At 45.6% G+C, this 72,089-nt stretch overlaps 2 protein-coding genes across 3 annotated transcripts; one reads left to right on the top strand and one right to left on the bottom strand.

The window, feature by feature from the left end:
- The first annotated feature begins 26,608 nt into the window (after window positions 1–26,608).
- Window positions 26,609–55,616, top strand: LOC100276147 (uncharacterized). The gene is made up of 4 exons (NM_001150004.2): window positions 26,609–27,114; window positions 27,194–27,253; window positions 54,571–54,737; window positions 55,287–55,616. Exons 1-4 carry the CDS (start codon window positions 26,740–26,742, stop codon window positions 55,315–55,317), a joined length of 633 nt encoding a protein of 210 aa, NP_001143476.1. The 5' UTR covers window positions 26,609–26,739; the 3' UTR covers window positions 55,318–55,616.
- On the bottom strand, window positions 29,061–32,537 carry LOC103646668 (uncharacterized). 2 transcript variants are annotated; one of them, XM_035965317.1, is made up of 3 exons: window positions 30,085–32,537; window positions 29,885–30,003; window positions 29,061–29,774 (listed from the first exon to the last, which is right to left on the bottom strand). In XM_035965317.1, exons 1-3 carry the CDS (start codon window positions 31,958–31,960, stop codon window positions 29,751–29,753), a joined length of 2,019 nt encoding a protein of 672 aa, XP_035821210.1. In that variant the 5' UTR covers window positions 31,961–32,537; the 3' UTR covers window positions 29,061–29,750. The 2 variants fall into 2 exon arrangements, with proteins under 2 accessions (XP_035821210.1, XP_008669593.1); XM_008671371.4 differs by having other exon boundaries at window positions 29,885–32,537.
- Window positions 55,617–72,089: the final 16,473 nt, after the last annotated feature.

The raw sequence follows: 72,089 nt of genomic DNA, 5'->3' as shown, positions 1-72,089 counted from the left end.
TCTATATGTTCGGTATGATGTTAATTTTCTCTATATACTATGCTTGTTTGTATTGTGGCGAGTAGAAGAGCCTGTGACTGAGGATCCTGGTGAGCAGCAGATAGAAGTAGCTGAGCAGGAGCTCATTGAAGGCAAGTTGTGCCCTTGACCACTTTTTACCCAATAATGTTCTTTAATACCATTTATTCATGCATAGGTTAATTTTGATGGGACCCGATAGGTCACTCTAGATTGTTTATCTCATTACCTTGTTTATCCCTGAATCACTTGGGTAGTTTGCTATTGCTTTACATGGTTTTGGGATAATCATTTATTATATCTATGTTCCAATTCTTTTGTTATTCTATTTATGTTCATGTCAAAATCATTAATGTTAATTGGAACATAGAGCTTAACTTGAGTAACACGTGCCACCACAAGGGATTAATGGGACGCCCTTGGCTGACTAATTAGGAAAGCTAGTGGAAGACTACCTTACCCGAAAGGGGCAAGGGCAGTAGGGGAGTTGCATGCAAGGAGGTTCTCGGGTTGATTTAGCTGCGATGGCGGTCAGACGGGGGATTCTTGCAAGTGCTCTTCCCACTGTAGCGGGTTTTCGGAAGCTAATGGAACTTTGTAAAGGCCTCGTAGTGTTGCCCTGCCTCGCCTCCTAGGTAGAGGTGTATGGGAGTCACGACCCCTTGGCAGATGGGTAACATGACTTGTGGGTAAAGGGTACAACCTCTGCAGAGTGTAAAACTGGTATACTAGCCGAGCTCACGATCATGAGCAGCTCAGGACTCTCTGATGATTAAATTATGGAACTTAAATTCAATTTTGTCATTTGCATATGCATGGGATTATTATTAATTTTGTTCTATTACTTTACTTAAGGTTTGGTATTTACTTACACTTAGTAACTGCTAATAAAATTTTGACCAACTACTTAAAAGCAATGCTCAGCTTTAACCCCTGTCATTGATTAGCCTTACACATCACATGAACTCCCACCTTTGTGAGTTTATGTCCACTGGTTCCCCACAACTTGTTGAGCTATGATCATGTGTGAGCTCACCCTTGCTGTCTCACAACCCCCCCATAGGAGAAGAACAGGTGGTTCAGGAGGAGCCACAAAGAGAGGAGTTTGATCTAATCTAGGTGGCGTTTCTCAGTTGACATTGGCACTAACGACGATCCTTAGTTCGTTTTATATTTATATTTTATTTTGTAATAAGACTTCTGCTATGTAATAAATACTCTGATGTTTTATGACATTTATCTCTATACACTCTGTTATTATATAGGTTGTCTTCTTGGCGCATGTATGAGATGCACCTGGCTTTGTTCCTTAAAGCCGGGTGTGACACACGGCTAGTATACCAGTTTTACACTCTGCAGAGGTTGCGCATCTTTACCCACAAGTCCTGTTACCCATTTGTCACGGGGTTGTACGGGCCCCATACACCTCTACCAAGGAAGCGAGGCAGGGTAGCACTACGAGGCCTTTACAAAGTTCCACTAGCTTCAGAAAACCCGCTACAATTTATAGGAAGCTCAAATGCAAGGATCCCTTGCTTGACCGCCATCGCAGCAAAATCAACCAAGGACCTCCACACACTGACCACTCCCCTACTACCCTTGCCCCTTTCGGGTAAGGTAGTCCTCCACTAGCTTTCCTAATTAATCAGCCAAGGGCGTCCCATTAAACCCTTGTGGTAGCACTGTTTTCCCGGGTGGTCGCTCCATGTTCCAATTAACATAATGATCTTATCATGAACAGTAAATAACAACAGATAACAAAAGTGTAATCATGAATAATGCATCACCATACCCAAAACCACATATAGCACTAGCAAGTTCTACCCAAAAAGTTCAGTGGTAAACAAGGCATAAAGATAGACAAACTAGGGTAACATATTAGGTCCCATCAAAATTAACCTATGCAGATCATTATGATTAATTAGAACATGAGTGGGTAAAAGAAGTGATCAAGGGCACAACTTGCGTGGGACTTGAGATTCCAGGTACCAACTTGCTCTTCAGATGACACGTGTTTTCATTGCTAAACGTAGCAATACAGACAAACATTGTATGGGCAAAATTAACATCACACCAAACATGAGAACAAACTGTGTAATAATAATCTACGCGTCGCTACGAGATCGTGGGTTCGAGAACCGTTAAATTTGGAGTTACGGTTAAGGGGTTATGATTTATGAGAGATAATTGTGATTTAAATGTTAAACTGTATTATAAATTAGTTAATATACATCATATGAGGAAATATACTCATAATAGTTAAGTAAAATTTAATCCAGGTTATAACTTGTTTAGAAATCATATCATAATCAAATCACTATCATAATCTAGTTTAACTTTGGTTAAAAGGTATAATCTACTGAACATAGGCTAAACAAATATCTAATTATAAAAATATGTTATATGGTACAATTAACATTGCCAGTGTTCAGACAGTAATTTTATGAAGCTAACGCAATTTGAATGGATCGAATCGGAGTCAAAATGAGTAAGTTATGGAATAAACAAGTTTCTATGTATTTTTAACACTTATTTTATGAATTCATGGGATTTATGGACTGCTGATGCAAATACTAGAGAGCTCGGGGTTAGTTTTATAAATTCCAGGGCCTCGGTTGTAAGGGTTTCTTTATACTCGAGGACGACGGGTTAATTGTGGCAAAGGGCAGGGGCTCTTTAGCAACATGTCACGATGAAGGGGTACGGGTAGAATTAAGCCGTTGGATCCTAGTTCAAGCGCTCAGATTAAATCCGAGCCCTGCGAACCGGTACGCAAATCTGGCCATCGGATCAAGATCCTACGGTCCAAAATCTCTCCCCCGCATTAAACCGTTCCAACCCTTGGATTTCCAATCCACGACCGATAACAAACCTCTTACCTCAATTCTTCATCGCACATCCAACGGTCCTCCTTCATCTTCCTCACGCGGGGTAGACAAAGCTGCGGTCGCTCCCCGCCTGCGGCGGTGTCCGCCAACCAGTGGCCTTGTCCGCCCGATGATCTCCACCCTCTCGTGCTCCCCGGTGAAGCCCCCCCAAACCAAGTCCATCCATCCCAATACCTCACGCGCGAAGAAGATCCGCACCGCCGGTCTCTAACTCTCTCTCCGTCTACGGTTCCCGTTGGTGGTGGCTGGGTTCTCCGCTAGATGGATAAGGGAGCGGGAGCGGCTGGGTTATATAGGGGCGGGGCGATGCAATCGGCCGAGAATCTCGGCAATTTAGTTGAGGAGCCCCCGGATTCTTGTGATCACGCACGATCGTTATGATCTCACCGAGCAGAGCGTGCACGGAAAGGGGGAATCGCCAAGATTCCACGCAGGTCGTTGGGGAGGAAGACAACGCTAACCACGCGAGTCCACCCATCATCGCCACAACACGAAGTAGCCCACGCGCAGCAGAACCATGTGCGGCTGCCACCCCGGGCCCGTGTGTCGGCGCACAGGTGACAAGCTGGGCCATGCGCGTGGAGAAAATCGGAAGATGGGCCACAAGGGAAAAGAAATCGACCCAGTGAGGTTCAGGTGAGCCTTTTTTTTCTTTTTATTTACTTATTTTTCCTGATTTCTATTTTAAAATTCAAATCAAACAAGGTTGAATTCCAAACTTTTTACTTTTAGATGCACACATAAAACACCAGCATGGATGAAAAACTATATATATATATATATATATATTTGTTTTAATTTAGTTCTTTTATACATGATTCCAATCACGAACTAGAGAATAGTTCACATTTCATGAATTTTAGGAAGATATAATTTATATTGTAAATTATATATTAATATTCGTTTAGTCATAGTTCATATAATTTCACTCCAAGAATAATTTAGTTTATCTAGATATCTTTTTAGTAAAAAAATATATTACTTTCGGGAGTAGTAACTTTGAAATTATGAATATTCTCAAGGAAAGGTGTTTTGATTTAAAACCCCCGAAGAATTTTCCTCATTTTCATATGATTAAACTTATGGTGTTACAAGGCATGTGACCAGTTAAAAGGTCCTCGATCAGCAAGCCTACATCGAGACGTTCCTTAATCGACTCAGACGGAGACACTACACCGAGACTCCCTTCTCGTGCAAGTCAACCGCCCGGTCTCAGCTTTATTATTTTTAACCCAAAGTTTGGTACCTGGCAGAGGTACATCTTTTCCGATGTTGAACCCATCACGGCCATGATGGATCCACCATCAAGTTTTATTTTGAAAACATCCCACCCACTTGAAGCATCATCTTTTTGTCAAAAACAAAACATTTTGTTTTTCTAGAGCAAGGCTGACCATAAAAAACCTTATAAAACAGGGGATCAAGGAAAGGTAGTCAAATTCTCAAGGAAGGAAATGCAGTAATTTGTTTAGCACACAACTCCTATCACCTAATGCATCAAGCAAGTGAGAAAGATTTTAAAATAGCAAGGAAGTGGCAAATGCACCGGGGCTTGCCTTGTGTTATGGGTTAGTCGGGCTCTGCTCCACAGATGTCAAAATAAAAGCAGTTCCCGGCCGGAGGTTCTTCAGGTGGTGGTGTAGCTCTTGCTTCTTCAACTTCTACTTCCTCTTCGTTTTCTATATATATATCACATATATGACCATGAATGCTCATGTAATGCTTATGAAAATGCAAAGATAATAAAAATATATTATCTTAGGTCTTGAATACAATTTTCCTTCACGGGACTCCAGGAAACTAGGGTCTTTGGAGTCAGAAGTGTAGTTCATAGGGCAGGCATCACTTGAAGACTAGGGTTTTGAGGTTTAGGCATCAAACATTGTCCAAATCATACCAAACTTTACCCAAGGCTTCTAAATAACATTTTAAGCTCATCTAAAAAGTTTAGTGATTTTTGAAATTATTAATCAATTTCTAAAATTCCAGGAGTATAAGTTTTGGCTATTATAAATACTCTATAATTCCCTATTTGGACTAAAATTCATGCTACTATTTTTATTAAATACTATAAAAATTAGAAACTTAGCAAAATTGGTCTTGCATTTTTAGCATTTTTCTTCAATTTTCTAAAAATCATTTAATCCTAGTAGAAAAAGAAAAAGAAAAACTAGGAACAGTTTTGGGCTGAATTCAGCCCAACCGGCCTGCGGAAGGCGGAAAGCAGGCGCGCCGGCGCTGCTGGTTTTGTGAAAAGGCCCCCAATGTTTTAAATAACTTGAAAAGCGTTCCACGGACTATTCCTAGAGTCACTGACATCTTACAAAAACAACCCCTTAGTTCTATTTCTTTACAGAGCTCGATCCACGACGGAGTTACGCTGAACACCTGGTCGGAGCCATGGTTTCACGGCAGTGGCAACCCAGACAAAGAGTAATAAGCTCACAAACATCAAGCATAAGTCAGTCCAAGCAAAAGCCCTCATTTAATTTGAACAATTTGACCATAAGTGAAGCTTGTTCATGGTCACGGCGGCGGAACGACCCTGGAGATCGTGTTCCGGGCGATTAACGGGATCGATGCTAAAATTGAAGCTTGGGGAAGCTTCACGAGTTCACCAGGGACTAGGTACACGATTGAATTTAGGTCGAACGAGGGTAGGGAAGCGGGTCGACAGAGAGGGTGTATACGACGGTGTTCTACGGAACAACGAGGTGTTCCAGTGGTGGGACTCTGGTAAACTTCAATTGGTTGGCACCGAGAGCAATAGGAAGCTAACGACACACTAGAACAAGAGACAATCGGGCGAGTACTAACCCGAGAAGGGCTGCCCACGAAGAGGTCCTTTACGGCGGCGCTAAGAACAGGGAGGAGGAGATTTGTGGTCTGTCTGAGTTCTCCGGTGGAATTGAGTCGATTGCACAAGCGCTCGTGTGCGTAATGTGGTGAATAAGCAGTGCTCAGGCTCAATTTATAGGCAGATGGCCAGAGGTGGATGAGGTTCACTGAGCTGTAAACGCGCTGGCGAGCTCACCCGCGTGGGCAGAGCCAGGGCGAGCGTCCGGTGATTGCTGATTAACCGGGCAGCGCCACCTCAGGGTTCTAGCGCGACGTCGCGGAAGATTTTTACCGCGGCCGCAGTCCAATCCCCAGTCACGGTGGCGGTCTTATCCCCAGCGAGATCTTTCTGAACTCCGGTGAACAGTATGCCTGCCAGACCGAATTCGAATGGCGATTACTTCAAATTTTATGTGACTACACGCCAACAAGTCTGCATCAAAGTTGTACCAGGACTAATGGTCTTTCATTTTGGTACAACAACCATACCAAAAATCTTCAGAGATCAACTAGATCCGGATGCTCAAATTAGCACGACAATACTGAAACCTTAACCTGATCAGATGTAGTGAATGAACACATGTCAGGCCGACTGACAGCGCCACTTTAACCTCATGTATCTCTCATTTTTGTGTAGCACTAGTGTTTGATTACTTAAGCAAACTTGTTCTCCATACATAGCTCTACAGATTTGCTGCACTGACCCAAGACAAAGTTCTCAAGAATCCCGAGATGTAGAGTTCCAAAAACAGCCTTCTTCAATGAATTTCAGACTTAGTCATACATGAGCACTAGAGTGGCCTTTTTGCAATTAGGCCCAAACCTCATAGTTTGATTTGCAAACCTTCAAATATGTGAACCATATGACTTAAGGTACCTTGATTCCATGGTTTTTGCACTTGGGTCGAAGAGTGTGCAACATTTACATATAACCCCCTAGGGTTTCAATCTAGGGTTTTTCAGGGCTCTATTTAGGGTTTTTGGTACTTCTAGAGTTTGGGTGCCACTTAAGTCCATTAATGGTGATATATTATGGCCATTTCTAATGAGTTTTGAAGTTTTCTCTCATTTAGGCTTTATTGACACTCTTAAGACCAGTTTAGGGTTAAGTACCCTACCCTAGGGTTTCACTCATGACCAGTCACATCAATACAACTTGTTTGAAATTTTTGCCTAGTGAATGCATTCTAAGTGTAATAATCACATGATATGCTAATGCTCATGATGTTATGCTCAAGTTTTAGTGGCAGTAACACCAGGGGTGTTACAGATGATTTGGATATCATGCTCTGAAAAATTCAAAAGATCTTTGTTAAGGATTATAACACTTGTACACTCTTGTAGTATGATGAAGTTAGGCGGAATCGGAAATCATCCTTAACTAATCTTATCTTGGAAATCAAAATGTTGTGTTAGCTCTTTATCTTAATGTCATGCAAGCCTCTTATGCAATCTTGTCTCACTATCTCTTTTACTCTCTAACCAGATGATGAACCCCAGTGAAGTAGGTGATGCCAATGACAAAATTCCTACCTTAACAACTATGAACGAGAAAAATGAATCACAGAGATATCTGATGAATGGAATGAAGAACAACAAAAGGAATAAAAAATGTTTGGATACATGATTAGTCCACCTCAATCACAAGCAAAAGCCACGAAACACATGGATACCCAAACAGAAGAATCAAGTCAGGCTCAGCTATATAAGATACAGACACCCAATCAACCCTCATCCCCTATTGGTCAAGAAAAATTGACTCACAAAGAACTCAAAGTAAGAGGTGCTTGCTACTACTGCAAAAATGAAGGACATATTATTCGTGAATGCCCCAAGAAGCGTCTAGACCGACTATAGAAGAAAGCTGTCAAGCAGGACCTAAACACTAATTCAGAAGACCAACCATTTTATAAGTACGATGATGAAGGTCGCTTGATTAGTATACATTGCGGAGCAAAGAAGAAAGGAAGTTCCTTAATTTTAGAAGAGTTCAATGTGAACTAAGAACCTACAAATAACCATGTATCTCCTTTGCTTTCGTGCTAGCCTTCCTTAATCTCGAGGACGAGATTCTTTTTAAGAGGGGTAGATTTGTAACACTATAAAAATCATAAAATAAAAATAATGCATTTAGTTATTAATGGTAATTATGGTAATGAAATTTTTTAAGTGTTTGTCATTTATTTGCATTTGGAATGATTTTTTGAATGCTAATGATTGATTTTGAATATTGAATATCATTTCTTCTTAAATGAAAAAGTAAATAAATAATATAATAATTATTAGTCCAAAAATTAATATTTTATTTATAAATAATTTTGGTTTAATTATTATGAATTTTAGGGTTATTTAAAATATGTTTTCGAATTTAGAAAAGGAAAAAAACTAAACCCTAACCTAATTGACCCATTAGGCCCAAGAAGACACTGTCGCGCGCCCTATCCTCCCTGACCTAGTCGCCGCCTCCCTGGTCTGCCCACCCAGCCGCCTTCCTCTCTCCTCCCCTTGCTCTTATCTGGCCGCCGCCACTTGCCAGAGACCAGCCCTGCACCCAGGCGCCGACCGACGCCGCCAGGCCGACCGCTCAGGCGCGCCCCAAGCCTCAACGCGCACGCCAGGGAGCACCGCGATGCCACGCCCCCACCCGACCCCGACCGGCCGAGCGCCCGACGCGCAGTACGCAGCCCGACCGACGCCTAGACCCGCGACACCGCAGCACCGCCCGTGCCCGACGCTCCAACCCCGACCGACGCCGAGCAGCCCAAGTCCCGCGACCGTTTGTCTTCGTCGTTATGGAGCTTTAACACGTCAGTTTCTCCCTCCCCCTTATCTCCCCATTGATGGACGCCATTCATGGCCATGAAGCACCCTAGCGCCCCTACCTCTCCCTCCCTCTTCTCTATAAATTGGACGTCGAGCTCCTCTCTTCTCCTCCCTCCCTGAGCTCCCTTTCTCTCTCTCTCTCTCTCGCTCCTCGCACCCATTGCTCGCCCACGCCATCACAGTCCACCCCCCCCCCCCGTCCGTGGAGCCTCGCCGAAGACGTGCCTGAACTCCGTCCGTCGTTCGCCGATCCCGCTGTGCCTTCGCCTAGTCGCGCGCTCGAACCCCGCGACAATGCTTTAAATATGTGTATGATTTTATAATTTTAAAAATGATTACGGTCACTACCTCAGTGATTTAATACTAGAAAACGTTTACATATTGAATTTCGCTTTAGTGTGTGTGGAACGATAATTGTTAGTAGTATTTTAAGTGTAAACTTATTTGCATAAAAAAATAGAAGAAATACTAAGTCACGTATTTTCCGGTCAAATGAAAATATAGATGTTACTATTCATAATAAATGTATTCATGAGTATGGCACTTAATTACTTAGAATTAATAAAATATTTATGTATGTAGTAATAACCATGAATATGTTATTAAAAGTCTCATTTAGTAATTTACAATTAATTCTTAGTATATTAATGTCAGAAGAATTATAAACAATTTTTAGTTATATGTATAATTTCTATTTAGAAAAAAGGAGAAAACCGAAAGAATAGAGTTTTCTAAAGATACTAAAATAATAGAATTGGGTTCATATCTTTAAAATGATGACCTATCGGTTTGAATGTAGTTTTCTCAACAAATATATATATAGTGTTTTCCTAATAGAATGATAATTATTTATTATCCCTTCACATAAAACTCATTTAGTCTCATATTTAAGTATCCATAATTATATACTTTACAATAGTAATATGTCATATAGCTTTTCTAATAATGATATAATGGCTTAATTAAGTACTCACACTGTCATAACTAAAATGATAGTTTATACATAATTTCCTTTCTAGTGAATTAGATCATTTGTTCCTACAATAGATTTAAAGATAATTAATAGATTAATTATCCTTTATCATAATTTATTAATTAAATCTATAGTCAGTTTGTCCATAACTAGATATATAACATATATATTTTATAAAAGGTTAAAAAGGTTTAATATTGTTATAACGTGTTTTATCATTTTATAAACCCTTAATCTTAGACATATCACATATGACGAACCTAATATTTATATATTTTAATTAAGATATTTTAAGCTCATGTCTTGTTTTATAAAGTATAGATCACACATTTTTTAAAAGAATACCTTCTTATTATAACCATTACTTGCGACGTTTTTGAAAAACGAATGCTCTTTTCGTTAAGCTTTCTTTTAGCTTTGCGTATGGTGAATGTTGTATGTTATTGAGTGATGTTTGTTTCGTCTTATTTGTTTGTATGATATTCAGTGGTTGATTTAGTAGTTAAGAATCAAGATCTATTCCGATCCGTGGAAGAAACTCAAATTTTCAATAAGCAAGACAAGTGGACTTCTCCCTCTGCATACTCTGTTTGATCCCAAACAATACATTTAATAAAGTTTATTCTTGGATATATATGCATAATTTGATGGGTTACCTATTTAGATACACTTAACCTTTTCAATCTTACTCCTTGTTTAAACCGGGATTATGATCTAATCAGGTAGCTATGCTATCGTTATAACTTTAAATTTATGCAGTCACTCCTGTTTATGATATTAATGTTCCAAATGGTAAGTTTACATTATTGTTGTTAGCCCGATGGTTAAACAAGATTATTGCATATTAATTGGAACATGGAGTGACCACCCAGGAAAATAGTGCTACCATGAGAACTATCATGGCTCTGGTCTTGGCTAAATAACTAGGAAAGTCTTATGTTGGGTGCTGGTCGTGGTCGACCAGAATGGGGGTATCTGGCAAGCGCTTATATTCCGGCTCAGGCAGATTGGATACGGACATAGTTCCCAAAGCTTTACCCTGCAGTCTGGTCTATAAGTTGGTTAAGTTAGGTGTGCTTTATGCAGTTTGACCATTTCTAGCATTTGCATAATGAGGACTCTAGGGAGAAGCCTTGTAGTGAGACCCTGGCCATTCACCTCGGAAGTGAATACGGGTCTAGCTAACCCTGGCTAGAAGGGAATCGTGACTCATGGGTAAAGATGTGCCACCTCTGCAGAGTGTAAAACTGATATATCAGCCATGCTCACGGTTATGAGCAGCCTGGACTCCTCACATGATAATTGAACTTGAAGATGGAAATAAATCGAGATCCGATGATCTGCCAATGGTTTGCTTAAGTGGTTTCACTTAAGTGTTTTTGATATACTCTTATACCTTTATTTAATGGGAATACTTGGGATTCACACTTATTAGTAAGACAGGTGTTGTCAATAAAATGTTGACCAACTAAAATGCTTACTGCTCAACCTTAGCCTCATCTTGTTAAACTTGCATTAATTTTCCCCCACTTGCTGACCCCGACCATAAGTGAGCTCACCCTTGCTTAAATTTTGATCAAAAGTTTGCAGATGAAGTTATGATGCTGAGCTCCATGGATGTTGTTGGTGACTTGCTCTCAAATGCTTCGGCTTAAGAGCAAGGCAACATAAAGAATGTTAAACATAAAATGTCCTTCATCCTTCAGAGCATTATTCCCCTTAGGATATAACAACTCTCGGACGAAGGTTACAAAGAGCATACCTTCGTAAGTACTATATATATATATATAAATATATAAATGAAGAGGGAGTCATACGAAACATGAACAATACGAACAATTAAATATGTTGTCATTATTGTATTATTTCTATTTTATTACTATAAATAAGTAAAGATAATAATTTATTACAAGTGTACCTTCGGCTTGAAGGAAGATAAAGAGTACAAGCGTGACGCAAAAGCAAAATGCCAAGTCAGTGTGAACAGTACGGGAGTATTGTTCATCTATTTATAGGCACGGGTCGCAGCCCATGTAAAATTACATCCAGGCCCTTTGCATTTGCTAATAACTCTATAGTAATTCATCGGGGTCTAGATAGCCTTTTCCTCTTTAAGTTGGTTTCCTTTTTCCTGTCATCATGCCGAAGCTCCCTTGCGCACAGCTTCGGCTCTGTTCCATCCTTCGTTCCCCTTGTGTTTCTTCATACTGTGATTTTGACTCAAGTCCGAAGGGTCCATGTCCGAAGGTACCTGCTCATGTATTATACTCCAGAAACATTGTTAAATCACGTTTTTGAGGACCTTCGGAAGCCGAAGACCCCCAACAGTAGCCCCTCGCAATATTAATTTGTTAGGATGATAAATTCAGATTGCGATATGGACGAAGGCCCTAAGCCGAAGGTCCGAAAAAACACCTTCCCTTTGCTAGAATAGCAACAGTCAATGACAAGCGAGACCCTCCCACTTGCAATGCCCTAGGCGTATAAATATGATACGACCGCGAGCTCATTTGGCATGCTTTCTTGCCATTTGCTTTGCCTCCTCAAACAGCTCTTTGCCTACAAACGCTTGACCAGCTTTTTAGATTTTTTAGCTTTGGCCCTAAGAGCATGTTTTCAGCATTTTCGAAGAGATGTCTCAGGAAAAGAAAGTTGTTGCCGAAATGAAACTGAGCCTTTCTGAGGAGAAGAATCTGGGCTTCCTTAAATCGATAGCGAGAACAAATACAGAGAAGATTACTAGAGAAATTTTAGAAGTCTTATCCGAAGATACCGGTGAGAGTGACAGTTATGATGTAGAAAGTGGGGGTGAAGACTCCGAAGATCGACCGTGGCGACCAAGTCACACAGTCTTCGGAAAATCGAGTATTAAACAAAGTCATCTTGATAACATGAGGGGGAGATATTTTCGAGACATGTCTACTGTGAGGGCAGATGACGTAGAGAGGACTGTGCCTACTCCCGAAGAGAATGAAGTCGTGATCTTCCGAAGCTTTTTTAAAGCTGGGCTTCGGTTCCCCTTAAACAGATTTGTGGTTGAAGTTCTGAAGATATATCAGGTCTACCTTCATCAACTTACTCCCGAAGCAATCATAAGAATGGGAATCTTCGTATGGGACGTGAAGAGCCAGGGTTTGGAGCCAAATGCAAAAAGTTTCTGCAATATGCACGAGCTATTATATGAGACGAAACCCTAGGGTAAAGAGCAATATCATAACAATTTTGGCTGTTGTAGCTTCGGTGCTCGCTCTGGGTCAAGCTGTCACGTGCCAACTTTTCAAAAGAGATGGCCCGGAGACTGGATGAAGGAATGGTTCTATGTGAAAAACGATTTGAAAGCACGAGAAGATATTAAAGATATCATCATGCACCCTATCTGGCAGCGCTTCGGCCTCCGGAAGCCAAAGGTGGATATTGACGAGGCAGCCGAAGAATGCCAGAGGGCCTTCGGCGTAGTTTGCTCTTTCATCGGGACAAGGGATTTAATCCAGGAGCACATAGCCTTCAGAGTATGGCCACTTGTAGAAAAGTGGGAAATGCCAAAGGAGACTATCACCAAGTCTGACGAAGGTGGGTTGATTAGGATGAAGTTCACCTTTAGATACGAAGGAAAGTTTGTTGAGCCAGATGATGATTGGTTGAAATGCATTGAAGCTACAAGCGATGAACTGCTTGGGCCATACTCGAAGGCAGAAGATACTGTGTTATCTGCGGCCTTCGGAGGCCGGAAGAAGAAAAGGCTCAACCGAGTTTTTGATGCTATTGGGTTTATGTACCCTGACTACCGCTACCCGCTACAGGGGCGAAAGAGAAAAGATGCAACTTCCGGGAAAGATGATGCTTCAGCTGCTCCAAGCGAGCCTGCGCCGAAGAGAAAAAAGGTGAAGGTCCTTACTCACCGACCGCGCTTCATTGAACCGGCCATAGTGCCCGAGTTTGTCGGCGAGACCTCTTTGGCTGCTGAAGCCAAAGAGCCTGCACCCGCGCAGAAAATTGATGAGCTGACTGCAACGCCGAAGGCTGAAAAATTGAAGAGCCGAGAGCTGAGGGGACAAAGACATCAGAAATTTTAAGTCCTTCGGCAGAAGTTGAAGTACCAAAAACCCAAAAAGGTCCAGCAATGACCCCCAAAAGAAAAAGGATGGTTAATGTTCTGGATGTATTGGAGACAATAAAGTCTTCAAGCACTACTTCGAAGAAAATTGCCGAAACTCCCAAAGTGCAAATTGAAGCCTCTGATGCCGAAGCTACAAAGCACCAAGCTGAGATTGAAGCTGGGCCTTCAGAGCCCGCCAAGGTGAAATCCTTGGAAACCAAAGAAACAGAAGCAGCAGAACAAATTTTGGCTGAAGAAACTGGCACTGCCACCCCCGAAGCATTTTCCGAAGCTCTCAATTATATTTTACGACATGCTTCGGGGAAACAGTTGACTGAAAAAGAAAAGCAAGAGGCTCAGTTCTATGCCCAAAAATTGAAATATCTGAAAGGGGCATTGATTTTCAATGGCAGCGGAGAAGAAGACTTCTTATACTATCTCCCAGACAGTAAGGAGATCTCTGTCTGCCGAGAGATGGGAAGAAGCTTCGGATTCCCAACGCTAGAAGACGGACTCTCAGTGCTATCAAAAGATGAATTGGCCGACAGCTTAGCGTACAACAGCTTAAAGGTGAGAGAACAAGATCTTTGTGTTTAAAAACAAGATTTTTTTCGTTTGCTTATACTTAATACCACACTTCTTTTGCATGGCCTTATTCTTAGCAACGCCCTCAGGGCGCAAAAAAGCGCCGAAGATGAGGGATATACCATGGCCTTGAATAATCTTCGTTCCGAAGTAATTGAGATAAGGAACGAAGGTCTTGAAAAAGACAAAGTATTAAACTCACTGATAAACAAGATAAAAGAAGACGAGGCTACTTCGAAAGCCCAATCTGAGACCCAGAAGCGCGAAATTGAAGATCTTCAGAAACAGCTGGCAGAAGAAAAATTAAAATGTGCGGTTGCCGAAGCTGACCGAGACGCCAGTGAATACTGGAAAAATCACTGGGAGAAAACATTTGTGGAGCTTCGTTCTTCAAAAGAGAGATGCTATGAAAAATCTATGGCATGTGTAGAAAAGATAAAAACCAGCTTCGCCAATATTGGCGCATACTCAAATGAGGACAACTTCGTAGTAGGCGATCCCGAAGGTCCAATCGAATGGATCAAGGGCGAAGCCGAAGCCTTTGAGGAAGTTTTGAGTGGCCGTGGAGATGTTTGCGCCTTCTTAGGTGTCAGAGGAATTGCGGCTATCTTAGAGAAGGCAGAATGCGAGCATGTGAAGGTTCTGGCCCAAGCCGAAGCTGCGTTTTCTATTGAAGATACAAAAGACCCTTCGGCTGAGGCAAGCCTAATTGGCGGAAAGTTTTTTACTGATATCTGGGAAAATGGTGGCCGAGAGATGGCCCACGAAATTATAAAGAAGAGTGAAAAAGATACCCACGATGCTAGAGAAGCAGCAAAGGCAGTTGAAAAAACTGTAGAACTTGAAAGGCAGATAGGTATTGTCTAATTGCTTTTGACTTTATGTTTTATTCTTGTGACTTCGAGCTTATCCATGTTTTGTATTGCAGCCGAATTATCTCCTCCCCCGGAGCCCCTTGAGTCACAAACGAACCCCAAAGCAAAAAGTGAAGATGAAATTATTAAGATGACCGAAGCTATTATGGACAAAGCTGTAACTCAACTACTAAACGAAGCTGCGGAAGTAGTTCTAAAAGAAGACTAGCTATTGTTGTAAAAACATTCGGAGTACTGATGTAATATTTGCTGAACAAAGTGTGTAATATTCTATAGTTTTGAAAGTAATATATATAAGCTGTATGTAATTCAGTTCTTTACGATGCATGAAACTTTACATACATACCGTTTTTGAGCCTTTGGCGAAAAAAACACCTTCCCTTCTTTTCATGCTTCGTAAAGAATATCCATATTCGTGAAAATATTATGCTTTGTAAGCAATAGATTTCCTCCGATACGAAAGTTGACGAAACTGCACTTCTTCAAACTTTATTTTGTGCCTTGGCACAATTTCTTCGAAAACAATTTCCGAAGGTTATCATTGTATTCCCTTCTTGTGCCATTGATGCAATATGATGTATGATGTCATGTTTATGCGAATGATGTGATGGTGCTATGGTATGCAATGATGACATTTGTGCCAAAGGTACACACACATTCCCACAGTAGAATACAGTCTCTTTGCCGTTTATTTTTCGGCTTCACCGTTTATTTTTCGGTGTATCAGCGTTGACTTTTCGATGTAAGCCTCCCTTAAGAGCTTCTTCACCTTTTATTTCGGCGGTATCAGCGTTTATTTTTCGCTGTAAGCCTCCCTTAGGAGCTTCTTCGCCTTTTATTTCGGCGGTATCAGCGTTTATTTTTCGCTGTAAGATCTGCATTCCCTTTGGAACGACTTTTGAGCAGAAAACTTACGTTGCGTTCCCTTAAGAACGACTTTTGTTGCTTCGACAAAAACTTGCAATGCATTCCTTAAAACAACTTTTTGTTGCTTCGTCAAAACTTTTAGAACTTCGTCGAAGTTTGAAGAAGGTATATTACATTATGATAATGACGAAGCTATTACAAGAAATTGAAAACAACAAAAGAACTAAGTTTTCAATGATTGCTCTTTATTGAAAAGGTAAATGATAACAAATGTAAAAATTGTTTCAGAGGTAGGATATATCTTAGTAGATGTGCTTCGATTCTGGCACAGTACTGTTGACTGTGCGAGCTTCGGACTGCTCCCTGAAGTCTCGCTGCTGGTGATTGTGTTGGCTCCCTTCTGGCTGTTGGCCTTGGGGATAAGCGGGTTGCATTGGTGGTGGAGGTGGGGGCTGTTGCCAAGATGTCTGAGGTTGGCTTGCCGAAGCAACAGAAACTGCAGGATGGTTACCCACATACTCTAGAATGTATGGTGAGTGGTACGAAGCAGTATGCATAACCTGCTTCGGCTGGCTCTGTTGGGCTGCAGCTTCTGCTATCTCTTTCTGTTTCTGGATGGTGACATGGCACATCCTGGTAGTATGGCCCTTGTCCTCACCGCAGAATAGGCAATAAATTTTCCTGGGCTGATCACCAAACCTTCCTCTGAAGCCCCTGACGCCTCTGCCCCTTTGAGCTGGGGCCGAGTATAGCTCTGTTGCTGCCCCGAAGCCTGGGAGGAATACTGCGGCCTCTGTTGCTGACTTCCCCTGTCGTCATTCTGAGTAGAGTGAATAGATCGGACGTGTCTAGGGTGGACTCTCCCTCTGAAGCCCCTGGTCATTTCGGAGAATCTGTAAGCTTCCTCCCTTCTTTGTCAAAAGTCATTATCTGCTCTGATATATTCATCCATCTTCTGAAGCAGTTTCTCCAGGGTCTAAGGGAGTTTCCTGGCGAAGTATTGGGTTGTAGGTCCTGGCCGAAGCCCCTTAATCATGGCCTCAATAACAATTTCATTGGGCACCGTTGGCGCCTGTGCCCTCAGTCGTAAGAACCTTCGGACATACGCCTGAAGGTATTCTTCGTGATCCTGAGTGCACTGGAACAAAGCTTGAGCAGTGACCGGCTTCGCCTGAAACCCTTGGAAGCTGGTGATGAGCATGTCCTTCAGCTTTTGCCATGATGTAATTGTTCCTGGCCGAAGAGAAGAATACCAGGTTTGTGCAACATTTTTGACTGCCATGACGAAGGATTTCGCCATGACTGCAATATTGCCACAATATGAAGATATGGTTGCTTCGTAGCTCATCAGAAATTGCTTCGGATCTGAGTGTCCATCATACATTGGGAGCTGAGGTGGTTTGTAAGACGGGGGCCAAGGTGTAGCCTGCAGTTCTGCTGACAGAGGAGAAGAATCATCAAAAGCAAAATTTCCATGATGGAAATCCTCATACCAATCCTCCTCGTTGACAAAGCCCTCTTGGTGAAGCTCTCTGTACTGTGGCCTTCGGGTCTGCTCATCTTGAGTAAGATGACTAACCTCTTCAGAGGCTTCGTCTATCTGCCTTTGTAGGTCAGCTAGCCGAGCCATCTTTTCCTTGTTCCTTTGTACTTGTTGATGCAGTATCTCCATATTCCTGATTTCTTGGTCCAAGTCGTCCTCCTGAGGCGTTGGACTGGTGGCCTTCCTCTTCTGGCTTCGGGCCCCCCGAAGAGAAAGGGTCTCCTGGTTCGGGTCCAGCGGCTGCAGAGCGGCAGCCCCTGTTGCTGAAGCTTTCTTTGGCGGCATGACGAAGGTCAATGCTTGCCGAAGGTGGTCAAAAAGGGTTCACCAGAGGTGGGCGCCAATGTTGGTGACTTGCTCTCAAATGCTTCGGCTTAAGAGCAAGGCAACATAAAGAATGTTAAACATTAATGTCCTTCGTCCTTCAGAGCATTATTCCCCTTAGGATATAACAACTCTTGGACGAAGGTTACAAAGAGCATACCTTCGTAAGTACTATATATATATAAATGAAGAGGGAGTCATACGAAACATGAACAATACGAACAATTAAATATGTTGTCATTATTGTATTATTTCTATTTTATTACTATAAATAAGTAAAGATAATAATTTATTACAAGTGTACCTTCGGCTTAAAGGAAGATAAAGAGTACAAGCGTGACGCAAAAGCAAAATGCCAAGTCAGCGTGAACAGTACGGGAGTACTGTTCATCTATTTATAGGCACGGGTCGCAGCCCATGTAAAATTACATCCAGGCCCTTTGCATTTGCTAATAACTCTATAGTAATTCATCGGGGTCTAGATAGCCTTTTCCTCTTTAAGTCGGTTTCCTTTTTCCTGTCATCATGCTGAAGCTCCCTTGCGCACAGCTTCGGCTCTGTTCCATCCTTCGTTCCCCTTGTGTTTCTTCATACTGTGATTTTGACTCAAGTCCGAAGGGTCCATGTCCGAAGGTACCTGCTCATGTATTATACTCTAGAAACATTGTTAAATCACGTTTTTGAGGACCTTCGAAAGCCGAAGACCCCCAACAGATGCTAGTCTAGTGATACCCCCGGTCATCTTCCTGTGGATGGATGTCCATGATTCACTGTACTTTGATGAATAAAGGTTAAGACATTATGTCTGTTTGAAGTGTAATATGTTAATATAATCTTTATTTACGCTCTTATGCATTGTTCTTTTGATATATTACACTTGTGACGTCAACATATATGAGGAAATAGATCCTGAACACATATGCTATGCACCCGGCTCTGCCCTTAGAAACGGGTGTGACACCCACTCGGCTTGCTCCTGGTCCGCGTCGGGCTACCGACTGGTGGGCCTCCGCGGGTGGGGGGGGGGCTGTCATCGGAGAGCGCTTTGATGCCCTGTGCCACAGATTGATGGGCCCTAGTTGCCAATCTCACCAGTGCTGCACCTGACATAGACATGCGGGTCCCGCTTACCTGTTGTGGCACGCACGTTGCACTGACCTGCGGGGCTGTCCCGTCAAAGTCGTCGTCCCCATCGAGAACCTCGCGGGGTAGTTGGAACTGCAAGGACGGAATCAGCTGGCTGCATGCCGGTTGTTGCGTGCCGACTCCACTCGGCCCAGGGCATTGCTCAGGGCATAAATAGCGGGCTCACGACCGCTCTGCTCCCCCTGCCAACCGGATGCATCGCTCGGGATTCTTCATCAACGTCGATCTTCGCCATGGTTCGACCTCCACCACGGTTAGTGCTCACCGGCGAGGTAGGAGCAGCGATGGTTATGGTGCCACTGTGTCGGCCGTCGACGGGAGAGAGAAGAGTGGCGTCCGTCGGATGGCTCATCGACGGATGCGATTAGATAGAAGGGCGTTTAGCGCATGGTCGTTGGATTCCGATGGACGCTCCCGATTAAAAGATGCATACCTCTTTGCTCTTTTGATCCGAGTCGTTGATCAGCTATCCGATGGGTTAGATTGGACCGTGCCTTAATAAAATTTGGACCATTGGGTGCCCTGTGGATGACTGTGATTAAAAGGCAGATACCCTTTCAGTTAAGTGGTTTTGGGCCCCCATATTGGGATCGGACTGTCCCTGTCGCATACCCATTCAAATTAATGCTAATCTAATCGTAGACGCTGATAGAAGATCGGACAGGTCAGGATGCTTGGTACCCCTTTGGCCAGCGCTTTTTGCATAAGAACCCTCGTGATTTTGATATACGAACCCGCAGTCCATCCCTATGTATAAAATCATTACATAATGGTCCACGAATTCGTAAAAATAACCCTGCTCTCTTAGGAAATAGCAGCCGAGGTCCAAAGGTAGAAATAAAATTAATGAAATAAATATTGAGAACGATTTTTAGTATAAAAATAAATCTAGAAACTTGTTTTATTCATATTAAATTCATTTTAACTCCTTTTTAATCCATTTCAGTTGCACTAAATTCATATTAATATTGTTTATCACCTAACTTTATTTTGTTATGAAACCTAAACTGAAATTGTGTACTTAATTTCTTTTGCACACCACTACTAAATTTTTAGAAATTCGTAACTTTTTAACCGTAACTCCGATTTACACCGTTCAAATTGTGTTAGCCTCACATTAATATTGTCTACATGATAACAACAATTATGTTAGTGCTTGCATAAGTAATTGAATACATGTTTATTAAATTTACTTTTCTAAACCAGGTTAATGTGACATGGTAAATCAACCTATGACTATAATCTAACTAAAGAAATATGATTCTAACAAGTTATAACATAGGTTAAAATTAAATTAATATTTTCTTAAGGATATATTTCTCACATGATTTATTAATTAACATAGACATAGTACCCATAATTGATCACATAAAAACCATAACTTTTCAACCGTAAATCTGATCTTAGTAGTTCTCGATCCCACGATCTTGTAGCAACGCGTAAATTATTATTATACAGTTTGTTCTTATGTTTGGTGTGATGTTAATTTTGCCTATACACTGTTTGTTTGTATTGCTACGACTAGCGCGAGGTTACGAGTCATCTGAAGAGCAAGTTGGTACCTAGAATCTCAAGTCCCAGACAATTTGTGACATTGTTCACTTCTTTTTACCCAATCATGTTCTTATTAATCATAATGATCTGCATAGGTTAATTTTGATGGGACCCAACAGGTTACCCTAGTTTGACTATCTTTATACCTTGTTTATCACTGATTTTTTGGTAGTACCTGCTATTGCTTTATGTGGTTTTGGGTATAGAGATATACATTATTCATGATCACACTTTTATTATCAGTTTGTTATTTACTGTTCATGATAAGATCATTATGTTAATTGGAACATGGAGAACCATCCGGGAAAACAGTGCTACCACAAGGGTGGTATGGGACGCCCTTGGCTGACTAATTAGGAAAGGTAGTGGAGGACTACCTTACCCGAAAGGGGCAAGGGCAGTAGGGGAGTGGTCAGTGTGGGGAGACCCTTGGGTTGATTTTGCTGCGATGGCGGTCAAGCGAGGGGTCCCTACATTGGAGCTTCCTAGAAACTGTAGCGGGTTCTCTGAAGCTAGTGGAAATTTGTAAAGGCCTCATATTGTTACCCTGCCTCGCCTCCTCGGTAGAGGTGTATGGGAAGTCGCGATCCCTTGGCAAATGGGTAACATGACTTGTGGGTAAAGATGTGCAACCTCTGCAGTGTGTAAAACTGGTATACTAGTCGTGCTCATGGTCATGAGCAGCTCGGACACTCACATGATTAACTTATGGAACTAAATTCAATTTGTCATATGCATTGATCGTAGGTGTTGTTATCACTTTTGTTCTACTACTTAATTGGGTTTGGTATTTACTTACACTTAGTAACTGCTAATAAAATTTTGACCAACTTTAAAAGCAATGCTCAGCTTTAACCATCCTCTTTGGTAAGCCTTGCACTTCACATGAGCTCCTATCTTTGGCGAGTTCATGCACATTATTCTCCGAAACTTGTTGAGCGATGAACGTATGTGAGCTCACTCTTGCTGTCTCACACCCCCATAGGTCAAGGACATGTACCGTAGGATGAGGCGCATGGAGGATGCTGTGACGAGATCGCGAGAGGTCTAGGCTGTCGTCTCCTAGTCAACTTTGGGTTGCTGGATGTTGTCTCCTTATGATGTATTTATTTATTTATTTGGTACAGAACTCTTATTATATAATAAAGATGTTACATTCATTTCTGTACCACTATTCATCATATGTGTGAGACTTGGTCCTAGCACACCTGGTGATTATTTCGCGTTCGGTTTTTGGTGCCCCTAAAACCCGAGTGTGACATCCAGGCAAATCCTAAGGAAGTTCACCTTAGGGTCGTGAAAAGAATCATGAGATATTTAGTTTACACTCCTAAGTTTAGGCTATGGTACCCCAAGGGATCTACCTTTGATCTAATTAGGTATTGCGATGCCAATTATGCCGGATGTAAGATTGATAGAAAAGGTACATCAGGGACTTGTCAGTTTCTAGGGATATCTCTAGTGTCTTAGGCTTCAAAGAAACAAAATTTAGTAGCTTTATCAACCGCCGAAGCCGAGTATATTGTTGCAGGACATTTTTGTGCACAATTACTCTGGATGAGGCAAACCCTTAGGGACTATGGCTACAAGTTGAGCAAAGTCCCTCTCCTATGTGATAATGAAAGTGCAATCCGCATGGCGGATAATCCCATTGAACAGAGCCGCACTAAGCACATAGACATCCAATATCACTTTTTGAGAGATCACCAACAAAAGGGGGATATCGAAATTGCTTATGTTAGCACCCACAACCAATTAGCTGATATCTTCACCAAACCACAGGATGAAAAGACTTTTAACAAGCTTAGGAATGAACTAAACATCTTAGGTTCTCGGAACTTTGATTGAAATCTTGCATACATAGCTCCTTTATATATCTTTGATCATGTCTCTTTCATTTGGTACATTGTATATTTATTATTCTTCTTGTGCCAAAGCTAAGACTAATGTGTTCCCAAGAGTATTTCTATGCTTAGTCTTAGATTGATAGGGAAATGGAAAATTCGGCAAAGGCAAGACTTCCACTACGACTCTGTCGGTATCATATTTCCTTTGCCCTACTCATGTATTTACATTCATATCTTGTACAAGGCCTCTAGTTTTCTTTGTTTTTGACGCTTAATGCTAAAGGGGGAGAAATTATTGGGCCAAAGCAAAAGGACAGTACCACCATCCTGTATTCTAAAAACTTTTCAAACAAAAGAGGGAGAAATTAATAAAGGGGGGAAAATTAATAGGCATTTGCAAAAACCCTCTTGATAGCTAAGGGGGGAATTTCTTCAGGGGGGCTTTTATATAGCCAAATGAAAAGCATTTGAAGCAGGGGGGATTTTCAAAAACTTAAAAATGCCTTTTGAAACCATATTCTTATACCAATGGCTAATTGCAAAAGAATTTCAAAAGACTTTTTCAAAAGATTTGCAAAAACTAGTTGAGTAGTGCAAATGTGGTCTGAAATGTTAAATATATCAAATCAAACATATATGCTTAGAAATGCTTTCATTTCAAAGTAACTTATGCACATCTGTCAAAATGCAAACTTGTTACATTTCTACACTTTGTATTTGCTTTGGTTTGTGTTGGCATCAATCACCAAAAAGGGGGAGATTGAAAGGAAAATGGCCTCAACATTTCCTATAATCGATTTTGGTGTTTGACGACCATCACAAAACCTTATGGACTAACTAGTTTGGCTAGTTGATCATTTCTCAGGTGCATAAGTGCATCTACAACTATTCTAAGTTGACTGTTCGGAATACCATAGATTATTCTGCACAGGAGAAGCTTTTTGGAAAAAACATCTATACGCGGACCGTCCGGGCCCTTGCGGCGGACCGTCCGCGACACCAGGGTGAGCCTCGGATAGGAACACTGCAAAAAACATCATTTACACTATGGACTGTCCGAAGGAGAAGCGAGCACCGTCCGAGACCAAGCGCGGACCGTTCGGCCTCAGGAAGTGGTTGGAGGCTATAAATACAACCCAACCACCTCCATTCACTTCATCCAAGCCTCTCATTCACTCTCATTCAATACAAGAGCATTCACTTCAACGAAAGACACATTCAAGCTTCCAAATCTCTCCAAGTTCCATAATTGTGACTAGTGATCATTAGTGATTAGTGACTTGAGAGAGTGTGATTTTGTGTCTTTTCTTATTGCTCTTGTTGCTTGGCTTTTAATCGTGCTTTCTTCTTCTCATTCTAATCTTTCCAAGTGTTTTGTAAAGCAACCAAGAGACACCTAATTGTGTGGTGATCCTTGCAGGGTCTTAGTGACTTGTGAGATTAAGAAGAAGCACTCGACCGGTCTAAGTGACCGATTGAGAGAGGGAAAGGGTTGGAATAGACCCGGCCTTTGTGGCCTCCTCAACAGGAACAAAGAATTTTGATAGAGCATTGACAATAGAATCAATATACAACTAAAATCAAGAGTTGTCGTTACAAATAAACTTTTACGGTTGGTATATAAGTGAGTTCTAGTAGATGCCAGAGTAACCTCAAAGACTGATATCACAATCACAGCATTGGCATTGTCATCCGCAAGCCGTTTCAGAGTCCTCTAATTTTTCCTATCGCACTCCACAATGAGCCTTTCTATCATATCCCCCAAATTCTCTATCAAGCCTTACAAAATTATCTATCAAAATTCTCTATTAAATTCTCATATCCCCAAATGAGCATTTCTATTTTGCACAAGAAAAAAAATTACAAGAAGGAAATATAAAGATAATGAGGTAAAATTAAGCATATTCTTTCCGCAGTTGAAGCGAATGAATCTTAGAAGAAGGACCAAAATCCATTTTTCGCAATCACTAGATAAGTGGGTTAGACAACTGCTCTTAAATTAATGCATCTAGTTTACTTTCCTTCATAAAAGTTGATAACATGTACTATTCCCATAATGGAAAACATAACAAAAATTCCCGAACCAAACATCACGGGGAGACAGGGATAACTCACGCTCATCATGCTCAGCAACTATTTTGATAGAGGTTAAGATATTACCTGTTGCACAACCAACAAAAGAATTAGCATTAGAACAACCAAGGATATGCTAACCACCCATCCCAAGTAACAAACAGATGTCTAGTGAACCATATCACAAAGATCTCTAATAGAAGCAATTGTTATCATTGAGTGATTATTGTCATCTTTCAACTATTATAGAAAACATGACAATTGTATTCCTTGGCTAAAAAACACTGCATGGCATAATCATTCCAAGTATCAGATTTTTCTTTACAAAAACCAAGAAAAACTATTAAGCTGAGCATGTATAAGTATGCCATACCCTACAAGACAACATTTTCTGCAATCCCAAGATCCTTGGCGAGCTACTGAAGCGCGCCATTGACCACACTACATTCCATGACATGGATTCATGCTATTAAATAACAATTTTTGTGTTCACAAGAGAAGTGTAGAAAAGATGGAACTGTCGTACTTCTAGCTCGTTATTCATTTCTGTTAATTAAAATGTAGCAAACTATGATTTAATCAATTGTGCTTAAGGAACAAGCATCTTGTAGCAGCAATAAAGTACATACCTAAGATGAATAGATGATAACCAAACATAGTAGCCCCCAAACAAGCAACAACAACTATTGGCAGAACATGTACGAAGGATTTAACTTCAACCATCTCCAATGGAACACCTCCAGGCTCAACTGTATAAAGATAGTCAAATGAGTTGAAAAACTGCAGACTGAACACCGTCTACAATTTAAACTTGCAGTAGAAAAGTGTGCACATGAAAAACATCTTCAACACTGAAGGTGACATAGTAATCTACCCATGTCATCTTGGGTTATGGGTCATACAAAATACATCTACCCATGGTTTTCTCGGGTTTCATCTACAAGTATTCTTATCCATTTTCCTCTATAATCATGCATATTCCTCTTCTACAAGTATTCTTATCCATTTTCTCAGGTTTCAAAAAATCTACCTAATATAAAAGGACGTGCAACCAACGGAATCCCACATTTCGCATGTCATGGAACATTCAGACATAACCACATAATAAAGATGATTGGTTTCATACAAATATGTTCACTATAAAAATTACTTAAAATGTGAATCCATAGGGTGATGGGCATTCAAGAAACGGGGCAAAAGAACATCTACCCATGGTAAGTATGCAGTCGTAAAGGTGAACAGACCTAGAAAGCTCATATAGTCATATGGATGAAAGGGCTATGCTTGTTCCAAACGTAAAGCTGTCATGCCATATCAAAAGTCAGAGTTACTAATGTAGGACTTTTTTCAAACACACCCTACTATTAAGTTTAGACATTTTTATTTGCAATTATAAGTGCTAGTAATCCCATAACATCATAAACGCTAGCGGATTGCTTAGGAACAAAATTCTAGCAAATGTCTCGGAAATGCAAGATATCATCCTTCCGATTAGAGCTGCTCCTTGAAGTAGAGCGAGGCGTGGAACGAGCGCCAGCCGAGACCGATGGTCGACGCGCGCCACCGTCCTCCAGCGCCTCACGCGCTGATGCTGTCGTAGCCTGCACATGCCATGTTTCAATGTAGTGTGTGAGCGAGGGGAATTAAAAGAAAGGGAGCGAATTAGAGGGGCAGTGAGACATCACGCATAGGCACGCGCGGCCACTAAGGAGCAGGCGAGGCATGGGTGTGCAACGACGAGAGAAGCAGACGTAGATTGTTGCGAAATGGACGATATTTGTTGCTAGGGGCGACGAAGGAGAGAACATTGTTGTGCGAATAAATAGGATATAAATGTCATCTGATCTGGTCTGCGAGGGAGAAGCTGGTGGAGGTTGTTGCGAAATGGACGAGATTTGTTTCTAGGGCGACGACGACGAGAACACTGTTGTGCGAATAAATAAGATATAGATTACATTTAATCTAGGCCGCGAGTTAATTTCAAAGATATATAAAACATTTTTTTTAAAAATAACGCAGGACGACCGCAGAAGCTTTAATATAGTAAGAACGATGGATATAGAAGAAAATAAGATAGCTCCTGAAAAGTTATTTTGTAATTTATTATTGATTTTTTATAATCCTTTTATATTATAGAACAGATAGATAAATTTGGCCTATCCGTTGAAAAAAATCCGGCACCTCCATCAAATCAGATCTCACGCCCCTGCAGCCAAAACAAAATCAGCATCCGGATCTCCACATTCCCCACCAAAAATCATCCTCCGGACGAAATCAGCGGCGGCGGAGATGGGAGCGGAGTGCCGGTACGAGGTGGCGCAGGCGGCGTACATCAAGCTGGCGCTGCACGCACTGAAGCACCCGGCGACCGCCGTCAACGGCCTCCTCGTCGGTCGCCTCGTCGAGCCTTCGTCCTCACCGGCCGTCGTCTCGGTCATTGACGCCGTGCCGCTTTCTCACCACCCGCACCATCTGCCGCTGCTCCCCACGCTCGAGCTCGCGCTCACCCTCGTCGAGGACCACTTCGCAACCCAGGGCGAAGGCCTCGCCGTCGTCGGGTACTATCACGCCAACCCGCGCTGCGACGACACCGAGCTCCCGCCAGTCGCCAAGCGCGTCGGAGACCACATCTTCCGATACTTCCCCCGCTCCGCGGTGTTGTTGGTGAGCTACGTTTCTTTCGTTATTTTGATCTCCAGTCTGCGCGGATGCAGATCTCATCTTTCTTTAATTGATTGATTAGGTCGATAACAAGAAGCTTGAGGAGGCCGTCAAGGGGAAGTTTTCTGATGCGGTGATTCAGGTACGTGTCTGAATCTTCCTCAATATGCCCAATTGTACCTCGAGATTAACAGTACTGTGTTAGTTCAAAATTTATTGGATTATATAATATGGGCAGATTATAATCCCAAACAAACACCCCCTAAGACACTACACTGGTATTAATAGTGTCCTATGTTTGTTGAGATGTTATAAATTATATGGTGCACTAAAGTTTGCAAGGGGTAGCCAAACTATAATTTATTCTTTTATTTTAGACTGATGGACCACAGGCATGTCCCATTTTCCATCGAAACCAACTTTATGGCTGTTAACACTTGGCAAGCCCTCCAAAAATAGAGACTTGCATGGAGTAATGTTGATTTGAGCAAAGCTGGCATCAGTTATTTTTATTTAACTCAAACCACTGTTCTTAAGGCGTCGCCTAGGCGTCCGGGCGGTGGTCTAACGCCTAGGCGCCTTGCCCGCCTACCTCGCCTAGGCGCCGCCTAAGCGTCCAGGCATAGTTTTCAGATCGCCTGATCGAAGCCACTGGGCGATCAGGTGATTAGTCGCGATTAGGCGTCGATCAGGGCGATTAGTCGCCCCTGATCGACCCTAATCGTCCCCCTGGTCGTCCTGTGTATTCCAGGACATATATGATATATAGATATATAATTATATAGTATAGAGGCTTGCAGCAGTATAAATACTTAAATAGTCCATAACAACACAACAACAAGTTTATTATTTATATAAGACTATGAAACTGCAAGTCTACAACTTACTAGACCAATAGATACTAGACTATGACCAAGGTCCAAGAAGGCAACACCTATATGGCTATATGAGATCATCATCCAGCTTGAATTGATCACCAGCAGCTCCAGATTCTTCTTCATCATCAATCGCTTTTTCTGCAGCATCTTGGTCATTTTGAGTTGGCTCTCGATGATCATTTTTGTTGTGACTGTCACTGCCACTGCCATCTCCTTGCTGCAAGTCCTGAGCCACTGTAACTTTTTGGCGCTTCCTACTCCTAACATAGGTCTCGGAGTAGGTCCTCCCACCACGTGTAGCTGCTGCCCTAGGCAAGTTTCTGCCCTGGGTAGCTTGAGTTGCACCTAAAACTTCATCTACTGCACTCCAAAGCTCCTCACCTTCTTCAGACTCCTAAACCCACTCATTTTCCCACAAAAGCTCTTCAAGCACTAGTGGGTTGCTTTTCTTTCCCTTTGAACCTTGCTCTCTTATCTTTGTAAATCTGTTGTTCATCTTCCTGTTGTAGCTCACATAGACCAACTTGCATAACCTTTGATGCTCTAGCCGGTTCCTCTTCTTGGTGTGGATCTACACATGCAAATTCAAGAAGTCATCAAACACTTACTGCATATTTCAGTTACTGCATATGAACATTGAACAAACAACAAAGTAGAGACACTTACTGCTGAAAATTCACTCCAGTTTCTCTCACAACCAGAGGCCGAGCAACAGAGGCTTATAACTCTTTTTGCAAGGGTTTGTAGTTCGAAAGCAAACCCTCCATATGCACCCCACCATAGCACTGAAGTAGACAAACATTGTAAGTTTAGTCGCAAACACATAAACTGCATATTTCAGTTAATACAAAGAGAATTTAGAAATAAACTTACAGGGATTTTCCCCCTATCTCTTATTGCTCCAGCCATGGTTTAAAAGGCGGCTAGGCGGAACTAGGCGCCCAGCCACCGCCTGACCGCCTAGGCGACTTAGGCGGGCGCCTAGGCGACGCCTTAGTAGCTGTTACAAACAACTGTTAGCCTATAACAAAATACCAAGCAACTAAAGTACCAAACAGATGTTACAGCTCATAAACTAGAAATCATCACAAATTCACAATAGCACAATAGTGGATCTGAAATAGCCACAAAGTAGTTTCTAAAGGAACAATAGCAAGTCACAAAATTTAAAACAGCACAATACCAAATCTGAAATAGCCACATAGATAGTTTGTAATGGCATAATTAATAGTAACTAGCTGCAGTTAGTAATGCAGCAAATATGCTAATGCAATCTAGCAATAGCTACTCCCCCGTCGCTCAAAAATCATCATCAAACTCTCCTGGGATATTGGGTGCCTCCCCTTCTTCACCATCATTGCCACCATTAGATTCATCTTCACAATCTGTGATTTCTGCATCATCATGTGGAACATCTTCTTCATCTTCATCTTCCTCTTCAGCCTCTGACATATTTTGTGCAGCAACAGAATTTCTTCTTGAATACACATTATGGGCCCTTCTTGGTAAGTTTCGGCCACGAAGTGCTTGTGATGCTCCAATGGCATTATCCACAAGGTCCCATGTAAGGTCACACTCACACCCACGCCCACCTTCAGGGACTACATGCAAAGAATCAGCCCACTCATTGTCCCAGTTGAAGTCCTCATGAACCAATGGATCAAAGTTTTTCCCCTTCTTCTGGCGTAGTTTTTGGAACCTAGCCTTCATCTTTCTGTTGTAGGAAATGAAGACAATAGAATTCAACCTCTTATGTAACAATCAATTTCTTTTCTTTGTATGGATCTACAAAATAAGAAAAGAGAAAACACTTGGTCATTTAATCCTGAAATATTGGATACAAAAGTAGCCAAGTAGGTGGATGAGGACTTGAGGAGGCACACATAATAACTTACAAATTCAAAGGTACTCCAATTGCGTTCACAACCTGATGAAGACGCACAAAGACTCACCAAACGTCTAGCAAATCTCTGTAACTCAATAGCACGACCACCATACGAACGCCACCACTCAACTGCAATAACATCACAACAATTTAGCAAGCTACTAGCAACAACTAGTAAGTAGTAAACTAGTAACAGCCACAAACACTTACGTGGGGTCATAGTTTGTAGGTTATCTTTGGCCATCTTATTTGAAAAAGCTGCTCCTCTAAGAAACTCGTAATCCATTGCTTGAGAATTGATCTTGTCTCTAGTTTCCTCATCATCTACCATTCTTGCAAGCACATCAAGAAAGCAACCTCTTAGCTGACCAACAGTAGCATCATCATCATTTCTTATGAGAGGATGCAGCTTTCCTGGGTTCAAATACATTGCAGCCCCATACAATGGGTGATCCATCTGTTTCTCCCAACGCCGTTCAATTATAGTTATGATTTTCTTGAGTAAAGTCTTCTTGCTTTGGACAGCAAAGCTTTGATTGATCTTTTCCTTTGCACATTTCATCAATGCTTGGACCTCTGGCATAGCTGGCCTCTCATCTCCATCTACCACCCTAAGTACAATAAGTAGTGGCCCTGAAGCTCTAAGGCAATCTTCTACTGAATTCCAAAACTGTGTGGAGAAGACAATGTTATACACATCCAATCCAGCACTTGTCTTTGACAACCTGTTATCAGTCCAAGCTGTGCTTGCAAATAAAGCCTTCAAAGCATCCTTGTGCTTGTACAAGCTCTTCAATGTGAGAAAGGAAGTAGCAAAACGAGTGGCGGCAGGCCTCACAAGATCAGCCCCACCAGTTTTCTCTCTCATGGCAGCAAGAATTCTCCCATGTCGGTATATGAAAGTTGTCACACGCCTTGCACGTGCAATTGGTTTCTTGAATTCCTTCAAGTTTCCTATGTCCTCCAACATTAGGTCCAAGCAATGTGCAGCACATGGACTCCAAAATAATGTAGGAATCCTATCCATTAGAAGCTTGCCTGCAGCTTTGTAATTGGCACCATTATCAGTAACAACTTGTACAACCTTGTCTCTCCCAATCTCATCAACTTTTTTCTCAAGCAAATCAGCAAGCATGTATGCATCATGTACTTCACTAGATGCATCAACGGACTCTAAAAAGTAAGTGCCCTCTGGGCTGTTCACTAAGAAGTTAATGAGATGGCGTCCCCTCCTATCAGACCATCCATCAGACATGAGTGTGCAACCATAGTGTTTCCATGCACGCTCATGTTCCTCCCTCATTGTAGTTGTTGACTTCACAGCCTCTTGTAGCAATGACTCGCCTAGTTGGTAAGGTGTTTGAGGCTTATACCCTGAACCAAACTGTGCTGTGGCCTCAATTGCAATCTGAAATTGCCTAGCTGCCGCGGCATTGAAAGGTACACCGCACTCATAGAAGAACAAAGCCCACTGCATGTCCACATAGTGTTTGTCCTCCTTGCTTTTTGCACTAGCCAAGATTGTGGGCTGATAAGAGCCTGAAAGTCTCTCATCCACCACCTCCTCTGGTGTTCTCCGCAACATCTCAACTACGGACTTGGTTGTCTTTGGCTGTGCTTTACTATTTGCCTTAAATTGCAAGGTTGATTGTCTTTTTTTGGCTGCTGTACCAGAACTGGGCTGCACCTTGGATGCTTGAGACTCCACAGCAGATGTATCATTCGCCCCATCTGCTGCTGCCACCTCCACCACTTCATCATCTTCTTCATCTTCATCTAGAAACATTGGTCTTTTTCTCTTGTTTGCCTCCAAATAACTTGTCATCTCCTTCCTTAATGCACTGCTAGCCTTGGGACATAACTTTGCATCTCCATATGCCCCTGCCAAATGTTGCTTTAACCTCTTTATTCCTCCACTAACAACCTGACCACATAGGGTGCATTCCACCTTATCTTTATTTTGAAGATCCGGCCAAAATCCATACTTCCACCCTGGATCAGTAGACTTCCGTGGCTTCCAGGTAGGATCGCTCTTCGGGTCGTACTCACCAGCCACAGAAGATGGAGCTTCATTTCGAGAAGACATTAGGTTGTCGGTTGTCGCTGGTCGCTACTCGCTGCAGTCTTGAGTCTTGACACTTGACACAAACTATTCGCTGGCTCGCTGCACGGTCTGCAAACCAGGGGATGAGCAGCAGCAGCGCGCCCAGACCCTAGAGCACAGAGCAGCAGCAGCGCGCCCAGAGAGCAGAGCAGCAGCATGAGCAGCGCGCCCAGAGACCGCGCCCAGAGCAGAGCAGTCAGCCGCGCCCAGAGCAGAGAGCAGTCAGCCGCGCCCAGAGCAGAGCAGCAGCCGCGCCCAGAGCAGAGAGAGCAGCAGCCGAGCGCCCGCGCGTAGGGAGTAGCCGCGCCCGCGCGTAGGGAGCACAGGAGCAGAGAGCGCGCGAGAGAGAGCGCGCGCAGGGAGAGGGAGCAGACAGATTTGCCGCGCGCAGGGAAGAGTTTGCCGCGCGCAGGGAAGAGGGAGCCAAATTTGCGGCGCCAGGGAGAGCCGCGCGCGCACAGAAAGCCCAAAACGCGAGGCCCAGTACAAACCCTAGCTGCTAAGGCGTCGCCCAGGGAGGCTAAGGCGTCGCCCGGACGCCTACTACGCCAAGGCGGACGCCTACCTCGCCAAGGCGGACGCCATACACATTTTAACCTGGGCGGCGCTGACGCCTAGCTCCACTCGCCGCCTGGACGCCTAGGCGTCGCCTTTTAAACAGTGGCTCCAGCCTTCGAGAAGCATTCCCCTTCGGACCTTTCATAGTCATCTGCTTGCTTACTAATCTTTGTTTGCTCATCTTCATTACTGATAATCTTCCACATAACATCGTTAAACATGGATCTTAGCCTTGCAGCCTGCCTGCCTCCTGTCCTTTTCCCTTATGTCAAAGAATTTGCCCGGATTCAAAAATAGGGCTGCCCCGTACAGCTTCTGCTCCATCTGACTTTCCCACCTTTTGTCAAAACATGAGATTACTTCTGCAAGTAATTTGCCCTTATTTTTTAATGCCTCTTTGATGGTGGCTTTTGCTTTATCCATAGCTGCCATAATCTCTGGAGCAGCAGGTGTCTCATCACCATCATCAATCCTTAGGGCAATGAGAATTGGTTGAGAAGCTCGTAGACAGAACTCAACACTATTCCAAAACTCTGTAGAGAGGATAATATTTTCAGCTTGGATGCCTTCTTGACTGGTGGAGAACTTGCTTTGCTGCCATTCGTTACTAATAAACACACTCTTCAAACCATTCTTATGCTTGAGCATGCTAGCCAGGGTGAGAAAAGACGTGGCAAACCTAGTAATACCGGGCCTAACAAGGTCACCTCCAATCATTTGTCTCATAAGGTTGTGCAGCCTCCCATGTTTGTATAGGAACCGACACACCCTCTTTGCTTGGTTGATGCAAGTGTTGAAGTACTTAATCTTCCCAATGTCCTCCAGCAGCAAATCCAAACAATGGGCAGCACACGGTGTCCAAAACAAATGTGGAATCCTCTCCATAAGAAGCCTCCCAGCAGCTTTGAAGTTTGCTCCATTGTCAGTTACTACTTGCACTACATTTTCTCTGCCAATTTTGTCAATCTGATTTTCTAGCAAATCTGCCAACATGTTGGCATTAGCTATCTCACTTGATGCATCAATAGAGCACAGAAAGTGTGTCCCTGCTGGACTGTTTGCCAAAAAGTTGATTAGATGACGTCCTCTAACATCTGTCCATGAATCTGACATCAATGAGCAGCCATACTCCTTCCACGATTCTTCATGCTTCGCCGTCATTGATGATGTCCTCTCGACAGCCCTTTCAAGCCACGGAACCCTAATGTCGTGGTACGATGGGCCACGGTAGCCAGGACCATACTGCCCTATCGACTCCAACATGATCTCCCAACTTCTTGAGTTGACCACGTTCAGCGGAATATTGTTCTCGTACAAGAAATCAGCAACGTGGTCATCAACAATTTGCTGGACCTCCTTGCCTTTCTTCGTGCAGTGCTCTAGAGTGGACTGGGAAGCTTTGTTGCTGTGCGGTTCAGCAATCACTTCTTCTGGGCTCTTGCAAAGCATGGCAGCTACTGATTTACTACCTTTTTGAGTAGCTGGCTTCGGAGGAGCAGAGACAACAAAGGAGGACATTGCAGCTTGAGAAACCTTCTTTGCTTGCTTGTATTTAGTACCAGAACTTGGTTCAGATTGAACGGGGGCAGCAGCAGCATCGTCTTCTCCTTCTATACTTTCATCGTCATCCAAAACAAGTGCAGACCTTGTCTTCTTAAGATAAGCTTGCATGTCCTTTGAAACAACCTCTGGGACCCTTGCACACTTCATCGTGTCGCCGAATCCGCCGGCGAGGTGCTGTTTGAACCTCTTTATTCCAGAGGGCACCACTTTCATGCAAAAGATACATTGCACGAACTCCTTCTTAGACGGATCAGGCCACCAACCGAACTTCCAGCCAGGGTCCTGTGACTTAGCCTTCCGCTTCGAATTGTTAGCTTGTTCAACAAGGTCTGGAGGCAGACCTGCTATTGCCTTGTCAGCAAGCGTGCTTGAGTCTGCAGCAGTTGACGAGGCCGACGGAACATGATCTGTGCTGCCAGTTTCAGCCACAGAGGACGCCTTCCCTCAGGCAATTTGGGACTGCGGGAAGATGACTTGAACAACAGCAGCACGACGTCCAACACCATGATGTCCATGCATATCTGCGACGTCAAACATCTTAATAGTATCTCTGCCTCCAGAGTCCAGACCTTGCTGAACAAAGAGGAATGAAGAACAGAGGGAGGGAGAGATCAGAGAACAAAGAGTGAAGAACAGGCAAAAGCAGCTGCAGCACAACATCCGTACCTTCAGAAGAGCTGCTCATCTTCGGTTGGACTTCTCAGCTGCTGTTTTTCGCGACTAAAATGGCGGAGAAGGCTGATGCTGCTGACTGCTCACGTCTAAAATGGGGGAGAAGGCTGGTGCTACTGACTGCTCACGTCCAAAATGTCTTTTGGCCTCCCAGACAGCATTTAAAGCACTGCTGACTGCTCACGTCTACCCAGGATGTATCTGAAGGGATTGGGCGTCCTTTGGCCTCCCCCAGACAGCATTTAAGCCTAAAATGGCTTTTGGACTACCAGGCCTATCGGCTGATCGCCCAACACGGCGATTAATCGCTATAAATCGCAATTAGGCGGACGATAAGGACGATCAGCTACCCTGATCGAATCGTTACACCTTATCGAGTTCTAACAACCGATTAGACCGACTAATCGTGACTAATCGCGATTAGTCGGACGATATGTAATCAGAGCGTCTAGGCGGTGGTCCAACGCCTTGGACCGCCTTACCGCTTTGAAAACCATGACTCAAACTATATTTGAGTTGGTTGCTGAACTGTTGTACTAAAGCCGCATGATATTGTATTAGTACAAGAGATTAGCAAATTTCTAGTCTAGTTAGCAAGGGTTTTACTGCCTTACTGGTCATTTGTCTATTATGTACAAGAATTGCAGGGATATCAGGCTGCAAAGTAGACATGCCCTAATTTTATGGTTATCCACAAGTTCATTATGTGATGGCTAAGCATTTTTCCTTTGAACTGTTCACCTCAAGTTTGTTAGGTTCAGACTTAGGAGTGTCAAATAAGTTTGAGAACCTTCCATGGAGACTTTCTTATAGTAAGCTTGATCTATGTGGTTTGGAAGGATCATTTTGAAATAAAATATATGTTGGAGCGAAGGCCGACGCCCCCCGTCGCTCGATTCGTTTATAATGTGAACAGGACACGTCACGACAGTGGAAGAGCGGAGTCTGTCTCAATCAAGCGAAGGCTTCAGGATGGAGGGATCAATCAGGATAGGCGGAGGCCATGACGGGATCTGAAGATCCGGCGCCCTAAGACGAAGGGGGCGGTGGTGGTGTTGGCGGCCTACTGATCATCTGAGTGATGGCAGTGTTGAGATTGGCAAGGGCCTTCGTCATGGTGTCGATCTTTTGCTCTAGCGCTGCGTTGGCGGAGTTGGTCGCGGCAGCAGATGCGACATCACTGGTGTTGTCGTCGTTGCCTGGCATCTCTGATACCAGATTGTTGGAGCTGCGACTTCTAAGGTGATATGTGTGGTGAGGAGGAGGACGAGGATCAGGACCACGACGTTTGGGCACCGTCGTCCTAGAACTAGGGCTGCTGGCTGGAATGGACGCAGTACTGTTCACGGGGTGAACAGTAGACACAGGAAAAGGGGGAAGCCGAGCAAGATGATTGCTTGCTTAATCTTTCACTAGCTGAGTGCCCGGGCGTTGCAACGGGAATATATAATACCAGTATACTACGATAACTTATATACAAAATGTGTGTTATATTGTTATGAGAAAATGTTTCATAATCAATTTATGATCCTAGCCATACATAAATTTTGTTATTTTAATCTAGTTGTTTCACCACTACATTGCAACCATCAGTATCATGCAGACTTTGATATATGACACGATTTGTATGGTCTCATCATTGGAGAGCACGTTCCACATATGCCGGAAGAAATTCCCTCGTACATCATTAGTCATTAGACACGCACCACCATACGCTCTTGCTTAAACAAAAAGGCAAGTGTGTGTGTGTTTGCGAAGAGAATTAAAGGCAGGCCGGCACAAAAGCTACCCTGACGGTGGCGAGGATGACGAACTGGCCACTGTTGTCGATCCTCCTCTGCGTCACCTCTGGCGCCAAGATGACGCCACAATCCTCGATATATTAGTCGTCGAACGCACGCGACATGACGAGTACCGATGACTCTTGGTTGGGCTGCCAAACGAAGTGCACCCCGGGCTCATCAGCGAGGTAGTACCCCTGGCCGTTGCACCACCGGATGCGCTACTCCACTACATACATCATGTTCGAGGACACTCACACAACGCCAACAACGTCCATCGTTCCAGCGCACAAGAATTCATGTCCGGTCAGTAGCGACTTACGTGGCAGGTTGGGCTTCAGGTGGACGATGAGCTGAACGACGTGATGGCGTCGTCATCGGATGTGGTGTCCAGAACAACCCTAGAGTCGTCGACGTTGGCGACAACCATGAGGCCCCCTTGCTTAACGATGGACAGTGTGGTGCAGCTACTCTAGACCGCGTCCAAGCGGCGGCTTCGCGGGAGCTTGTCGTACACCCGGCGCATGCGACCACGTAGGACTGCTTCTAGAGGTCGAACTGATAGTCGCCAAGCTTCTTCTCGTCATCGATGAGCGACGCCAACGCGAGTGCTTCCTGCTCATGGTGTTTGTTCGGGGTTTCAAGTAAGAAACATGGATTCATGCTTGGCGTTGGTTTATGAAAATGACTCACAAGTCTGATCCATGGAAAAAATATTACGAAGAATAAATGTCATGCATGCAAAAAAGGGAATTTAAGTATAAAATATTATTCAAACAAAAGAAATTGCATGCAAAGCTCTTTTTTAAATAATATTACCTCCATCCAAAAATATAATTCAAGAATCTCGGTGATACTTATCTACTACTACGCATTGTGCAAGGGTAGCAAGTGAGCTTGGTGAGAGATGTAGTAGATGTGTTTCATGTCATAGATGTAGACATAAACACACATGTGGTGTGGTAGCTATTCTTGGCCTTTACTTGAGAGGTCACGGGTTCAAATCCCCTTGAGGACATGTGCTTTTTTTAAATTTTAGCTAGACGTGGGCTGTACGGGGGAATGAGAATGAGCTTTGCGGGGAGAGGGGAATGAGAATGACAGAACATAGAATGATGACAGAACATGAGAATGAGAAACGGGAATGGTGGCAGAACGGGAATGGCAGAACAGGAATGGTGACAGAATACGGAATGACAGACTACTCTTGCAGCCTTAATAAGTAGTAGAGATTGATTGGAGGGGTACATTTATAGGGCTGAGATAGCAGTCGTCCTTATCTAATATCTTAACAAACCAAATCCTTATCTATATAAACAAACTCTTTATCCCTATCCATCTAAAAAAACTGACTGATGCTTATCCATCTAAACAAACTAACTGATACTTATCCATCTAAACAAACTAACTGATTTTTTTAGGGCGGCTAGGCTGTCGGTCATAACAGTCAGACCTTCCATAAGCGGAATTAAGAGAGTTTTCTTGGATGAGTTAGAGTGTTGGGGTCTAGCCGGTGCCCAACATCTTGAGGGCTTGGGCCTAGGTGCTGCCATTGTTAGGTCCATGGGTCTTCTGAGTGAGTAGTGTAGTGCAGGTGTGTGTGTGTGGAGCCTGCTGGCACTTTTGCTGTTTGCCTCCTTTTGTGTCCTGCTGTTTTCATACGCAGGAGGCTGGGGTTCTGTGCACAGCAGGAGTTTGGTGGTCTGGTATTCTGCCTTTTTGGCGTTGTACTTTGGTCCATTTTGAACTCTTTTCTTCTCTTAATTTAATGATGCGCATCTCTCCTGCGCGTTCAAGAAAAAAAAAAGAAGATAAGCAAATCTCCTTCACACTCTCACATGGAGAGCACCTCAAAGGGCTATCCTAGCAAGATGGATAATAAAACTACTCAATCAAAAGCAAAGCGACCTAAACACAATCAAACAGCAAAGAAGGGCAGGGCAAAGAGATACCAAGTTATTGTCAAATGCTACAAGTGTGGTGAAGAAGGGCATATATCCAGCAATTGCCCTAGGAGGAAAGTTGTCAACACTACATGCTATGAAAGTGATGATGATGAATATGATGATGATGAACATTACCTGGTCGTTTACTAGTCGTCCTGTTCATCTAGGAGACCAGAACCTATGTATCTAAGAGATGTTCGGAGTAGCCCCATCAAAGACAAGAGTTTCTGTGTTTCCACAACCACCAGGCCACTAGGATCACGGCTGAATTGAATCTTTTCTTTTGTTCCTTTTGAACTGTCGTTCCTGACCTATGCCATCAGTCTTGAAAACTAGATTCCACAGTTCCTGGAGTGAGGTGCTGCAGCCCAATAAGAGACAGGGTATGAAACCAAACATCCCTAGCAAAAACACATTGTAACATAATGAGTTGCATGGTTTCTTCTTTCTGATCACAAAGAAGGCATTTTGTGGGATGGTCCAAACCTCGACGAGCCAATCGATCCGCTGTCCAGCAGCGATTTAAAGAAGCCAGCCAGATAAAAAATTTACATCTTGGAGGTGCCCAACTTTTCCAGACCCTTGCTGCCGGTTCAAAGGTGACCATCCCCTCAAAGAAACGATGATAAGCAGATTTAGAGGAGTATTCCCCTGAGGCAGAAGGGGTCCAGCGGTGTTGGTCTGAAACTCCTGGGTGAAGTTGGAAGCCTTGAATCAGGTCCCAGACCATGAAGTACTCAGATAGAAATTGAGCTGATATGCTTCCTGAGATATCATTTACCCAGCCATTTTCAGTCAAGGCATCCTTTACTGTTCTACTATGGAGAAATCTGTTCGGAACCCGAGAGACAAGGATCGGAGCCAAGTCACGCAGAGCCTGTCCATGGAGCCAGCGATCCGTCCAAAGGAGGTTTGGGACCCGTCTCCTGCCAAAGAAACCACTGGACATGCAACCCTGGCTGTAGCATTTGGGTGTACTCTAATTTTCACATCAGCCCACATAGGATTCGGTTGAGTTTTCTTCATCCAAAGCCACCTCATATTAAGATCCCAACCAAGGACCTCTAAATTGTGCAGACCTAGCCTTCTAAGGTCAATGGTTTGCAAACCTTTGCCCAACTGACCATACAGTGGCCTCCTTTGACATCTTTACGGCCTTTCCAAAGAAACCCTCTCCAAATTTTATCAATGGCCTTGATGACCCACTTGGGACATTGAAGAGCAATTAAGTGATAGATAGGGATAGCAGTTAACACTGCTTTTACTAGAGTTGTTCTCCCAGCCAGGTTGACCATTGTGCCCTTCCACCCCAGAAGTCTATCAACCACTTTATCGATGAGCTCAAGGAAATCATGCTTGGAAAGTTTACGTACTTATAGTGGTAGACCCAAATATTTGCACGGGAAGGATATCACATTGCAAGGCAGAATACTCTGGGCTGTTTCAATATGATGGGCATTACACTGAATAGGGGTCATTGAGCACTTACCGATGTTTGTGATCAGGCCGGAGGCTTCACAAAAAATTCTCAGGATTTCTTTGACCAGATTTAACTCATTCTCTTCAGGTTGTAGAAATAACACGACATCGTCTGCATACAGTGAAACCCGCTGTCCATTACCACCTCCTTACTGCGTGCATTTTTGCCCGGCAATTTTGGCATACAATTCTTGCTGCTATTGGCTTGGGGCATCTCACTCCGGCTGCTGATGAGGGAAACTTTTCAGAATGGTGGGGAAAGGTGTGCCTTAGAGTTACCAAGACAAGGGAAAAAGGACTTAACTCTCTGATCATCCTGGGGGCTTGGTGCCTATGGCTTCAGAGAAACAGAGCAGTGTTTCATGGGGAGTCTCCTTCATTGCCCAGGATTCTTAGATGTTTCTCAGATGAGTGTGTTTGCTGGGTTTTAGCAGGAGCTAAGGAGATCGGTAGTATGGGCTTAGTTGCTGCCCTGGGCGAGGTCGGGTCTAGTTTCAGTACTTCTATGTAGGGATGAAAACGGTTTCGGAATTTTTCGGTATTCCGGAAACCGATTTCGAAATTTTTCGGTCGGATTCATCGGTAACGGTATTTTTCGAAAACGGAATCGGTTTTCGGAATTTTCTATCGGAATCGGTATCGGAATCGGCGTGGCGTTTTACCGACCGTTTCCTTCGGTTACCGGTTTTTGTCGGAAATTACCGGATTTGTGTTTCGGAATTTTCCGGAATTGGGTCTCGGAATTTTTCGGAATTGTGTCTCGGAATTTTTCGGAATTTTCCAGCATGTGATTTTTCGCATCGCCTGTACGTCTCTAGATAAGGATTACTTATTTTTGTATTTTTTGGACACCTTTAGATATTTTTTTGGATAGATGGTGTTGGAAGGCAGTTGAGATTAACGATTTGGTCTTTTCCACACACTAGGTTTTAGGGTTTTTCTGTGAGGTTGTGAAAACTCTTTATGTGAGGAAAAAATATTTCATAAGTAAACATGCCATGTCAGCTAGATCGAGTGGAAATTGTGAATTGTGAACTTTGAGTCTATGAACTTGTGATCTTTATGAACTTGTTATATTGTGAACTTGTGATCTTTGTACACTTTTTATATTATAAATTTGTGATCCTTGTGAACTTCTTATATCATGAATTGTGAACTTGTGGTCTTTGTCATCTTTTGTCAACTTTGTTGTATTATGAAGTTTGATATATTTACCGATTGTGTTTTAGATTCCGACCGTTACCGGTGTATTTTCCGCACCAAACTTTCGTTTCCGATGTTTCCGAAATACCGATATCGTTTCCGTTTCCGGAGTTACCGTTTTCGATTTTGTTTCCGATAAAAAATATGAAAACGGTAATGGTTTTAGTGTTTACCGACCGTTTCCGACCGTTTTCATCCCTACTTCTATGTAATTTCTTTCGGAATTTTGTGGGTCTTTGGGAGATTTGCTTTGCAACATCTCCTCTTTTGTAATGTTTCTCTTCCTCTTTAATATATAAGATGCGCAGTTCTCCTGCGCGTTCTCAAAAAAAAAAAACCTCTACGCATGAGAGGCTGCAAAAGGCCCAAATCAATTGCTTTTGTAACCATGGATTTCAGAACATCCATAACCATAATGAAAAGCATAGGAGACAAAGCGTCCCCTTGCCTTAATCCGCGCTGATGGCAAATAAGATCCCCAGGTTCCCCATTAACCAGCACTCTAGTAGAGGAGCCCAGCAATTTAGAAAGCAAGTTACACCAGACCGGACCGAAGCCCAAATGCCTTAAAACCTCCAATAAGAAAGGCCAAGAGTTGAGTCAAAGGCCTTGCCGATGTCAAGTTTTAGAACAACCCTTGGAATCTTTTGGTTGTGGATGGACTTCGCCGTTTGCTATACTAGTATAAAATTGTCATGAATACGATGACCCTTCACAAAAGCGCTTTGATTTGGCGACACTAAATCTGAATGTTTTGAAGCTAGCCGGTTTGCAAGCAGTTTGGTGACAACCTTGGCAAAGCTATGAATTAAGCTTATAGGTCGAAAATCTTTGACTTCAATAGCCTTAGCCTTCTTTGGTAAAAGAGTGATATACGCATAATTAAGAAGGTGAAGCTAGGAAATATCGCCATGCAAAAGCCGTTCAACTGCCATCATGAAATCCATCTTGATAATTTGCCATGCAGTCTTGTAAAATCTGCCTGTGAAGCCGTCAGGGCCGATATCATCAAATTTGCATCAGACCTGGAGATGAATGGAAAACAACCTTCAAAACCAAGGAGGGGCTGCATGAGTGGCTTGTTATGCCATTTGGACTTTCAAATGCACCAAGTACTTTTATGCATTTAATGAACCAAGTCCTTCGGCCTTTCTTATCTCAATTCGTTGTGGTTTATTTTGATGACATCTTAATTTATAGCATAAGTGAAGATGAGCACTTTGATCATGTCCAAAAGGTGTTTAAAGTATTAAAGCAAAATGAGCTTTATGTCAATTTGAAGAAGTGTGTTTTTGTTATGACCGGCATGCAGTACAAAAGGAAACAGCAGGCCAGGGGGCATGCGGCAGGAGAAGGGGATCAAGGCTGGGACAGCCAGCAGTAATTCAATAATCCTAGGATCTATTTCCTTTTGAGAGTTTCCTTTTATTTAGAGATAAGCTTCCTTTTATTCAGAGAGATTAGTTTCCTTTTATTAAGAGATAAGTTGCCTTCTATTGAGAGAGAGGCTAGTATAAATAGGAGATGTAAGACAGGAGGAAGGATCATCAAAGAAATTACCTAGCCGTCTTCCCTGTGGAAGCCGGAACCTGAGCTAGCCTGTTTTCCCACGCCGTGAACACGGCGTCCCGGCGTCCCTCTCGCCCAGTCCCCCGCCAACCTCCAGCAGTACACCAGTACAGCTTGAGGGAGGTCCCTGGTAGGAATAGGAATCCTATCAACCTGGTATCAGCTATGTCCAGCGATCCTCCATTCACCAGCCACCCACCGCCACCATCGCCTTCCACTGTTCCAGGGCCGTCCACCACCATCTCTCCACCAGTTTCCACCACACCTACGCCAATACTCACGCTGGAATCTGTGGCCACAGCGGTCCACGATCTGTCCCGGTCAATGGCAGCCATGCAGGATTTTCTCCTGCGATCCATGTACTCCCAGCCAACCCCGTCACCTACCATACCCCCACCACAGCCGCCACTCTATGCCCTTCCTCATACCGGGGCGACAGCAACACAAGGAGTGCCCATACACATGCTATCCATGCCGGCGTCACCATCACCGATCCCATCATATGCGATGGCATCCATGGGCGCGCCGCAGTACACGATGACGACGTCCCCGACACCGCCGGGAGCGGCCGGCATGCCATTGCCAGCGATGTTTCACCCACCTTACGGCACCGGCGCCAACTTCGGAGGCGTCGACGGCCTTGGACCCTACGGCTCGGTCCAGGGTGGCCGGGGACAATTTGAGGGGGCCATGTCGCACGACACTGCGCCACCTCCGCAGGGACAGGGACCAGGCTTCGGTCCCCAGCCACCTCGCTTCTACAAACTCGATTTCCCGACATATGATGGCACCGTCGACCCGCTCAATTGGATCAACCAATGTGAGCAGTTCTTCCGAGGCCAACGTACCCCGGCCTCGGATCGGACCTGGTTGGCATCGTACCATCTCACTGGGGCCGCCCAGACGTGGTACTACGCCCTCGAGCAAGACGAAGGCATGCCAGCCTGGGGCCGTTTCCGCGAGCTCTGCACCCTACGTTTCGGGCCAGCAGTGCGCGGCACGAGGCTGTCGGAGCTCGCCCGGTTGCCGTTCATCTCTACGGTGCACGACTACGCCGAGCGTTTCAATGCGGTGCTGTGCCATGCACACAACCTCTCGGCATCCCAGAAGGCGGAGCTCTTTGTGGGAGGACTGCCCGACCACATACGGATCGACGTCGAGCTACGCGAACCCCAGAACCTGCAAACAGCCATGCACTTGGCACGGGCGTTCGAACGCCGTGCGGCTGGCCCAGGGGCGTTTCCTCCAGTACGTGGCGGGAGGAGCTCGTCGCGACCACCGCCGTCCGGTCCACCCCGACAACCGCACGGGCTACCTTCATCGGGTTCGACGCCATCAACGGGTTCCTCTACATCGACACGACAGTTCCGCCGGCTAACACCAGCGGAACAGATGGAACGTCGACGGCAAGGATTGTGTTACAATTGTGACGAACCCTATGTCCGTGGCCACGTCTGCCAGCGTCTCTTCTACCTGGAGTCGGCGGACTACGTCGACGACACGTTCACACCGGAGGATCACGCCGGGGCCTTCAACCACGGCGAGCCGGGACATCCCACGGTCCCAGGGGCGGACGCCATGCAGGACTCCGACCCTCCACCGACGGTATCCCTTCACGCTATTGCAGGGGTCCGGACCGAGCAGGCCATGCTCCTGCCGGTGATCATTCACGGCCATCGGGTGGTGGCGCTTCTCGACTCGGGATCGACGACCAACTTCATCAACGTCGACATCATGCACCGCCTCAAATTAGCCACTAAACCCCGCCCCACGCTTCGGGTGATGGTGGCTAACGGGGAACGCGTGCCGTGCCAGGGCGTAGCACGGAACGTGGAGATCGCCATCAACGCCGAAGCTTTCTGCGTCAACTGTTACGACATCAACCTCGGCGAGTTTGATCTCATCCTGGGCGTAGAGTTCCTCAGCACACTGGGACCTATACTGTGGAATTTCAAGGACATGTGCATGTCTTTCACGCGGGCTTCCCGGTCCGTGCGGTGGACTGGCTTGTGCTCGCGCAGGGGCCAGGCACGCACACCGACCTCATGTGCCATACCGTCCACACCCGACCAGCCACTCATGGATCGCCTGCTCCAGCAATTTGAGGTGGTGTTCACCGAACCGGCCGGGCTGCCTCCACCTCGGCCGTACGACCACCGCATCCATCTTCTTCCAGGCACTCCTCCAGTCGCGGTTCGCCCCTACAGATACCCCCAGCTCCAGAAGGACGAACTGGAACGCCAGTGTGCAGCCATGCTTGCCCAAGGCATCATTCGGCCAAGCACCTCGCCGTTCTCTGCTCCAGTGCTCTTGGTCCGGAAACATGACAACTCATGGCGCTTCTGCATCGACTTCCGAGCCCTCAACGCCAAGACATCTAAGGATAAGTTTCCCATTCCCGTCGTTGAGGAATTGCTCGATGAACTGCATGGAGCTCGCTACTTCACTAAGCTCGACCTCCGGTCGGGCTACCACCAGGTGCGAATGCACCCGGATGACATCGCCAAGACTGCTTTTCGCACACATCAGGGTCACTATGAATTCTTGGTGATGCCTTTTGGCCTCTCCAACGCCCCAGCGACCTTCCAGGCACTAATGAATGATGTGCTACGGCCCTATCTCCGCAGGTTCGTCCTGGTATTCTTTGACGATATACTAATCTACAGTGCCACATGGGCCGAACACCTGCAGCACTTGGGCGTGGTCCTCAATGCCCTCCGAGCACACCATCTACATGTCAAGCGCTCCAAATGTTCATTTGGGGAAAAATCCGTGGCGTACCTCGGCCATGTGATTTCCGCGGAGGGGGTAGCCATGGACACGGCTAAGGTGGTAGCCGTCTCCACATGGCCGACGCCGAGCTCAGCCAGGGGCCTACGCGGCTTCCTGGGCCTTGCGGGCTACTACCGCAAATTCATCCGCGACTTCGGCACGATTGCAGCACCACTCACGCGTCTCCTGCGCCGAGACGCGTTCACGTGGGATGAGGAGGCAACAGCAGCATTCCAAGCACTCAAGACCGCCCTCACCTCCGGACCCGTGCTCCAAATGCCGGACTTCGACAAGTGCTTCACAGTCGACTGTGATGCCTCTGGTGTGGGGTTCGGCGCCGTACTTCACCAAGGCGCGCGACCTCTCGCTTTCTTCAGCAGACCATTTGCACCACGCCACATGAAACTCGCCGCGTATGAACGCGAGTTGATTGGGTTGGTTCAAGCAGTGCGCCATTGGCGACCGTATCTTTGGGGTCGCTATTTTCGGGTACGTACGGACCACTACAGTCTCAAGTTTCTACTCGATCAACGGTTGTCCACTGTGCCACAGCATCAATGGCTCAGCAAACTCTTCGGTTTCGACTTCGACGTGGAGTACCGCCCGGGCCGCCTCAATACTGTGGCGGACGCACTGTCTCGCCGTGATGAGGTGTCCCCATCTTCGGCACTAAGTTCGGAGGGGGCCGCCACGGTCCATGCCCTCTCCGGGCCTTCCTTCGCCCTACTGGAAGAGATCCGGAACGCGACCAGCACCACCGACGCCGCGCAACATCTTTTCCAGCGCCTGCAGGAGGGCACCCTTGAAGCGCCTTGGCGTCTGGAGGATGGCCTCTTCCTCCACGGATCTCGCATCTTCGTGCCCGACCATGGGGACCTGCGCCGCCAGGTGCTCACTTTGGCGCACTCAGCAGGCCATGAGGGTGTTCAGAAAACACTCCACCGCCTTCGTGCCGAGTTCTACATCCCCAGCGATCGCGCCTTGGTACAAGAATGGGTACGTACATGCAAAACGTGCCAGAAAAACAAGACCGAGACTCTGCACCCAGCCGGCCTTCTACAACCGCTCGACGTGCCGTCCCAAATATGGGCCGACATTTCGATGGACTTCATCGAGGGGCTTCCCAAGGTGGGCGGCAAGGCTGTCATCCTCACGGTGGTCGATCGATTCTCCAAATACGCGCACTTTATTGCGCTGGGGCATCCTTACACAGCGTCGTCCGTCGCTCGCGCCTTCTTCGACGGCGTCGTCCGGTTACATGGGTTTCCCTCCTCCATCGTCAGCGACAGGGATCCCGTGTTCACCGGCCATGTGTGGCGCGATCTCTTCAAGTTAGCCGGTGTCAAGCTGCGCTTAAGCACGACTTTCCACCCTCAGACGGATGGCCAATCCGAGGTGGTAAACAAGGTGATAGCCATGTATCTTCGATGTGTGACAGGTGACCGACCACGCGCTTGGGTGGAATGGTTGCCGTGGGCGGAATATTGCTACAACACATCATTTCACACAGCATTGCGGGCAACCCCCTTTGAGGTGGTCTACGGTCGACCCCCTCCGGCCCTCTTGCCTTACAAGCCAGGGACCGCACGGACAGAGACAGCGGATGCTCTCCTTCGCAGCCGCGATGAGGTCCTGGCAGAAGTCCGTCAACGTCTTGTTCAAGCACAACAGATCTCCAAGAAGTATTACGATGCCACACATCGGGAGATGGAGTTCAAGACCGGTGATTGGGTTTGGTTGCGATTGCTACATCGCACCACCAAGTCCTTGGATCCTCATGCCAAGGGCAAATTGGGTCCGCGCTATGCAGGACCTTTCCAGGTGCTGGAGCGTATCGGCAGCGTGGCGTATCGTCTACAGCTGCCGGAGGGTGCTCGTATCCACGACGTCTTCCACGTGGGCCTCCTGAAAGCCCACAAAGGAGATCCGCCTGCCATGCCGACGCCACTACCACCAATCCAGGATGGGCGACTGCTGCCAGTACCAGTGACAACCCTCAAAGCACAGCTGCGCCGTGACATCTGGTATATTCTTATTCAGTGGCAAGGGATGACGCGCGAGGAAGCAACATGGGAACTACTGGCTGAATTCAAAGACCTCTACCCTGACTTCCAGCTCGAGGACGAGCTGTTTTCGCAGGCAGGGAGAGATGTTATGACCGGCATGCAGTACAAAAGGAAACAGCAGGCCAGGGGGCATGCGGCAGGAGAAGGGGATCAAGGCTGGGACAGCCAGCAGTAATTCAGTAATCCTAGGATCTATTTCCTTTTGAGAGTTTCCTTTTATTTAGAGATAAGCTTCCTTTTATTCAGAGAGATTAGTTTCCTTTTATTAAGAGATAAGTTGCCTTCTATTGAGAGAGAGGCTAGTATAAATAGGAGATGTAAGACAGGAGGAAGGATCATCAAAGAAATTACCTAGCCGTCTTCCCTGTGGAAGCCGGAACCTGAGCTAGCCTGTTTTCCCACGCCGTGAACACGGCGTCCCTCTCGCCCAGTCCCCCGCCAACCTCCAGCAGTACACCAGTACAGCTTGAGGGAGGTCCCTGGTAGGAATAGGAATCCTATCAGTTTTCCTACGGAAGAAACTTCTTTTCTTGGGCTTTATCATAACAAGTTATTCATGTTGATGATCTAAATCAATTTGAAGAAGTGTGTTTTCCTACAGAAGAAACTTCTTTTCTTGGGCTTTATCATAACAAGTTATTCATGTTGATGATCTAAAGTTGTTGCAACAAGAGATTGGCCAACTCCAAATAATATTACTGAAGTTAGAAGTTTCCATGGTCTAGCAAACTTTCTATAGAAGATTTGTGAAGAACTTCAGCACTATTATGGCACCAATTACTGAATGTTTGAAGAAAGGGAAATTCCAATGGAGTGAAACTGCAGAAGCAAGTTTCAAGGAGATTAAGGAGAAGCTATCACAAGCCCCTGTGTTGATTCTTCCTGATTTTAACAAGACTTTTGAACTAGAATGTGATGCAAGTAGGGGTGGTAATGGGCCGCGATCCAAATGCTTCTTCACAAAATGGTAGGGCCCTAAATAAATTTTAGTTAAAAAATGAATAGAAATAGGGCCTGATCCTAATCCGATCCGATCCTTAAATCTTATAGTGTAAAATTTAGAGCCCATTGTCACTCCTAGATGCAAGTGGAGTAGGTATTGGAGCTGTTTTGTCTCGAGAGAAAGCCCATTGCATTCTTCAGTGAAAAATTAAGTGATGCAAGAGGTGGACACTGTCATGTGGCATGGGGGACTGTTTGCAGGCCTATTGAGCTGGGTGGCCTAGGTATTTCGAGCTTAAAAGAGCTTGCCTGGTCACTTAGAATGCGCTGGTTATGGTTGACAAAAACTGATCCAACTCGCCCTTGGACTTCTATTTCTATCCAAGTTCCTAAGAAAGTAAAAGATTTCTTCTCAATGGCTATGCAAACTGATATTGGTAATGGTGCTTCCACGCTTTTTTGGACAGATAGGTGGCTGTTGGGACATAGAATTGCAGATTTGACTCCACGGTTATTCAGAACTATTTCTAAGCAAAGGACTAATCGGAGAACAGTATTGGACGCTCTTTCCAATCACAGCTGGATTTCGGACATTCAGGGGGGCCTTTCAGTGGGTGTTATCAACGAGTATCTCCTCCTGTGGGATTTATTAGATTTGGTTCAGCTAAGACCTCATGTTGAAGACAAGCATTTCTTTCGCCTTGCTGCCAATGGAAAATATTCTTCCAAGGAAGCTTATAGGGGTTTCTTTATTGGGTCAATTGAGTTTGAGCCTTTTCATATAATTTGGAAGACTTGGGCTCCTCCAAAATCTAAGTTTTTCATGTGGTTGGTCGCCCACAAGAAGGTGTGGACAGCTGATAGGTTGCAAAGAAGAGGTATGGATCATCCGGAGAGATGTCCATTATGTGATCAGGATCAGGAAACCTTAAATCATATGCTGCTGGGCTGCGTTTTTGCTAGAGAATTTTGGTTCAAGCTGCTTCTTGTAAATCTACAACACTTAGCCCATAAGTCCTGTGAAGGGGTTTTTATGGATTGGTGGCAAGACTTGAGCACCAAGATTCCTGGGATTGCAAGAAATGGTCTTAATTCTCTTGTCATTCTTGGTGTTTGGACCCTTTGGAAACATCGCAATGGCTGCGTTTTTGACAATAAGAGTCCTAGTGTTGCTGTTGCTATTAGAAGTGTTGGTTTGGAGATTGATCTTTGGGTTATGGCTGGTGCAAAGAAGCTGTCCTTGCTTACTGCCCCCATCCCAGGTCTACCTGTTAGCTAGATAGCTGTAGTGCTGTTTTGGTAGCAGTGTTTTTGTCATGGATGGTTTCATTTATGCTTGTTATTGGCCGCCGTAGGGCGGCCTTATCTGTATCTTGGGGTCCTTTTTGGACCTTTTCCCCCTTCTTAATATATTTTCGCGCAGCTCTCTTGCGCTTTCGAGAAAAGACAAATGGAGCACTTGTCAGCAGGAACTATATGCAGTTTTTAGAGTTTATTGTCTACATTGACCATCAATCCTTGAAGCATTTTAGAAATCAAAAGCATGTGGATCGCATGTTACCAAGATGGGCAGCATATCTAGAAAGATTTAATTATCTCATTATTCACAAGTCTGGGGCAACAAATAGAGTGGTTGATGCTTTGAGTTGGCGTGCTTGTCTCTTAACTTCATTTGAAGCTGAACTTCCAGGAATGGAGCAAATAAAGGACTTGTATGAGAATGATGATGATTTTGGCCAAGTTTGGTTAAAGCATCTACAAGGGCAACCACTAGGTGAAGAATATGCGATACATGATGGATATGTCTTCAAGAAAGAGAGATTGTGTATTCCAAGAAGTTCTCTACGTGACAAGCTAATTAGAGAACTACATTCAAGTGACCTTAGTGGTCAAGTTGGGTGTGGTAAGACTATAGCCAGCCTGCAAGCACGTTATTATTGTCCACAACTCAAAAGAGACACTGGAAAGTTTGTTCAAAGGTGTCCTGATGTCAAACCTACAAAGGCCAAGTTCAAAACACTGGATTATATATGCCACTAGCAGTACCATGTGCACCGTGGGAGGACCTACCAATTGACTTTGTACTTGGTTTACCAAGAACAAGGCGTGAGAATGATGCAATATATGTTGTAGTAGACAGATTTTCTAAGGTGGCTCATTTCATTCCTTGTCGGAAGACAACAAATGCTCATCATGTGGCTAACCTTTTCTTTAGAGAAATAATTAGACTACACGATGTTCCAAGATAAATGGTTTCAGACCGTGACAGTAAGTTTCTAGCTGCATTTTGGCTTACTTTTTGGAAGCAATTCAACACTGAATTGAAATTTTCAAGCACAGCACATCCACAAACAGATGGCCAAACAAAAGTGAACAAGTTTTTGGGTAACTTAATTCGTTGCATATGTGGTAACAAAAAGGGATAGTAGGATTTAGCCTTATCTCTTGCTGAATTTGCTTACAATAATTCTGAGCATAGATCTACAGGCAAGAGTCCGTTCTCCATTGTTTACACAAAAGTTCCAAGACATATGGTTGATTTATTAAAGCTACCCTCAAGAGAGAATTCAAGGTCAGCAACAATCTGTGCTAACAACTATTCTGATTTGTTTAAAGAAGTTCATGACGTCCTAGAAGCCTCAAATCAGAAATACAAACAGCTAGCAGACAAGAGGAGACCAATGTTGTTTGAAGTTGGTGATAGGGTAATGGTGTATCTCAGAAAGGAGAGACTACCAGGAGGAGTTCATGGAGAACTAAGGCAAAGAAAATATGGACCATTTTCTATTTTGAAGAAGATAAGTGATAATGCATATGGAGTTGATCTGCCAAGAGAAATGAATATTTCAAATACTTTCAATATGGTTGATATATCACTCTAACATCCAGAACAAGCACTTTATGAAGAAAACTCGAGGTCGAGTTTCAATCAAGTAGGGGAGAATGATGAGGGACATCACATGCAAGGTTCATGAACATCCAAGTATCAAAACTCAAACTCAATTTTAATATCAAGAATTAAAAGAGAAATCTGATTTTGCTACTAATAGTGAGAAGTCAATTTGAGTTTGATCTCTAATACATATTTCATGAAGGTTACCTAAACATAGAAGATGATGTCATTGCATGTCATTGTATTACTAGAATATACTTGCTTCTCCTAGAAGTTATGTCCTAGGTAATATTGAGTTATGCATGCGTTGTATTTGAGTTGTTACTTAGTTGTTATCTTGTTGCCAAGTATGAGTTGTCTAAGGCTTCAAGTCTATAAATAGAGGCAATGCCCTCTAGTTTTGTAACTTGACTTGTATCCATCACTATATGAATGGAACTTGATGTTCTTCTTTAGATCTTGGACTAGATCTTTGCTTTGAGCTTTGGATTGAGCTCTCGCTGTCTGTGGATTCAAACTAGCCTTTAGGGCTGTACCTACTAGCACGTTGAAGTTGTTTCTTCATCATTTTGTGCTATCTACCTATCAGCACCTTGGAGAGGTTCCTCCAATATAGTGTGCTGCATCAACGGTGCTATCCTCAATCATGTGTCGATGGAGAGCTTGAAGGGCTTGATGCCCTTCGAGGCATGGTACTAGAAGAAACATGTTGTCTCATTCCTAAGGTTGTTCTAGTGCGTGGGCCATGTCAAGGCGACGAAGTTGTATCTATCTAAGTTGGAAGACTGGTGCACGTCGATGGTGCTCTTGGGGTCTGAGGTTGATAGCAAGGCTCATCATTTATTTGTCCCGCACAAAGGCAAGGTGGTGGTCTCGTGTGATGTCGTGTTTGTGGAGAAGGTGTCATGGGAGTAGGGAAGTTGGAGGAGTGCATGACATCTTCGTCATCGAGCACCTCATCATCAATGGTGGTATGCGGGACAAGAGGTGCCGACTGTGGACATGAGAAGTCTAGTCGCAGTGGTCGCTCCAGATGGGCCTGTGAGCCTGCCCATTGCAGGCGCAAGTAGGTAGACCCTTGTGGCGGCAGAAACACCACCACCATCTCTTGCTCCGGTTAAATAGGGGATTGCCAATTCCAGTCAAGTTTGTGATTCCTCCAAGTAACATGGACGCTCATGTTGACACACAACATGGCGAGGAGGTGCGCTCTTGCACCATGGAGAACCTCGTCGATAGCGCTGCAATCCTAGGCGCGACATGTAGAATGCTTGATGATGAGGAGATACTTCTCATGAGCGTCGATGAGCCGCCCACATTTTCTAATGTTGAGCGTGATCCACTGCTCGGGCGTTGGTCCATTGGGCTCAAGTGGGCCTTCAAGGTGAAGCAAGATGACCTCGTCGCCATTGCCAAGCACAAGGTGTAGCTTGTCGCCATTGGCTTTGACTAGTGGGAGGGGATTGACCTTGAGCAAGTCTTCACGCCGGTGGTGTGCATGGAATCTGTCCGCCTCTTGATGGCGTCGACGACAACGAAGGATTGGTGGGCTAAGGAGTTTGTCGCTAACTTGCTAAGGGGCAGGAGCAGCGGGTGCGCAAGGCCCTCTACGGGTTGCAGCAGGCTCCACAAGCCTAGAACATGAAGCTAGACACCACGCTCGATGAGCTCGGCTTCGCCATGTGCTCTACATGCGCCGATGGGGAAGGAGCAACTCATCGTCGTCGTGTAGGTGGATGAGATCATATCAGAGCGTGGGGGGAGGACATCGACAACTTCAAGTGTGATATGGTGGCTCGTTTCTGCATGAGCAATCTCGGCTTGCTCTCCTACTACCTCAACACCGAGGTGAAGCAGGGTAGGGACTCCACCTTGTGCCAGTGCATGTATGCAAGGAAGCTGCTAGAGTGGAGCAGCATGGTGGATTGCAAGCCGTGTGCAACACCGATGGAGGAAGGATGAAGCTGATGAAGGCCGGCGAAGTTGGATGCCACGCTCTACTGAAGCATAATCGGTGGGCTGCGCTACTTGATACACACGGTCAGACATCTCGTTCCCCACCGGGTACGTGAGCAGGTTCATGGAGGATCCTCAGGATGATTGTTGGTCCACAATAAATCGCCTGCTACGCTGCATCAATGGGACCGAGCAGGGTGTGGTCTTATCTAAGACCGACGGAGTATAGCTGCGGCTGAAAGGCTTCACTGACACAGACATGGCGGGCGGCATTGATGGGTAGAAGAGCACCTCCTGCATGCTCCTCTTCCTCAGCTTGTCCCCTGTTGCATGGCAGTCACAGTAGAGGGTGGTGGTGCTGTCGACGTGCAAGGCAGAATACATCGTTGGCCACGACGGCATGCCAAGGAGTGTTGCTGCACTGGCTGCTGGGTGAGCACGCCAGGGAAGAAGTCCGCCCACCGACTAATGGTGGACAATCAGCCCCGCCATCACCCTTGCCCAAGTACTTAGTCCTCCCGACCGGAGCAAGCGCACCAACATGAAGTATCACTTCCTTAGTGATTGTGTTGATGGACACATTGTCCTCGAGTTCTTCGAGACCATCCGGTAACTCGCGGATGTCCTCACCAAGCCTCTTGGGTGCCTTCGGTTCTTTGAGCTGAAGAGCAAGATTGGCATGGTGGATTTCAAGGCTGAGGATGAGCAGTATGATTACGAGAAGAGTTGTAAGATAATCTGCTGCTCTCCCTCTTTGTTTTGCCGCAGCAAGGAGTTGGCAATAGGTCAATCATGCTATACTTTTATGTACTGTAGAAGTATGGCAATAGGCCAGCCCAGTAATACCCCAGCCACTTTCATTGTTGTTGAGGGGCTGATTTCAGTCATGTCTTATTGTACTAGGAGTTCGTGTACTCACCTTGTATACTCAGCATGCAAAGAGGTAACCAGTTCAGTTGCTGCACTAGCAGACTTGTGTTTGTGTTGTGTGTGTGCTCTGTTCTCAACTCTTCTACCTCTAGCAGTGAGTTGTTAGCGCGAGTGTGAGTGAGCTAATTGCTCACCTCTGTAGGGAGCTTGATTGCCAACTGTTACTTTGTTACTCATAAAGCTAGTTCACATTGATCGAAGATTCTTGTAGAGATAATATAGTTAGTTTGTTTTGATCTTGCATGGTTCATGGCATATGCAGTTACACACCAGGGATTCATCAAAAAGTTGGCGTCAGGCTGGATCAGATGGAAGCAGTCAGCTGATTCTAAAAGAACCTTCTACCAATGTTGTCCTAGCTGATCATGTTACAACAAAGAAATGGGAGAAAATTGTTGATTTCGATGACCACCTTGATGATATTAGCAAGTAAGTAAAATATTTTTCTTACAAGCACTTGGAGATCATGCCCGAAAAATTATAATATTAATAAAAAACTAGTTTTGTGTGTGCGTGTGTGTGTGTTAAGGGGGGGGGGGGGGGGGGGTATTAAATTTTAAACTGAATAAATTTCGATTTGCTGTCATGTGTAATGGTTTTGAACCATTTGATGAACATAACTTTTGGTAAGCAGATTATAGTCATTTCTAGCAACACGAGGGGGTGTATACTTTACCTGCATTTGTGGTCGAGCAGTATACTTTGCATGTCAATTGCTTTTGACCATCATTTGCACTTTTGCTGTGCAATACATGAGCCTACCATATGTGCGATGCAAATTGGCATATAAAAGTGAGGTTACCATTAGAAACTGGAGAAAATTAGTGGGAGAATGAGACAAGCATCACGCAGAATACAAAAAACGAGGCATTGACACGTAGATAAGTGAACCATAAGACACCTGACTTTCAGAGTTTATTTTCTGTGCGTGTGAAATTTTTCTGACCTTTCCTACATTAAATCTTTTTTTTTTGGTAGGGATTGGTCGAACCCAGGCCTCCTTGACTGAATTTTCATGATTGATCTCGCTATACTGTTTTGGAACTTCGCTAGAAATGAGGTGGTGAAGCTCGTCCTGCTGTGCTATGGATTTCTCTCAGTCGCAACGAGTTGTAAGCACTAAGCACGGATTTCATTTTAATGTAAATGAGTGATTTTGTAACAATTACAGTTCAAAATGCTAAAATTATGCAGAGACCATGAGATTGTTTCAAGGTCATGACAATTATTACGAGTTGTCACAAACAATTTTTGTTCGTACATGACTCTTATTTTAAAGAATGAAAGTTCACATAAATTTAAGTGAAATGTTGTAGACGAAGGGAATATTAATGGTCTGTTTGGAATAAGTTCAGTGCGCCTTACATAATCTGGCGGGCATCTACTTTGCGTTATAGCTTGTCAAAAGTTTTTGGTGGTGCGGCACGATTGACATCTGTGTGGATACATTTAGGGGTCGTAGCGGGCTTTAAATTTTACGCTAAAAAATTAAGGATTGAATCATATTTAGATGGATCCTTATTTTTTATTTTAAAACTAAAATTAAAGGTCTAAACAAATCGTGAAGAAGCATTTAGATCGTGATCTATTATTATTCCTACCTGTTTGTGCTAGTCAGAAGCCTCGTTAGGCGAGCGGTCTCATTTTGAGTTTATATATCATTTTAGATAATCCTTAGATGATTTAGCTGCGTATGCTAAATAGCCTCTTAGGCTTGAAAGCGGCCGGGAGCGGTGGAAAAACTCGGTAGTAGAACATTTGGCTCCGTAATATGAAAAAAAAATTTACGATCGGGAATGGATAACACAAAATAGGAACATAGACTAGTAACACTTCAGAGAGTTAGCTTGACACAACAATTATAGCCATGCATAATCTACATGCAAACAAATGATCACATAAATCATAAGATATTAAGATTTAACATCATCTCATAGAAACAAACAAGCAACAATGCATCAATGTTCACACGTCCTATTTGGAGAAACAAACAAGCATCAATGTACAGGCCACTAGCAACCAAATGGACACCACCAGCAACCAACAACCCTAACCGTCCAAATAAGAAACACGTATGTCGTCGCAGCTTCCAATGGATAACAGTCTCCAACAGCACCAAAGTAGACAACTCTACATGTCAAAGAAGCTCAGCTCATCTGCATTTAGCCCATCTGGATCTACTTCATCATAGTTTGTGGCACCATTGTCCTACAACAAATAGAAGGCATCATATATGTTAAGAACTTGAATATATCATATATGAAAGGAATCAACAAGCAAAATATGGCACAACAATTGGATATTTCAGCAAATATGACACATACAAATATGATAGGAAGCAATAACAACTAATAAACAATGACACAACTGAAAATACCTCGATGTTCAGCTTTGAAACAAGAGCCCCTATAACTTCAAGATCACCAACAGTTGAACCAACCTTCTGATATGAAAGTCAAAGTAAGACAAGACATATATGATATATCAACAAACATGATTTTGGTAACATATTGAACAATAACTAAAAAATTGAGATACTTTTTTAAACTCTTATTCATGTAGCAACCCAATCTTTCATGCATATCAAAGCTTCAAACATTTCAGGATCAAGGCATCTACGGAAAGGATCAACAACACGTCCACCAGCTCTTAAAGCAGATTCAGAAGCGATAATTGACATTTGTACAACTAGCAAATCATGAGTTATTGTTGAAAGGATAGGATACTCATCGGCCTTATTCTTCCACCATGCCAATATATTAAACTGACCACTGAGCCTCAAAGGTGGATATGCCATATACTTCTCCAACTCATTCATATCATCAACATCATGCCCACTAGACTCATATAAGTTGTCTAGTTCATCATCTCCACTGCCCACTAATAGGTCAAATTTATCTATATCCTAGCATCATTTGATCCACTTTTAGGCCTCAAAGATGAAGGTGCAACAACATCATAGTGCTGTGTACCGTTTCTTGATGACATCATCAAGTTCATCAACATAAACTTTAGAGATGTCATGGAATTTTATCATGTAGAATTATAAGTTTTTTCTTGTATCTAGGATCTAGAAATTAGGTAACAAGTGTAGTGGATGATTTCTTCCAATATTTTTCAAACTTCCTACTCAGAACTAGCCATTGCACTAATAGTGGTATCTTGATAAATAGACCATTCACCTAGTAAATTCTTTCTCACAAAACTTTTTATAGAACAGATTTGCTATGAGATATAATGTACCATACAACAATTCGGTGAGATCAAAGAATTTCTTCAAGCATTGGAACACTTTAAATTCCATCGCCCATTCACTACGAGTGATTTTTCCATACCTATGCCAGCCTGATGATTTTAGCCTCATGAATGAATTCTTGTAGTACAAGGCATCTCAAAGCATCAAATATGTGGAATTCCATTTAGTTGACACATCAAGTGAAAGACCCTTGTTTGTACCCAGTCCACACTTTGCACGCTTCATGAGATCCTCCCATTGCAATGGAGATCTTTTAACAACAAGAAATAGTTGTATACTATTGTCAGTTATGGGTGTAATTACACTCAGCTCATCCATAACAACTAGGTCCAGTATGTGTCACACCCGGTTTTGGAAGGCAAACCGAATGCGAACTATGTACGTGCCAGGATCAGAACTCACGTACACAGCGATTACATAAATGAACATCATCACACAATGCTCGAATAATAACATAAAGGAGTACTTATTACATCATAGAGTCATAGACATCCACATAGTCATCAACTTAACAGTTAAATCAAAGTGCTAGCGAAACGCAGTAAAGATAAGGCCTTCACAGGCAGCTGACTGGGGGTTGCCGCCAACCCACACCTAGAATTCATCGTAGTCTTGAAACTCCTGGAAGTCTCCTTCCACGGCTTCGCCTTCTCCTGAGCAGTGGTTACAATGCGGACAACCTGGTGTTTTGTGGTAAAGCAAGGATGAGTACACATCAACGTACTCAGCAAATGTCCCGTTTGGCTGAGGTGGACTAGCTTTATGTGGGGTTAGGCTCAAGCAGTTGCTTTTAGTTGGTCAAGTATTTATCATTAGTAGAAGCCAGATTTTAGTCTTAACCAACCCGTAAACCATTTCCTCATCGAGGAACATCATCATCATCATCATAGTCGAACCAAAACCGTAGTATAATCCATGTATCTCGAACCATCTGTATCTCTAATCAAAGAGGATCCCAAGGCTGCTCTTAACCGTGAGCACGGCTGATATACCAGTTTCACTACCCTCTGCAGAGGTTGCACACTTTACCCATGAGTCATGATTCCCTTTCTACCCGGGGAGAGCTAATCCCCATTGACCACTACCTAGGTGGTCCGGCAGGGCATCACTACGTAGCTTTTACAAAGATTCCCTAGAGATCGTAGCTGCCCGTTAGGTTTCTCCAGTTTGATAAACACAGTACCCCTCCCCGCAGGAGAGTGACTAACAAAGAGCAAAACGAAAGAACCTCGGCACTCAGCCTCGGCAGAGCAAGCACTGTGCCTGGACCCCATTGACGGCACGACGGCTAAGCAACTACACCTCTAGGTCATCTAATTAATCAGCTAAGGGCATCCCATTTCACCCTCATGGTTGCACTGTTATCCCGGGTGGTCTCTCAACGAACCAGTCCTTACGGAGAGGTACTCAGGAAACAGCCTGAGCCCCCTAGAGTATCACAAGATCATCAACATCAACAGGATAACAGTATCATAAATAACCACATCATGTTCATTGATTATGTTAAAGCAATAGCAAAGTGCTAACCATAATAGCCCATAAGGTCATCAAGGATAAAGTAAAGTGTAAAGCTAGTCAATCCTTAGGTTTCAAGTAAGTAATGCGGGGTAGTAAGTTATAAATGAATAGGACATAATGGGACAAAGGACACTTGCCTTCACCAAACTGCTGATCAGGGACTTCCTCTGCAACTGCCTCGGGAAACACAGACTGCTCGTTGTCTACGCAAAGCAATCATTCACACTATGCACTTGGGAAAATAACAAACAAAAACAATATACCAAACATATGCAGCAGAGAGGGGTCACAAGTTCATAACAGAAAAGGGATAGGCACTCTAGTGTTCCCTAGGTCTGGGGTAGAGGACTACACAAGGTGATTCACTATCTACTAATCAGGTCTAAGTTAGTGGTGGGATTAAATAATTATCTGGTTTCAGTTCCTAAACTTAAGTGTTTAAGTCCATAAACTTAAGTAATCCAACTTTTATTAAAGTCTACTCATTTCTAAATATTTCAAATAGGGCTCCAATAACCTTAATTCTATCCTAATGATTAACTATTAATTGGTACATGGAAACAGCAGGGAAACATTGCATAAACAGATAGATAATAATATTATGAACATTTTGCAATTTGAAGCACCTAATTTGGAGTTCATATGACAAAGTTATGAATTTTACAAGTTTAGGGGTTAAAATTATACCCTAAGGACTTATTTTGAATTAAATAAAAGGGCCAGGGACTTAACTGCGAGAAACCAGGGACGGCGGGCGCAATTTCCAGAAAACAGGGGGGCTCTTTAAGAAACTGCACGGGCGAAGGGGTATCGGGCGCCTACAGCCGTTGGATCTCAGATCGACGGCCAGGATTAGATCCTGCGGGCGGGCGCGCGGGCGCGCGGCGGCGGGAGCGGCTGACAGGCGGGGCCGGGCGGACAGCGCGGGCGCGCGGGTGACTGGCAGGCGGGACCGGGCGGGCAGAGCGCGCGGGCGGACTGACGGGCGGGGCCGGGCGGACAGCGCGGGCGCGCGGGCGAGCTGACAAGTGGGCCTAGCGGGCAGAGAGACGGGGTGAGGGGGCAGTGGGCCTGGGCCGCTGGATCGCTGGCGGACGGCCAGGATTAGGTCCGGGCGAGTTGAATCAGGGCCGCCCGATCTGGGTTGAACGGCGGAGATCGGATGGGCGGCCTGGGTCTTCCCTACGGCTAGCTGGGGCGGCGGCGCTTGTCCCCGCGGCGGAGGGCTCGCCGGAGACGAGAGGCACGGGCGACTGGCGGGGCTCTGGGGCAATCCGAGTGGTCGGGGAGGTCGGGGAGGGCACAGGGACTCCATTGGTGGGGTCTGGATTGGGGCAGAGGCACCGGAGGGGGGCGGTTCACGGCGGGGCGGCTCGGCGGCGGGGTTACTCTACTCCGGCGAGCAATCAAACGCAACAGAGAGCAAAACAAAGGGCGATAGGGGCGGGTGAGGTCCCTTACCTCAAGGCGGGCTCCGGGGACTCCTCGGCGGCGACGGAGACACGACGGGGACCCGGGTCGACGGCGGCGGCTGCACGGCGGACGACGGGTGAGCGCGGGCAGAGAGAAATAGGGAGGGGGAGAGGGAATTGGGGCGCGTTCCGGGTTGCGGACGTCGGGGCGGAGCTCACCGGGGCTAAGGGCGCGGCGGAGCTCCAATGGCGACGAGGAACCGAGCTCGGGACGGCGGGGTTATGGCGGCGGCGCTCTGCGTGCGCGCAGCGAGGGGGAGAGAGGGTCTACTGGGGCGCAAATGGGGGGAGAGGGTGAGGGCGAGTGGGGCTCGGGGCACAAGTGGCCGAGGGCGAGGTGGGGCGAGTTCCACGCGCGACGTGGGCGCGGGGAAGGCGGGCGCGAGCAGCTCGGCGGCGGTTACGCGGGGACGACGGGGCTGACAGCCCGGGCCCGCGACACAGAGAGAGAGAAGAAAGCGGGTGCGGGCGCAAGGGAAGCGGGGCTGACGGGTTGGGCCCACGGGCAGAGAGAGAGCGAGGGAGCGGGCGCGCGGAAGGCGGCCGCGCCGACAGGCCGGGCCCGCTGCGCAGAGAGAGAAGGGGGGGGGGGGGAGAGGTGCGCGCGCGAGGTGGGCCGACTGGGCCGAAAGGCCGAGGAGGGCGGGTAAGTGGGCTGCTTTGCCTTTTTCTTTTATTCTGAATTGTTTTTCCCTTTTCTTTTTACTTATTCTATTTGATTCAAATTCAAATGAGCCCCAAATCCAAATTAGACTTTTTGAGAATTATGCACCAACAAAAAGTGAAATCTAGGGTTCAACATGATGCAACACTTCATACTCCCTTAGGGTTTAACATAATAGACTATAATTACAAGTAAAATAAGCACTTAGCTCCTATAGAAATGAGAGAGAAAAGAATTAGGAAGGATGAGAAAAGGAAGTAACACCTGAATTTGTGAATATGAGCAAAGAAATTTTATACCCCCAAATTCAGGGTGTTACAAACCTATCCCCCTTAAAAGAATCTCGCCCCGAGATTCAAGGTTGGTCAGCAAAGAGTTCAGGGTATTTGGCCTTCAGGTCATCTTCTCGTTCCCAGGTTGCTTCTTCCTCCGAATGGTGACCCCATCTGACTTTGCACATTCTGATGGTATTCCTCCGGGTGACTCTGTCTGCAAACTCCAGAATCTGCGTTGGCTTCTCTATGTATGTCAGATCCTCCCGGACTTCCAAGCCCTCCACTGGTAACTGTTCTTCTGGTACTCGCAGACACTTCTTCAATTGTGACACATGGAACACATTGTGCACTGCTGACAAGCTCTCTGGTAGGTTGAGCTGGTAGGCCACTTCTCCACGCTTGGCTTGAATCTGATATGGTCCGACGTACCGGGGTGCTAGCTTGCCTTTGACTCCGAACCTTCTGACTCCCCTGATAGGTGACACCCTCAGATAGACGTAATCTCCCACTTCAAAACTCAGTTCTCTTCTCCTTCGGTCCGCATAGCTTCGCTGTCTTGACTGTGCTATCTTCAGATTCTCTCGAACCATTTTGATATTCTCTTCGGCTTCAAGCAAGATGTCGGGGCCAAACACCTGTCTCTCTCCAGGCTGGTCCCAATGCAGCGGAGTCCTACAACTCCGTCCATAGAGTGCCTGAAACGGTGACATCTTCAAGCTGGCCTGGTAACTATTGTTGTAGGAGAATTCTGCATAAGGTAATCTTTTGTCCCATCCTGACTTGTCTTGCAACGCACAGGCTCTCAACATATCCTCTAGGATCTGATTAGTTCTTTCAGTCTGACCGTCTGTCTGCGGGTGATAAGCTGAGCTGAAGTTCAAATGGGTGCCCAAAGCTTCTTGTAGCTGCTGCCAAAAATGAGAGGTGAACTGCGTTCCTCGATCTGACACTATCTTCTTCGGCACACCATGAAGGCAGACTATCCGTGACATGTATAACTCGGCTAACGTTGCTCCGGTGTATGTCGTCTTCACAGGTATGAAATGGGCCACCTTTGTTAAGCGGTCCACAACCACCCAGATGGAATCGTAGCCGGCCCGGGTACGAGGTAGGCCAACTATGAAATCCATCCCGATCTCATCCCACTTCCACTGAGGAATCCGCAATGGCTGCAACAGTCCGGCGGGCCTTTGATGCTCTGCTTTGGTTCTCTGACAGCTATCACAGATGGCGACATATTCTGCGATCTCCCTTTTCATACCATACCACCAAAACCTTCTTTTTAAGTCCTGGTACATCTTCTCACTTCCAGGGTGTATGGAGTAGGCTGTCTCATGAGCTTCCTTGAGGATCAGTTCTCGGATAGGTTTGAGGTCGGGAACACACAATCGGTCCTTGAACCAGATTACCCCTTCTTCATCCTCTCGAAAGTCTTTGCCTCTTCCTTCTAGGATCAGCTGCCGGATCTTGTTGATGTTTTCATCATCCTTCTGCCCTTCTTTGATCTCCCGCTCTAGGGTGGGCTCTAATTCCACTGTCACTCCTTGCGTACTATTCAGGAAACCGAGGCTCAGTCTGTCAAACTCCTTGGCTAACTCATACGGCATTGGGTGCGAGGCCAACATATTGACTTGACTTTTCCTGCTCAGAGCATCTGCAACAACATTGGCTTTGCCCGGATGGTAATGTATCTCCAACTCATAGTCTTTGATCAGTTCCAACCATCTTCGCTGCCTCATGTTTAACTCTGACTGGGTGAATATGTACTTCAGACTCTTATGATCTGTGTAGATGTCGCACTTCTGCCCATACAGGTAATGTCTCCAGGTCTTCAAAGCATGAACCACTGCTGCCAATTCCAGGTCATGTGTGGGGTAATTCTTCTCATGGATCTTCAGCTGTCGAGATGAGTATGCTACAACTCTCCCTTCTTGCATCAGCACACATCCCAATCTGGTGTACGAAGCATCGCAATACACTGAGAATGACTTGTGGACATCAAGCAGGACTAGCACAGGAGCTGTAGTCAATCTATTCTTCAGTTCTTCAAATGCTTCCTGACATTTTTGGGTCCACTTAAACTCAACTTTCTTCGCTAGCAATGCTGTCATTGGTCTAGCAATCTTCGAGAAACCTTCAATGAAACGCCTATAATACCCAGCCATTCCAATGAAGCTCTTGATCCCATGAACATCCTTCGGTGCTTTCCAGTTCAGGATATCTGCTACTTTCTTTGGATCCACTGCTAACCCATCTTGGTTTATGATGTGACCCAGAAATAAGACTTCATGAATCCAGAACTCGCATTTGCCCAGCTTGGCATACAACTGATGCTCTCGAAGTCTTTGCAATACCATCTTCAAATGCTCCACATGGTCTTCCTCACTTTGAGAGTATATGAGAATGTCGTCGATGAACACTACCACAAACTTGTCCAGATAATCCATGAACACACTGTTCATCAGGTACATAAAGAAGGCTGGCGCATTTGTCAAACCAAAGGACATAACTGTGAACTCATATAACCCGTACTTGGTGATGAATGCTGTCTTCGGTATATCTGAGGGTCGGATTCTGAGTTGATGATAACCAGATCTCAGATCTATCTTCGAGAATACGCTGGCACCTCTGAGCTGGTCGAACAAATCTTCTATCCTTAGCAGGGGGTACTTGTTCTTGACAGTGACTTCATTCAAGGCTCTGTAGTCTATGCACATCCTTTTGGTACCATCTTTCTTCTCTACAAACAACACTGGAGCGGCCCAAGGCGAGGTACTTGGCCTGATGTAACCCTTCTCTAACATCTCGTCTATCTGCTTCTTGAGTTCCACCAATTCTGGTCCAGACACTCGATAGGCTCTCTTTGAAATGGGGGCGGTACCAGGGATAAGCTCTATGGCAAATTCGACTTTTCTCTCGGGTGGCATGCCCGTTAGCTCCTTGGGAAACACATCCGGAAAGTCCGACACAACCTTGATAGCCTCGAGCGGGTTGGGCTCCTTACTATCGACTGAAATCTGGTGACAGACTCCCTCTTCCGACTTAGGCATCCTTAGCTCGGCCACTACCTCTTCTCCTGACGGGGACTTCAATGTTACGGTCCTCTTGTCACAACTAACTTTTGCTTCATACTTCATCAACCAGTTCATCCCTAGAATGACATCTATCCCAGGGGTGCCTATTACTATTAAGTCACTGGGGAATCCTATCCCCCTTACTTCCACCATTATGTTTGAACATATTTTATCTGTTTGCACCTTGCCACCAACCGAATTAATCCTCATGGGTGGCATCATTGCCTCTACTGAGATGTTATGCAATTCTACCCATGTTGCAGTGACAAAAGAATGAGTTGCACCAGTATCAAATAGCACTTTCGCGGGATGAGATTCGACTGAGAACATACCTACTGCCACATCTGGTGCATCCTGGATCGCTTCGGCCTCCAAGTGGTTCACCTTTCCACGGTTGTACGCTTGGTTACGATTGCCTGCTGCCGGCTGCAGTACACCTTGCCTTGCTGGAGCATTGGGGTTGGTCTGCTGCTGCGCCGTCTTCTTTGGGCACTGCATCGCCCAGTGGCCTTGATCTGCACAGTGGAAACATCCTCTGCCTCCTCCTTGTGCTGGGGCTGCTTGGTTGCTCTGATTCACTGCTGGGGCAGGAAGGCGAGATGCCTGGTTGTTCTGCTTCTGATACTGATTACCTCCCTGCTGGCTGCGCTGACGATACTGCTGCTGCTGCTGTGGGTACTGCCTCTGAAACTGCTGCTGATGCGGACGCTGATTCTGATTCTGATATCCCTGTGGGTGACCAGGTCTGCCTTGCTGAGATGAACTGCCTGAGAAACGTGGACGGCTGATGCCTCCGGACTGGGGTCCACTCATCTTGCGCTTCCGATCTTCCATGTCCTTACGCTTCTTCTCAGTCATGACTGCCCTATCGATCAGGTGCTGGAAGGTGGGGAAGGTGTGATTCATCAGCTGGTAATGCAGGGGATCCACCAAACCTCTCATGAACCTGTACTGCCTCTTGGCATCAGTGTTGACGTCTTCGGGTGCATAGTGAGACAGCTGCAGAAACTTGTCTCTGTACTCACTAACAGACATGGGTCCCTGCTTCAGAGCCAGAAACTCCTCCTTCTTCACAATCATCAGTCCCTCTGGCACATGGTACCGACGGAAACTCTCACTGAATTCCTCCCAAGTGATAGCTTCAGGGTCAGCATGGGTGGCGAGGTAGGACTCCCACCAGGACTGGGCTGCTCCCCTCAGCTGGCGGGGACCATACAGAACCTTCTCCCTGTCGTCGCATTGGGCGGTGCGCAGCTCCCTTTCCACTGCGCGCAGCCAGTCTTCTGCATCCATGGGGTCAGCAGAATGGGCGAAGGTAGGAGGGTGCCCTCTCATGAACTCACCACGCTTATCCCGTGGCATCTGGGGCATCTGCACTTGCAATTGGGGTTGGGGCTGCTGTTGAGCCTGCTGCATGGCTGCCAGAGTCTGCCCAATGGCCTGCACTGCCTGGGTCTGCATCAAGAACATCTGCTCCACTGACATCGGGGGTGGTGGGGGAGGCTGCCTCTGATTTTCCTCCTGCTGGTCATGCTGCTCTTGCTGAGCACGCCTGTTGCATCGGCGCCTGTTGTCAGACATCTGTGGAAGACATTCATACATCAGCATTGATCTTACAATCTTTCAGCATAAGAAAAGAGAATACAGAATTCTTCATGACACTGAGTGAACAAAGAGCCTCACTGATCCTCATTATGATTCAACACAGCTTCTCAGATAAGAAAGGAAAGTAAGAGTAAATGGCTTCCCAACTAAACAACTGACTTCATTAATATTACTAGCTAAGCCAAACTGCAGGGGAAACCCACAGGTTGGCAACAGTCATTACAAAGATTCAAATCCAGTACAAGTTCATCATAACAAGCATGAAAGCAACTGATAAGCAAACTAAACTAAATGGATGCAACTGATAAGCAAACTAAACTGACTACCTAAGACTGAGATACCTGACTTAAGAATTATTACAAACTTCGACGCTAACGATCTAAGGATCCAAATCTATCCGGGTCTTACAGACAGGGGAACCATAAGTGTGGTGACCACGTGGCGGTGAGCGGTATGGGTGCTGAGTCCCAACAGGAGCGGGGGAACCACCCTCCTGGTGATGGCGCTCTGCCAACTCAGCACGCAACTCCGCAATCTCCTTTCGAGCCCTGCTTAGCTCGTCCAGAGAGTGATCCAGCTCCGTGTTAAGCACTGCGACTAGGTTGACTGTGCTGCTCAACCTAGTGTTAGCCTCACCAACAGGTGAAACAACCACACTCTCTGTGCTGCCAGTAGGGCGGCGGGGGTAGTACCGAAGGTTAAGACCGTCGACCACGCCACCGAACAAAGAACAGTACTGAGAGAGTGCACGTCGTGCTGCATCCTGCATAGCCGCCTCTGCAGTGTCCCTCTCGGAGATGGAATAGTGCTCCGAAACGGCCTCCGCACCCCGGAGGTCATCCTCCGGTCGGCGAACTAGGCAGGTAGCCTCCCAGCGGTCCGGGTACCTCCCGCGACTGTGCTGGTAGACCACACAACGATACTCGATCGACCAGGTGTGCCGGTCGAAAGCCTGGCGCAGCAAGGTGTCGAGTGCGTCGTGGAAGTGACAACCGCGAGCGGTGTCACGGGTGATGGGTCGGGCGACCCATCCTTCCGCCTCCTGCGGCTCAGAAGACTCCGTGCTGTGGTCTGAGTCGTCGTCGTCGGGGTCTCCTCCAGTAGCTCCTCCAACAGCCGGGACGTCCCGCGGTGGAACAAGGGGCGCCTCCAGCTGGGCAACAGAGGAACGGGGCCTCACGGTCTCCACCTCCTGCTGGGGTGAGGAGGAAGAGCCCTGCTGCTCTCCGTGCTGGCGCCGGCGTTCCTGCTCCTCACGCAGGCGGTGGTGCAGCCTCTCCAGGTGACTCGACTGACCGGACACGGTGCGGTGCAGAGGACGCTCCGCAAGTCGAGACGGCAGGAAAGGAATCACCGACTTACGTGCAGTGTGTCTAAGACGAGCCATCTACAAAAGATACCGTAAGCATAAGGGTAAGAGCAGAACTAATATGACAAGTGAATAAACCATAGACAGAATAAGATTAAAAAAAATTTAACAAGGTATAATATAGTAAATATATGTAGTAAAACATAGGGTTGGTCGAGGTGACCGACTTTTGAAGCAACATCAGAGGTCAAGGTGAGAGGGAAGGTCAATAGTCCTTAGTACGACCAGTGCTACTCTAGGTCAGCGGTCCTACAGTCAGCACGGCTTTGATACCACTTATGTCACACCCGGTTTTGGAAGGCAAACCGAATGCGAACTATGTACGTGCCAGGATCAGAACTCACGTACACAGCGATTACATAAATGAACATCATCACACAATGCTCGAATAATAACATAAAGGAGTACTTATTACATCATAGAGTCATAGACATCCACATAGTCATCAACTTAACAGTTAAATCAAAGTGCTAGCGAAACGCAGTAAAGATAAGGCCTTCACAGGCAGCTGACTGGGGGTTGCCGCCAACCCACACCTAGAATTCATCGTAGTCTTGAAACTCCTGGAAGTCTCCTTCCACGGCTTCGCCTTCTCCTGAGCAGTGGTTACAATGCGGACAACCTGGTGTTTTGTGGTAAAGCAAGGATGAGTACACATCAACGTACTCAGCAAATGTCCCGTTTGGCTGAGGTGGACTAGCTTTATGTGGGGTTAGGCTCAAGCAGTTGCTTTTAGTTGGTCAAGTATTTATCATTAGTAGAAGCCAGATTTTAGTCTTAACCAACCCGTAAACCATTTCCTCATCGAGGAACATCATCATCATCATCATAGTCGAACCAAAACCGTAGTATAATCCATGTATCTCGAACCATCTGTATCTCTAATCAAAGAGGATCCCAAGGCTGCTCTTAACCGTGAGCACGGCTGATATACCAGTTTCACTACCCTCTGCAGAGGTTGCACACTTTACCCATGAGTCATGATTCCCTTTCTACCCGGGGAGAGCTAATCCCCATTGACCACTACCTAGGTGGTCCGGCAGGGCATCACTACGTAGCTTTTACAAAGATTCCCTAGAGATCGTAGTTGCCCGTTAGGTTTCTCCAGTTTGATAAACACAGTACCCCTCCCCGCAGGAGAGTGACTAACAAAGAGCAAAACGAAAGAACCTCGGCACTCAGCCTCGGCAGAGCAAGCACTGTGCCTGGACCCCATTGACGGCACGACGGCTAAGCAACTACACCTCTAGGTCATCTAATTAATCAGCTAAGGGCATCCCATTTCACCCTCATGGTTGCACTGTTATCCCGGGTGGTCTCTCAACGAACCAGTCCTTACGGAGAGGTACTCAGGAAACAGCCTGAGCCCCCTAGAGTATCACAAGATCATCAACATCAACAGGATAACAGTATCATAAATAACCACATCATGTTCATTGATTATGTTAAAGCAATAGCAAAGTGCTAACCATAATAGCCCATAAGGTCATCAAGGATAAAGTAAAGTGTAAAGCTAGTCAATCCTTAGGTTTCAAGTAAGTAATGCGGGGTAGTAAGTTATAAATGAATAGGACATAATGGGACAGAGGACACTTGCCTTCACCAAACTGCTGATCAGGGACTTCCTCTGCAACTGCCTCGGGAAACACAGACTGCTCGTTGTCTACGCAAAGCAATCATTCACACTATGCACTTGGGAAAATAACAAACAAAAACAATATACCAAACATATGCAGCAGAGAGGGGTCACAAGTTCATAACAGAAAAGGGATAGGCACTCTAGTGTTCCCTAGGTCTGGGGTAGAGGACTACACAAGGTGATTCACTATCTACTAATCAGGTCTAAGTTAGTGGTGGGATTAAATAATTATCTGGTTTCAGTTCCTAAACTTAAGTGTTTAAGTCCATAAACTTAAGTAATCCAACTTTTATTAAAGTCTACTCATTTCTAAATATTTCAAATAGGGCTCCAATAACCTTAATTCTATCCTAATGATTAACTATTAATTGGTACATGGAAACAGCAGGGAAACATTGCATAAACAGATAGATAATAATATTATGAACATTTTGCAATTTGAAGCACCTAATTTGGAGTTCATATGACAAAGTTATGAATTTTACAAGTTTAGGGGTTAAAATTATACCCTAAGGACTTATTTTGAATTAAATAAAAGGGCCAGGGACTTAACTGCGAGAAACCAGGGACGGTGGGCGCAATTTCCAGAAAACAGGGGGGCTCTTTAAGAAACTGCGCGGGCGAAGGGGTATCGGGCGCCTACAGCCGTTGGATCTCAGATCGACGGCCAGGATTAGATCCTGCGGGCGGGCACGCGGGTGCGCGGCGGCGGGAGCGGCTGACAGGCGGGGCCGGGCGGACAGCGCGGGCGCGCGGGCGACTGGCAGGCGGGACCGGGCGGGCAGAGCGCGCGGGCGGACTGACGGGCGGGGCCGGGCGGACAGCGCGGGCGCGCGGGCGAGCTGACAAGTGGGCCTAGCGGGCAGAGAGACGGGGTGAGGGGGCAGTGGGCCTGGGCCGCTGGATCGCTGGCGGACGGCCAGGATTAGGTCCGGGCGAGTTGAATCAGGGCCGCCCGATCTGGGTTGAACGGCGGAGATCGGATGGGCGGCCTGGGTCTTCCCTACGGCTAGCTGGGGCGGCGGCGCTCGTCCCCGCGGCGGAGGGCTCGCCGGAGACGAGAGGCACGGGCGACTGGCGGGGCTCTGGGGCAATCCGAGTGGTCGGGGAGGTCGGAGAGGGCACGGGGACTCCATTGGTGGGGTCTGGATCGAGGCAGAGGCACCGGAGGGGGGCGGTTCACGGCGGGGCGGCTCGGCGGCGGGGTTACTCTACTCCGGCGAGCAATCAAACGCAACAGAGAGCAAAACAAAGGGCGATAGGGGCGGGTGAGGTCCCTTACCTCAAGGCGGGCTCCGGGGACTCCTCGGCGGCGACGGAGACGCGACGGGGACCCGGGTCGACGGCGGCGGCTGCACGGCGGACGACGGGTGAGCGCGGGCAGAGAGAAATAGGGAGGGGGAGAGGGAATTGGGGCGCGTTCCGGGTTGCGGACGTCGGGGCGGAGCTCACCGGGGCTAAGGGCGCGGCGGAGCTCCAATGGCGACGAGGAACCGAGCTCGGGACGGCGGGGTTATGGCGGCGGCGCTCTGCGTGCGCGCAGCGAGGGGGAGAGAGGGTCTACTGGGGCGCAAATGGGGGGAGAGGGTGAGGGCGAGTGGGGCTCGGGGCACAAGTGGCCGAGGGCGAGGTGGGGCGAGTTCCACGCGCGACGTGGGCGCGGGGAAGGCGGGCGCGAGCAGCTCGGCGGCGGTTACGCGGGGACGACGGGGCTGACAGCCCGGGCCCGCGACGCAGAGAGAGAAGAAAGCGGGTGCGGGCGCGAGGGAAGCGGGGCTGACGGGTTGGGCCCACGGGCAGAGAGAGAGCGAGGGAGCGGGCGCGCGGAAGGCGGCCGCGCCGACAGGCCGGGCCCGCTGCGCAGAGAGAAAAGGGGGGGGGAGAGGTGCGCGCGCGAGGTGGGCCGACTGGGCCGAAAGGCCGAGGAGGGCGGGTAAGTGGGCTGCTTTGCCTTTTTCTTTTATTCTGAATTGTTTTTCCCTTTTCTTTTTACTTATTCTATTTGATTCAAATTCAAATGAGCCCCAAATCCAAATTAGACTTTTTGAGAATTATGCACCAACAAAAAGTGAAATCTAGGGTTCAACATGATGCAACACGTCATACTCCCTTAGGGTTTAACATAATAGACTATAATTACAAGTAAAATAAGCACTTAGCTCCTATAGAAATGAGAGAGAAAAGAATTAGGAAGGATGAGAAAAGGAAGTAACACCTGAATTTGTGAATATGAGCAAAGAAATTTTATACCCCCAAATTCAGGGTGTTACAGTATGTGACAATCACACCTCACTTGGAAGAACAGTCCATCACATATTAAAATGTCACACTCTCATTGGCCCTAAGATTAGAGATGATGTCTCTGACTGCAACTTCATTTGTTGATGCATTGTCCAAGGTTAGAGCAAAAATTCTCATCAATATACCACTTAACCATAAGTTCAATAAATGTCTCAGACAACTTTGTACCAGTATGATTGCCCCTAACATGCACAAAGTTCACAATCCTTTTCTTCATGAACCACTTATCATCTATCCAATGTACAATGACAAACATGTATGATTTGTTCTGATTTGAAGCCCACATGTCCGTGGTGGTACTAAACTTGCATGAGACAGATTTGAAGTAGTCATACAACCTTTTCCTTTTTAGCTAAGAACACATTCATAACTGCCTTCCTAATGGTGACCCAAGATTTGATTGGAAAGCTAGGACACATGGATTTGATGTAGTAAACAAAATACTCATGCTCAGATATGTTAAATGGGTACTCATGCATGATATTGCTAAGTAAAACTCTCTCCAGCTAGCCTCTTCACCGTATTTGTATGGTACCATAGCAGTGATGTCTTTCCCCCATTTTTAGCTTTGAGCTACTATATTGACCCTTATGCCACCCTTAGATGGG

This window comes from Zea mays, chromosome 2 (genome assembly GCF_902167145.1).
Source record: "Zea mays cultivar B73 chromosome 2, Zm-B73-REFERENCE-NAM-5.0, whole genome shotgun sequence".
Taxonomy (NCBI): domain Eukaryota; kingdom Viridiplantae; phylum Streptophyta; class Magnoliopsida; order Poales; family Poaceae; genus Zea; species Zea mays.
Note: the sequence above shows the minus strand (reverse complement) of the source record. Positions and strands in the feature narration are given on the sequence as shown.

What these genes read in the sequence shown, in the direction of transcription:
- LOC100276147 (NM_001150004.2), top strand. Translation starts at nt 26,740, where the DNA reads ATGGGAGCGGAGTGCCGGTACGAGGTGGCGCAGGCGGCGTACATCAAG. An exon ending in CCCGCTCCGCGGTGTTGTTG is followed by an intron (nt 27,115 to 27,193) that starts GTGAGCTACGTT and finishes TTGATTGATTAG; the next exon opens with GTCGATAACAAGAAGCTTGA. An exon ending in TTTCTGATGCGGTGATTCAG is followed by an intron (nt 27,254 to 54,570) that starts GTACGTGTCTGA and finishes TGGCATATGCAG; the next exon opens with TTACACACCAGGGATTCATC.
- LOC103646668 (XM_008671371.4), bottom strand. Translation starts at nt 31,960, where the DNA reads ATGTCTTCTCGAAATGAAGCTCCATCTTCTGTGGCTGGTGAGTACGAC. An exon ending in ATTGGAGTACCTTTGAATTT is followed by an intron (nt 29,775 to 29,884) that starts GTAAGTTATTAT and finishes CTTATTTTGTAG; the next exon opens with ATCCATACAAAGAAAAGAAA.